Here is a 71119-nt window from a genome sequence, read left to right on the forward strand (position 1 = left end):
TCGCAGGAGGTCGTGGGTTCAATCCCAGACCCTGACGCCTGCTGTATAATTTGGAATCTGTGTCTCTCTCTCTCCCCGTGGAGATGGCATCTCCCTCGTCCCGTTCGCAGGAGGTCGTGGGTTCAATCCCAGACCCTGACGCCTGCTGTATAATTTGGAATCTGCGTCTCTCTCTCCCCGTGGAGATGGCATCTCCCTCGTCACGTTCGCAGGATGTCGTGGGTTCAATCCCGGACCCCGACGCCTGCTGTATAATTTGGAATCTGCGTCTCCCATCATCGCCCGCCTCCATATTTCAAATCGACGTCACACACTTAAAGTCGGGGGTACAGCTGGTGGTGCACCTACCAGTGGTCATCTCAGTCAGTCGAACCCATGGCACCTGCTGGTTCTGTCCCGAGACCTCCTGCACCTAGCCTGGCACAGTAGGGGGGGGGGGGGGGTGCAGCTGGTGGTGCATCTACCGGTCATCTCAGTCGAACTCATGGCACCTGCTGGGTCTGTCCCGTGACCCGCACCTAGCCTGGCACAGCAGTACAACCCGTGGCACCTGCTGGGTCTGTCCCCGTGACCCGCACCTAGCCTGGCACAGCAGTACAACCCGTGGCACCTGCTGGGTCTGTCCCGAGACTTCCATGCCAGCCAGCGAGCCTTCGACACTTGACGTGGTAGCCTCCTCAAAGTGGTGCACCTAGCCTGGCACAGGCGCAGCGGTGACGTCAACGTCACTTGGTGGCTAAGGGAGGGGTGTTGGTGGTGACGCTGGTGACAACTTTTTTGGTTCTGTGGGTGGGGGTTGGTGGGTGGGTGGGGGTGGGTGGGTGGCTCTCCTGTTGTGATGCTGTTCATTTGGGTAGGGTGGGGGGAGGTACAACTTCTGATGTTGAGTGGTGGATCAGCTGTTCCGGGAGGAGACATTTCGTGTGTGTGTATGTCAGTGTGTGTGCGCGTGTCTGTGTGGTGGTGGTGGTGGCGGCGGTGGGTAGGTGGGTGGCAGAGATGATAACTGAGAAACCCATACAACCACCATGAACAACGGGTGAGGTTTGGGTGAGTGGGTGAGCTGGGTGGGTGAGGTGAGGTGGGTGAATGGGTAGGCGGGTGGCAGAGATTATAACTGAGAACCCATACAACCACCATGAACAGCGGGTGAGGTGTGGGTGGGTGGGTGGGTGAGTGAGGTGGGTGGGTGGATGAGTGAGTGAATGGGTGGGCGGGTGGCAGAGATAACTGAGAAACCCATACAACCACCATGAACAGCGGGTGAGGTGTGGGTGGGTGGGTGAGGTGGGTGAGTGAGGTGGGTGAGGATGGGTAGGTGGATGAGTGAGTGAGGTGGGTGGGGGTGAGTGAGGTGAGTGAGTGAGGTGAGGGTGGGTGGGTGAGGTGGGCTAGTCTGTGTCTCGCTAACTCTGTGTGGAGCAATGAACGCGGTTGTATTTTGAAGTGGGGGGGGTGGTTTTGGCTGGCTGGCTGGGTGCCCGTGCTAAACGGTGATTGGCTCGGGGGGGGGGGGGGGCAGCTTGTGGGTTTGGAAAGTAAATTTTTAAGAAGGGGGGCAGGCGGGGTAGTAAGGTGGGGGGGCGAAGTGCCCCCCCCCCCACTTCCTCCCCTCCCCCCACTAACGAGAATTGTAGGGGGGGGTGGGTGTGAGGCTAACTCGCTAAGAGATTTGTTGAGATTGGTTATAGGGGGCTGTTAACCGTGGTGGTGGCTGGGTTGATGGTTAGGGGCTCTGTTTCTGTACTGATTGTGTGGGGGGGGGGGTAGGGAGGGAGGGGGGTAGGGAGGGAGTGGTGGATTAAGTGGGGGGGGGGGAGGGCAAGGAAGGGGTAGGGAGTGGTGGATTAAGTAGGGGAGGGGTGGGGCCTGTTAGTGGTGGTGGCTGGGTTGATGGTTTGGGCTCTTGTTCCTGTACTGATTGTGAGCAAAGGGGGTGGTGGAGGTGGTTGTGTTGGGAGGCTCTCAGTGATAGATTTTGTGTGTGTGGGGGGGGGAAGGGTTTGGCTGGGTGACTAGAGGGGGAGGAGGAGAGGGGGGGGTGGAAATGCTTAACCGGTAGCCATCTTTCTAAGGGGGCAAGTGTGTTCGAGGGGGGGGGGCGTGGTCCTAGCGGGTGACGTCACTTCCTGCCGACGATGTCGCCGCCCTCGGCCAATGACGTAGGCGCACCTTGCCAAGATGGTCGCTGTCTCCCCCTCTCCCCCACCCCCTTACAAAGATGGCCACCGCCTCCCACCCCTTACAAAGATGGCCGCTGCCACCCTTTGTGCTGTGTGCGGTCGTGTTAACCCCCCCCTTATGTTTAGTTGTCATTACACAAATAAATAAACTTTCTAAAAACTCCACACAGCCAGTGTCGTGGCTCGCTGAGTGAGTGTGAATGCGCGAGTGTGAATTAGTGACCGAGTGTGTGAGTTGGTGACTGTGTGTGAGTTAGTGACTGAGTGTGTGTGAGTTAGTGACTGAGTGTGTGTGAGTGTGAGTTAGTGACTGTGTGTGAGTTAGTGAGTTAGTGATTGTGTGAGTTAGTGATTGTGTGAGTTAGTGATTGTGTGAGTTAGTGATTGTGTGAGTTAGTGACTGAGTGTGTGTGGGTGTGAGTTAGTGACTGAGTGTGAGTTGGTGACTGTGTGAGTTAGTGACTGAGTGTGTGAGTTGGTGACTATGTGTGAGTGAGTGAATGTGAGTTAGTGACTGAGTGTGAGTTAGTGATTGGCACAGGTGCTGGTGAAAGTGGCCCCTCGGGACAGAGTCATCTTGTTGGGTGACTTCAATGCCCGAGTTGGTCATGATGCTGGCACCTGGTCTGGAGTGATTGGAAGGCATGGGCCAGATCAGCTCAATAACAACGGTAGGAGGCTGCTAGATTTTTGTGCAGCCCATGGACTTGTAATTACCAACACGCTCTTCCGGCATCGGCGCATCCACACAACATCATGGATGCATGCCGGGTCCAAGCAAGAACATCTGTTGGACTACATAGTGACGGACCAGCGGATGCAGGCCCATGTCCTTGACACCAGGACCTACTGTGGAGCTGATCTGCCCACCGACCATCGACTTGTCATCTGTAAGATGCGCCTGCCATTCTTCCACTCCGGTGGTGGGTGTAATCCCAGGACCCCATTCGAACTTAAGGTGGCCTGGTCTCAGCTAGCTGATGAAAGTTGCAAGTGAGAATTTCATCATCGCTTGCGGCTGGGGTTGGCATCGTCCCCCACTTCTGATGTCGAGGGTTAAATGGGCGAGGTTTAGGACTGTGACTCATGCAGCTGCAATGGCTGCTTTGGGTACGTGGTCCAGACCTCCCCAGAGACCCTGGCTGACAGAGGAAGTGTTCAGGTGAGAAAAAGCGACAGGCCCACTCTAATCGCCTACAGCATCCCACGTCAGAGAATGAGGTTTACTGCAGCCTTCGCTCGGAGGTTTGGAGAGCCGTGAGGCTCTGCAAGGATGGGTGGTGGTCGCGGGTTGCTGAGGAGATGGAGTCTGCCTCAGTGATGGTGAGCGGGCCCAGGTAAAACTACGTGGCCGGGAGTCGGAGCCATTCCCTGTACACCTTGGGGTGCGACAGGGATATCCTCTGGCTCCCACATTTAACATCTATTTCGACTTCTTGGTTCTTTCGGTAAAGTCACGTAGAATGGAATTAATAAAAATAAAACGTAATAAAATAATTCTCACGACGTTTCGGCCACAACGCAAGCAGCCGTCCTCAGGTGAAGAATTAAACACCAGCAAGCTTGGAGCGTATATGTAAGCTGGGTTGGAGGGGGCAGAATAGCGCATTGACACCTGAGGACGGCTGCTTGCGTTGTGGCTGAAACGTCGTGAGAATTATTTTATTATGTTTTATTTTTTATTATTTTACTACTTCCCTTCTACGTGACCTTACCGAAAGAACCAAGAAGATAGCAAGAGGAATTTAGCATATTTATGGGAAATGCGTAGGTGGGCGGAGGGTTTTCAAAGTCATTATGCCCGTGCATTACGCAGGATTAGCAGCATCAAAGGGAGGGGATGGGGGTAGCACTAACAAAGGAAGGAATGTTAATAGTATGTAGCTGCAGTTACTAAACAACCACGTAAAAAACTAAAGTATAAACTACATAGTATCATCAGTATACTAAATATACTCTACAATAAGCTGAGCTACTAACAGTAGGTAATACGTTACAATTCTACGTCGCAAAAAATATAATATGCTTCCAGCTTAACTTTTTTCTCTTATCTTCTTCGTTCTTTCGGTAAAGTCACGTAGAAGGGAAGTAAAATAAAATATTTTTATTATTTTATTACTTCGATTTAAAGCTTTAAAGCTTTCGTGACTGCAGGGATTCATCTTCTTGGTTAATAAAATAATAAAAATAAAATATTTTTATTATTTTATTACTTCCCTTCTACGTGACTTTACCGAAAGAACCAAGAAGATGAATCCCTGCAGTTACGAAAGCTTTAAATCGAAATTGTTTCTCTTACATCACACGGGTCTACCCCATACTATATACCAGAGGTGGGACAAAGTCATTGTTATGCAAGTCCAAGTCGAGTCGCAAGTCATCAAATTCATGACTCGAGTCTGACTCGAGTCCAAGTCACATGACTCGAGTCCACATCTCAGAGGTGGGACAAAGTCATTGTTATGCAAGTCCAAGTCGAGTCGCAAGTCATCAAATTCATGACTCGAGTCTGACTCGAGTCCAAGTCACATGACTCGAGTCCACATCTCATAGGTGGGACAAAGTCATTGTTATGCAAGTCCAAGTCGAGTCGCAAGTCATCAAATTCATGACTCGAGTCTGACTCGAGTCCAAGTCACATGACTCGAGTCCACACCTCTGCTATATACTACCATAGACAAACCCAACATTAAATTATATACTGTATTACTACACACCACTCTATATTATAATATTATAGTCGAAGGTATAGAGTGGTGTATAGTAATACAGTATATAATTTAATGTTGGGTTTGTCTATGGTAGTATATAGTATGGGGTAGACCCGTGTGATGTATATAGTAGGGTGGGTAGAATAATACTTAGGGTAATATTATAGTCGAAGGTATAGAGTGGTGTATAGTAATACAGTATATAATTTAATGTTGGGTTTGTCTATGGTAGTATATAGTATGGGGTAGACCCGTGTGATGTATACAGTAGGGTGGGTAGAATAATACTTAGGGTAATATTATAGTCGAAGGTATAGAGTGGTGTATAGCAGAGGTGTGGACTCGAGTCATGTGACTTGGACTCGAGTCAGACTCGAGTCATGAATTTGATGACTTGCGACTCGACTTGGACTTGCATAACAATGACTTTGTCCCACCTATGAGATGTGGACTCGAGTCATGTGACTTGGACTCGAGTCAGACTCGAGTCATGAATTTGATGACTTGCGACTCGACTTGGACTTGCATAACAATGACTTTGTCCCACCTCTGAGATGTGGACTCGAGTCATGTGACTTGGACTCGAGTCAGACTCGAGTCATGAATTTGATGACTTGCGACTCGACTTGGACTTGCATAACAATGACTTTGTCCCACCTCTGAGATGTGGACTCGAGTCATGTGACTTGGACTCGAGTCAGACTCGAGTCATGAATTTGATGACTTGCGACTCGACTTGGACTTGCATAACAATGACTTTGTCCCACCTATGAGATGTGGACTCGAGTCATGTGACTTGGACTCGAGTCAGACTCGAGTCATGAATTTGATGACTTGCGACTCGACTTGGACTTGCATAACAATGACTTTGTCCCACCTCTGAGATGTGGACTCGAGTCATGTGACTTGGACTCGAGTCAGACTCGAGTCATGAATTTGATGACTTGCGACTCGACTTGGACTTGCATAACAATGACTTTGTCCCACCTCTGGTGTATAGTAATACAGTATATAATTTAATGTTGGGTTTGTCTATGGCAGTATATAGTACGGGGTAGACCCGTGTGATGTAAGTGAAACAAGTTTAGCTGGAAGCATATTATATTTTTTGCGACGTAGAATTGTAATGTATTACCTACTGTTAGTAGCTCAGCTTATTGTAGAGTATATTTAGTATACTGATGATACTATGTAGTTTATACTTTAGTTTTTTACGTGGTTGTTTAGTAACTGCAGCTACATGCTATTAACATTGCTTCCCTTTGTTAATGCTACCCCCATCCCCTCCCTTTGATGCTGCTAATCCTGCAGCTGAAGCTTCGTGTGTAGTGATTGACCAGGTAGCTTCCACACAGCGTTTCGCAACCAATGAAAAGATCTTCTTGGTTCTTTCGGTAAAGTCAACACGTAGAAGGGAAATAATAAAATAATAAAAATAAAACATAATCAAATAAATTTTGATTTAAAGCTTTCGTGACTGCAGGGATTCATCTTCTTGGTTCTTTCGGTAAAGTCACGTAGAAGGGAAGTAATAAAATAATAAAAATATTTTATTTTTATTATTTTATTAACCAAGAAGATGAATCCCTGCAGTCACGAAAGCTTTAAAGCTTTAAATCGAAGTAATAAAATAATAAAAATATTTTATTTTACTTCCCTTCTACGTGACTTTACCGAAAGAACGAAGAAGATAAGAGAAAAAAGTTTAGCTGGAAGCATATTATATTTTTTGCGACATAGAATTGTAATGTATTACCTACTGTTAGTAGCTCAACTTATTGGAAAGTATATTTAGTATACTGATGATACTATGTAGTTTATACTTTAGTTTTTTACGTGGTTGTTTAGTAACTGCAGCTACATGCTATTAACACTCCTTCCCTTTGTTAATGCTACCCCCATCCCCTCCCTTTGATGCTGCTAATCCTGCAGCTGAAGCACGGGCATCATATGACTTTGAAAACCCCCCCCGCCCACCTCCTACGCATTTCCCATTAATATGCTAAATTCCTCTTGATATCTTATTGGTTCTTTCGGTAAAGTCACGTAGAAGGGAAGTAATAAAATAATAAAAATAAAACATAATAAAATAATTCTCACGACGTTTCGGCCACAACGCAAGCAGCCGTCCTCAGGTGTCAGTGCGCTCTTCTTCCCCCTCCAACCCAGATTAAATATACGCTCCAAGCTTGCTGGTGTTTCATTCTTCACCTGAGGACGGCTGCTTGCGTTGTGGCCGAAACGTCGTGAGAATTATTTTATTATGTTTCATTTTTATTATTTTATTATTTCCCTTCTACGTGTTGACTTTACCGAAAGAACCAAACTTTAAATCGAAAAATGAAAGCGTGATGACGTCATGCGCGTCACGTGCTCCCACGTTAACGGGCGCGAGGGAGGTGAGGGAGGGGGCTAGGCAGTGACGTCACCGAACGAGGGGGTGAGGGGGCGGGACATCGGCGACGACGTCACGGGTTAAGGGAGGGGGACGGGCACGGTGGTGACGTCACGGGTTGGGGGAGGGGAGGGGGACGGGCACGGTGGTGACGTCACGGGTTAAGGGAGGGGGAGGGGGACGGGCACGGCGGTGACGTCACGGGTTAAGGGAGGGGGAGGGGCGGGCACGGTGGTGACGTCACGGGTTGGGGGAGGGGAGGGGGACGGGCACGGTGGTGACGTCACGGGCCAAGGGGAGGGGGCTGGGTGGGGGTGAGTGGGTGTGGCGCGATGATGACGTCACTCATTGAGTTGGCCGGCGCACTGGGGGGGGGGGGGGTTAGCGGGGGAGGGGCTAAAGGGGGGGAGGGGGAGAGAAAGAGAGGGGAGGGGGATGAGGGGGTAGGGGGGGATGAGGGGGGGGGGTGAGGGGGGAAGGGGGATGAGGGGGGGGGGAGAAGGAGAAGGGGCGTGAGGGGGGTGAGGGGGTAGGGGGGGGATGAGGGGGGGGGGGTGAGGGGGAGAAGTGGGGGGAAGGGAAATGAGGGGGGGAGGGGGGATGAGGGGGGGAGGGGGGATGAGGCGGGGAGGGGGGATGAGGGGGGGAGAGGGGGATAGAAAGAGGGGGTGATGGGGTTGAGGGAGGGGGCTAGAAGGAGGGGGTGGGGGGAGCAGGGGGGGGAGAGAAAGAGGGGGAGGGGGCTGAGGAGGTAGGGGGGAGAGGGGGAGGGAGGGGGAAGAAGGGGGGGAAGTAATAAAGGGGGAGGAGTCAGAAGGGGGAGGAGTCAGAAGGGGGAGGAGTCAGAAGGGGGAGGAGCCAGAGGGGGAGGAGTCAGAAAGGGGAGGAGCCAGAGGGGGGAGGAGCCAGGGCCCCCCCCCCCTATAATAGCCACGTGACGTGCCCCAAGCTCCCTCACTTCGGTCCGGGTCCTCGCGCTCACTCCTCTCTTCAACATCCGCCGCGGGCCGCATCACCGCCTCGTCCACCACCACCACCAACAACAGTCGAGAGCGCGAGGGAACAAATTAATCCGCCGTCGAGAACGAGTGCCGCAGCGGAGATTACTTAAAAGGGGGGGGGTTGCGTTTAAAGAAAAAAAAAGTCTTCTTTAAATAAAGTCGTAATTAGGGATTAAGTTATTTAATTTAAAAAAAGAAATCTCCGCGTTAACTTTAAGCAAATTTTTTTTTAATCTTTAAAACAAAGCGGGCGGAACTATTTTTTTCGCTTCTGCGGCGGAGGGATCTTGCCGGCCGGCTTCTTTGCGTGTTTCGCCTTCCCGCCTTCCTTCCTCGACCTCCATCGCCGGCATCAGCAGCAGCAGCAGCAACAACCTCTTCGACCACCACCACCAAGCAACAACTACGCCATGCCTGGGTACTCGAGCGATAGAGATCGCTCGCGCGATCGCGGAGGCGGGTGAGGAAACCTCGAACCCCGCCTTTTTTGTTAATTTGTTAGAAGAAAAAAAACCCATATTTGTTGCGTTTTTTTTTTCGCTTTAAAATTCTAAACGGGTGGCATGGTCGGACGCGCCGTGCGTGGTTTTCCGTCAGAAATGTTATTCGCGGGTGACTTTGACCCCCTCGAGCGAAACCTTTTGGGGATTTCTGACCGCCGCCGGTCGATTGCCTCGCGGCCGCCGCCGCCATTGAACGAACAATGGCGCCTGGCCGCCATCTTTGTTTTTTTAATAATCGTTAAATGGCTGCCGTCACCGATTTCTGTTAAACATTTTCTTATTAAACTCTTTGGTTCTTTCGGTAAAGTCGCGTAGTTAGAACTGAAATGAGACGTAATTTATTTTGTTTGTAACCACGTGACTTTACCAAAAGAGCCACAGAGTGTGGATTTCCTGGCAGTCACGAAAGCTTCTAATGCATTTTTTTTACATTTGTAGTTTTTTTTACAAAACTCTTAATTAGTCGCGGTGTTTTGTCTTGACACCGGCGGCGGCGGCGGTGGCGGTGGGGGGTTTAAGGGGGGTGTTAAAGAGTAACGACGATTTGGAGATAATTTATTTTTATAAATTTGTGTGAGGAGTTTGTGGTGTAAAGGGGGGGGGGGGTGGATTATTGTTAACCCTGTGGCGGGGTTGTGTGTGTTTTTGTGTGTTTGTGACAATGTAATGTTTATTATAACTCATAACTTGTGTGTGATGTGATGTTAATCGTTACGTTTGTTTTAAAACCGTCGCCTGTTAACGTACAGAGAACGGTTACGTAACGCTTTAGTAATAGGTCACGGTTATATAATCATCTATCAGCGGAGAAGGGTGGTCGTGGGATCGGTAACAATTGTACAATGTAAGGTTGTGCAAATAATTGTTAATTTTGTAGAGATGTTACTAAAACTTACGACGTTTTAATCGATACGAATTGCTAACGGCCGTCAAAATTGATTTTTTTGAGGCATTCATCCAGCAGTGGATGGACAATGTCCGATCGATGATGATGTAAATCCGCTGTTGATTATAATACAAGTGGTGATGTTATTGTTTAAAGTGTCGGTACATTTGTAAGTGTTTTTGTAACAAGCCGGTAACGCGTGGGTAGGCCCACGGCCGAAACTGAAGCCTGCGGCTTTCCTATAAATAATTAATTGATGCCTATGAGCTTTCTTTTTAAAGATTTACAAATGTTATAGTTGTGGGGGAGGGGGTGTGTGTGTGTAGGGTGGAGATGTTTGTAAAAGGTTTTAAAAATGTCTTTGAAATTTTTTTAAAATGTTGATTTGGTTGAGTTGCGGCAGCGAGACACGTGGTCAAGAAGCCGGTCACACATAGCCGGCTTTCTAACCCCCCCCCCACACACACATCCCGACCTTTAAAAAAGTTGTCAGTCAACGTCGTGCTATCGCACAGATTTAATTTTTAATTAGGGGAAGTGGGGATAATGTTTAAATGTGTGGAGAAAAAAAAATGTGATTTGTATTTTTAGAGAAAAAAAATTATGTAGTGTAAATATAACATGCGGTGAGGCTAACTCCATGTTGTAATCGGTTAATTAGAAACGTTTCTGTGTGTGGGGGGAGGTTCTTTGTAAGTTTATTTAGGAATTTTGTTTGCCACGATGTTTAAGTGTTATGGAATGATCCACTGCTGGATAGAATCGGCGTAGGTTATCGATTGTGTGTGGGGGGGGGGTCCTTTGACCATGCTTCTCGCGGACCGGGCCTCCCCTAGGTCGACTGGGCCTCAAATGAGTTGCCTTGTCTTTTTGAACATACTTCACCACTTTGGTTCGTGGCATTGATGTTTACCCGCCTCGTAACACGCACGCGCGCGCGCGCAAAAATAAGGTAGATTATAATTTTTTTTTATAAATATGTATTTAACGTGTCTAAATCATTCCCCCGCCCGTTCACTCTTGAACATGATGCAATTTAAATACTTTATAGCGACAGAAAGGAAAATGTTACATAAGCTGCCGGGTTCCCTTGGCAACGCGCCACGTGACTTCCGGTGTGGGGGGCGGTGGCGGTTGGGCGGGGGGGGGTAGGAGCGGCCGGAAGGGGGCGGAGTCAATTTCCCCGACGTGACGTCAATGCCCCTCCCCCTGACGTGACGTCACGGAGTCGTGACTATATTTTAGTTTTTTTTTATGTAGTTTTTACTTTGGTTTTCTACGTGGTTGTTTGGTAAATGCAGCTACATATCACTAACATTCCTTTCCTTTATTAACGCTGTTCCTTGCGCCCCCCCGTGGTGCTGTTGATCCTGCATAATGCATGGGCATAATGGGACTTTGAAACCCCTCCGCCCACCTCCTACGCATTGTCCATTGGTATGCTAAATTCCTCTTCATATGCACATTCTTTTGTTAAGGCGCTCCTCCTCGCAACACCTATATAAGCTCCTAGCTTGATAATGTTCTCATTCTTCGCCTGAGGACGGCTGCTTGCGTTGTGGCCGAAACGTCGTGAGAATTGTTTTATTATGTTTTATTTTTATTATTTTATTACTTCCCTTCTACGTGACTTTACCGAAAGAACCAAGAAGATGGAGATGTGATTTTTTTGTTATGGTTGGGTTTTTGAAACTAACATGAATACGAAGAGCTATGAAGCTCTTTGTCTCTGTGTTTCTCACAGACGTCCAGTTTGGGGGCACGGGGCCAGACCGTCACACCCACGGCAAACGCAGTTTTGTGTGTGGACATCTGTTTTGGGGTGGGGGGGGGGTGAAAGAGCTTTGGGTCTTGTCGGATTCCTCCAGGAACAGGTCCCTGCGGGGTGGGCTGGTAGGAACGAATAACCAATGAATATAAACATAATGTATTATTACACTTGTTTAGCCAGGAAAGCCTCACTGAGTGTAAAGGTTTTTGTAGGGTCCTGCCAAGTGTTTGCAGTAGGGGGTGATGTTGCTACACCTAATCGGACATCGGACGGACGATATAATCTATTGTAGGCTGGTTCACTTCGTTCCTACCAGTAAAATACATACTCTGATTAACTCCGAGTCCCCCCCCCGCCCCAACCGGACATCTTGCGACGACGAACTTGTTTTGACAGCTCCCGCGGATTCCTCCCAGGTTTTATAACAAACCAAAAATATTCTCTCGGCCGCCACGCGCATCCCGTGCGTCTCCCCCCCCTCCCTCTCCTCCCCCTCGCAGATATGGCGGCAGCTCCAGCTCCCGGTTTGGCGGAGGAGGTGGAGGCGGCGGTGGGGGCTCGTTTGGCGGGGGCCTGCGCAAGTTTGGGCAGCCGGGCGAGCGTCTTCGCAAAGTGAAGTGGGACCTCGCCAAGCTGCCCAAGTTCGAGAAGAACTTCTACAAGGAGCACCCTGACGTGCTGCGTCGCCCATCCGTGAGCGTCGCGCCTGCAGCGTACACACACGCACACACCATATACTCACACACCACCATACACGCACGCACAAACCATATACTCACACAGCATGTACCATATACGCACACACACCATATACTCACACAGCATGTACCATATACGCACACACACCATATACTCACACAGCATGTACCATATACGCACACACACCATATACTCACACAGCATGTACCATATACGCACACACACCATATACTCACACAGCATGTACCATATACGCACACACACCATATACACACACAGCATGTACCATATACGCACACACACCATATACTCACACAGCATGTACCATATACGCACACACACCATATACTCACGCAGCATGTACCATATACGCACACACACCATATACTCACACAGCATGTACCATATACGCACACACACCATATACACACACAGCATGTACCATATACGCACACACACCATATACACACAGCATGTACCATATACGCACACACACCATATACTCACAGCATATACACACACAGCATATACGCACGCACGCACACACAGCATATACGCACACACACACACCATATACGCACACAGCATGTACACACGCACACAGCATGTACGCACGCACACAGCATATACGCACGCACACAGCATCTACGCACGCACACACACCATATACTCACACAGCATGTACGCACTCACACAGCATGTACGCACTCACACAGCATGTACGCACACACAGCATGTACGCACTCACACAGCATGTACGCACGCACACAGCATATACATACACACCACACCATACACATACACAGCACACACCATACACATACACACAGCACACTCGCACCGTTGTTAACCTTGTGTTTGTTGCCGTGTGTGCGTGTGCAGAGGGAGGTGGAGGAGTTCCGCATGCACAAGGAGATTAAGATCAAGGGGACCACCTGCCCCAAGCCGGTGTTCCACTTCCACGAGGCCGACTTCCCCTGTACGTTCCTGCCTCACCGCCCCTCGCTCACTCACCGTTCCTCTCTCACCACTCCTCACCGCTCGCTCCTCACTCACCGTTCCTCTCTCACCACTCCTCACCGCCGCTCGCTCTCCTCACCGCTCGCTCCTCACTCACCGTTCCTCTCTCACTCACCGTTCCTCTCTCACCACTCCTCACCGCCGCTCGCTCTCCTCACCGCTCGCTCCTCACTCACCGTTCCTCTCTCACTCACCGTTCCTCTCACCACTCCTCTCCGCCGCTCGCTCTCCTCACCGCTTTCTCCTCACTCACCGTTCCTCGCTCACCGCCGCTCGCTCACCTCACCGTTCCTCGCTCACCGCCGCTCGCTCACCTCACCGTTCCTCCCTCACCGCCGCTCGCTCTCCTCACTGTTCCTCGCTCACCACCGCTCGCTCCTCGCTCACAGTTCCCCTCTCACCACTCCTCACCACCGCTCGCTCCTCGCTCACCGTTCCTCTCTCACCACTCCTCACCGCCGCGCGCTCGCTCACCGTTCCTCTCTCACCACCGCTCGCTCTCCTCACCGTTCCCCTCACCACCGCTCACACTCCTCACCGTTCCTCGCTCACCACCGCTCGCTGTCCTTACCGCCCCTCGCTCGCTCACCGTTCCTCTCTCACCACTCCTCACCACCGCTCGCTCGCTCACCGTTCCTCTCTCACCACTCCTCACCACCGCTCTCTCGCTCACTGTTCCTCTCTCACCACTCCTCACCACCGCTCGCTCGCTCACCGTTCCTCTCTCACCACCGCTCGCTCCTCACTCACCGTTCCTCCCTCGCCACCCCTTGCTCGCTCACCGTTCCTCTCTCACCACTCCTCACCACCGCTCGCTCGCTCACCGTTCCTCTCTCACCACCGCTCGCTCCTCACTCACCGTTCCTCCCTCGCCACCCCTTGCTCGCTCACCGTTCCTCTCTCACCACTCCTCACCACCGCTCGCTCGCTCACCGTTCCTCTCTCACCACCGCTCGCTCCTCACTCACCGTTCCTCCCTCGCCACCCCTTGCTCGCTCACCGTTCCTCTCTCACCACTCCTCACCACCGCTCGCTCGCTCACCGTTCCTCTCTCGCCACCGCTCGCTCCTCACTCACCGTTCCTCACCACCGCTCGTTCGCCTCACCGCCACTCGCTCTCCGCTCTTAGCTACTCGCTCACCTATCCGTTCGTGTCTGTGTGTGCGTGTGTGTGCTAGCTAGCAGCACTTGCCCCAACAGTCTGTTATGGCTATGGGGGGTGTGTGTGTGTGTGTATCTTTGCGCGAGCGCGTGATTAACGCTGCGTGCGTGTGTCTGCTCGTGCGCGCGCAGCCTACGTGATGAACGTGATCGAGTCCCAGAACTTCAAGGAGCCGACTCCCATCCAGGCGCAGGGCTGGCCCCTGGCTCTGAGCGGCAGGGACATGGTCGGCATTGCCAAGACTGGGTCGGGCAAGACCCTATCGGTGAGCATCCTCGCTCGCTCGCTCCGTGTGTTGCTTGTGTGTTACAAGTGTGTCGTGCGTAACGTATGATATGCACCGGCTCGCATGCATCCGAGTTGGTGCGCGTGTGTGTGTTAACCCCGTGTGTGTTACCCTTCGAATTTAGAATCGCGCAATTAAATAATTTTGCTGCTATAAATGTCCACTGGGGGGGGGGGGGGGGGGGGGCACGCCACTTAACATTTGTGGCCACCCACCCCCCTCTGCGTGTGCCACAGTGCCGGCCTTCGTAAGTGCGACTCGCTAACAGCACTTGCCCCTACAGTTTTGTTAACGGTCTACATGTGGGGTGCGGATCTTTGTTGTGTGTGTGCGTGTGTAGTACCTGCTACCAGCGGTTGTTCACATCAACCACCAGCCCTTCCTGGAGCGTGGAGACGGCCCCATTGTGAGTCACGCACACACGCACACACGCACACACGCACGCACGCACACGCACAAACAACCACCATTCGCCACCGAGTGGTGGTGACGTCACCACGGCACTTGTGAAGTGTCGAACGCCCGTTGGCAGGCCACGGGGACACGCACACTGACTGTGTTTGGCAGTGAGACTGTCACTGACAATATACTCTTGGTTCTTTCGGTAAAGTCAACGTGTAGGTAAAAATGAAATCAAAATTAATAAAAATAAAAAACATCGCGACGTTTAGGAGGCAAAACAAGCTTCCGTCTTCAGGTGAAACTGACACAGCAAAATATCTGTATCGAGTGAAACTTCGTGATTTTATTGTTTTTAAATCCTTTATATTAAGTTCGCTTGTTTGCGCGCTTACGACCGTGCAAATCTTTCGGTCGTTTTTTAACCCAATCGAGCTGATATTTTGCACACAGACTCGTTGTGCGTGACAATTGATTTTTGTGAAAAAAAAATTCCAAAATTTTCCACTTTTTAGGAAAATAAAAATTTCATATTTAATTTAAAATACCAATGTGATAAAAATGAAACTCTTACTCAAGAAAAACAGAAATGAATAATAAAATAAAACCGATGCCACGCATATAAAGGATTTATAGTGAAAAACTTTGTTTTTACGGGTTCATTTTTAATTTTTATTAATTTTGATTTCATTTTTTTACCTACACGGTCCCTTTACCGAAAACACCTAAGAGTGTGAATCCTTGCAGTCACGAAAGCTTGAAATCTAGAATTGTCGCCGACTAGGCGTGTGTAGCTGTCGCTGTGTAGCCGTGACCCTGACTCTGACCGGCTGTGTTGTCGCAGTCACGAAAGCTTCAAATGTAGAATTGTCGCCGACCAGGCGTGTGTAGCTGTCGCTGTGTAGCCGTGACCCTGACTCTGACCGGCTGTGTTGTCGCAGTCACGAAAGCTTCAAATCTAGAATTGTCGCCGACTAGGCGTGTGTCGCTGTGTAGCCGTGACCCTGACTCTGACCGGCTGTGTTGTCGCAGTCACGAAAGCTTGAAATCTAGAATTGTCGCCGACTAGGCGTGTGTAGCGGTCTCTGTGTAGCCGTGACCCTCACTCTGACCGGCTGTGTTGTCGCAGTCACAAAAGCTTCAAATGTAGAATTGTCGCCGACTAGGCGTGTGTAGCTGTCGCTGTGTAGCCGTGACCCTGACTCTGACCGGCTGTGTTGTTGCAGTCACGAAAGCTTCAAATGTAGAATTGTCGCCGACTAGGCGTGTGTAGCTGTCGCTGTGTAGCCGTGACCCTCACTCTGACCGGCTGTGTTGTCGCAGTCACGAAAGCTTCAAATGTAGAATTGTCGCCGACTAGGCGTGTGTAGCTGTCGCTGTATAGCCGTGACCCTCACTCTGACCGGCTGTGTTGTCGCAGTCACGAAAGCTTCAAATGTAGAATTGTCGCCGACTAGGCGTGTAGCGGTCTCTGTGTAGCCGTGACCCTCACTCTGACCGGCTGTGTTGTCGCAGTCACGAAAGCTTCAAATCTAGAATTGTCGCCGACTAGGCGTGTGTAGCTGTCGCTGTGTAGCCGTGACCCTCACTCTGACCGGCTGTGTTGTCGCAGTCACGAAAGCTTCAAATGTAGAATTGTCGCCGACTAGGTGTGTGTAGCTGTCGCTGTGTAGCCGTGACCCTCACTCTGACCGGCTGTGTTGTCGCAGTCACGAAAGCTTCAAATCTAGAATTGTCGCCGACTAGGCGTGTGTCGCTGTGTAGCCGTGACCCTGACTCTGACCGGCTGTGTTGTCGCTGTGCCTCAGGTGCTGGTGCTGGCTCCCACCCGAGAGTTGGCGCAGCAGGTGCAGGCTGTCGCAGAGGAGTACGGCAAGAGCTCGCGCGTCAAGACCACGTGCGTGTACGGGGGGGCACCCAAGGGTCCCCAGCTGCGCGACTTGGAGAGAGGTGAGTGCCTCGCGTACGGAGAGTCGCAACATGCTCACACGGAGAGTCGCGGAGAGTCACAACATGCTCACACGGAGAGTCGCGGAGAGTCACAACATGCTCACACGGAGAGTCACAACATGCTCACACGGAGAGTCACAACATGCTCACACGGAGAGTCACAACATGCTCACACGGAGAGTCACAACATGCTCACACGGAGAGTCACAACATGCTCACACGGAGAGTCACAACATGCTCACACGGAGAGTCACAACATGCTCACACGGAGAGTCACAACATGCTCACACGGAGAGTCACAACATGCTCACACGGAGAGTCACAACATGCTCACACGGAGAGTCACAACATGCTCACACGGAGAGTCACAACATGCTCACACGGAGAGTCACAACATGCTCACACGGAGAGTCACAACATGCTCACACGGAGAGTCACAACATGCTCACACGGAGAGTCACAACATGCTCACACGGAGAGTCACAACATGCTCACACGGAGAGTCACAACATGCTCACACGGAGAGTCACAACATGCTCACACGGAGAGTCACAACATGCTCACACGGAGAGTCACAACATGCTCACACGGAGAGTCACAACATGCTCACACGGAGAGTCACAACATGCTCACACGGAGAGTCACAACATGCTCACACGGAGAGTCACAACATGCTCACACGGAGAGTCACAACATGCTCACACGGAGAGTCACAACATGCTCACACGGAGAGTCACAACATGCTCACACGGAGAGTCACAACATGCTCACACGGAGAGTCACAACATGCTCACACGGAGAGTCACAACATGCTCACACGGAGAGTCACAACATGCTCACACGGAGAGTCACAACATGCTCACACGGAGAGTCACAACATGCTCACACGGAGAGTCACAACATGCTCACACGGAGAGTCACAACATGCTCACACGGAGAGTCACAACATGCTCACGCGGAGAGTCACAACATGCTCACGCGGAGAGTCACAACATGCTCACGCGGAGAGTCACAACATGCTCACGCGGAGAGTCACAACATGCTCACGCGGAGAGTCACAACATGCTCACGCGGAGAGTCACAACATGCTCACGCGGAGAGTCACAACATGCTCACGCGGAGAGTCACAACATGCTCACGCGGAGAGTCACAACATGCTCACGCGGAGAGTCACAACATGCTCACGCGGAGAGTCACAACATGCTCACGCGGAGAGTCACAACATGCTCACGCGGAGAGTCACAACATGCTCACGCGGAGAGTCACAACATGCTCACGCGGAGAGTCACAACATGCTCACGCGGAGAGTCACAACATGCTCACGCGGAGAGTCGCGGAGAGTCACAACATGCTCACACGGAGAGTCACAACATGCTCACACGGAGAGTCACAACATGCTCACACGGAGAGTCACAACATGCTCACACGGAGAGTCACAACATGCTCACACGGAGAGTCGCGGAGAGTCACAACATGCTCAACATACACACGGAGAGTCACGGAGATGGACAACACACACACACGGAGATGGACAACACACACACACGGAGATGGACAACACACACACACACACGGAGATGGACAACACACACACACACACGGAGATGGACAACACACACACACGGAGATGCGCAACATACACACACGGAGATGGACAACACACACACACGGAGATGGACAACACACACACACGGAGATGGACAACACACACACACGGAGATGGACAACACACACACACGGAGATGGACAACACACACACACACACGGAGATGGACAACACACACACACGGAGATGCGCAACATACACACACGGAGATGGACAACACACACACACGGAGATGGACAACACACACACACGGAGATGGACAACACACACACACGGAGATGGACAACACACACACACGGAGATGGACAACACACACACACACGGAGATGGACAACACACACACACACGGAGATGGACAACACACACACACGGAGATGGACAACACACACACACACACGGAGATGGACAACACACACACACACACACGGAGATGGACAACACACACACACACACGGAGATGGACAACACACACACACACACGGAGATGGACAACACACACACACACACGGAGATGGACAACACACACACACACGGAGATGGACAACACACACACACACACGGAGATGGACAACACACACACACACACGGAGATGGACAACACACACACACACACACGGAGATGGACAACACACACACACACGGAGATGGACAACACACACACACGGAGATGCGCAACATACACCTCTTGCGTCAGCTGTTGACGGTTGTTGCTGCTGCTGCTGCTGTTGTCGTTAGGAGTGGAGATCTGCATCGCCACCCCGGGCCGCCTGATTGACTTCCTGGAGTCAGGCAAGACGAACCTCCGCCGCTGCACCTACCTGGTGCTCGACGAGGCGGACCGCATGTTGGACATGGGCTTCGAGCCGCAGATACGCAAGATCGTCGACCAGATCCGGGTACCTACGCGCACACACTCGTACCTGCACACACACGCGTCTACACGCGCACACACTCGTACCTGCGCACACACGCGTCTACACGCGCACACACTCGTACCTGCGCACACACACGCGTCTACACTCGTACCTACACTCGCACGCTCGTACCTACACACACACACACATACACACACACACTCGTACCTGCACACACACGCGTCTACACGCGCACACACTCGTACCTGCACACACACGCGTCTACACGCGCACACACTCGTACCTGCGCGCACACACGCGTCTACACGCGCACACACTCGTACCTGCGCACACACACGCGTCTACACTCGTACCTACACTCGCACGCTCGTACCTACACTCGCACACTCGTACCTGCACTCGCGCGCTCGTACCTGCACTCGCGCGCTCGTACCTGCACTCGCGCGCTCGTACCTGCACTCGCGCGCTCGTACCTGCACTCGCGCGCTCGTACCTGCACTCGCGCGCTCGTACCTGCACTCGCGCGCTCGTACCTGCACTCGCGCGCTCGTACCTGCACTCGCGCGCTCGTACCTGCACTCGCGCGCTCGTACCTGCACTCGCGCGCTCGTACCTGCACTCGCACACACGTGTAGCAATGCACGCATGCATACCAGTACGTACACAACCCGCGCTCGCTTGCCACAGTAGGCGCTGCTGCTGCACTTGCCATGCCGCCGGTGTGTTCAAGGCTACAATGCGGAGGGGGGTGGGGTAGGGGTGGGGGGGTCTTTGTTTCTGAACATCGCGATGAGGGGGAGAGACAAAGGCGCACCCAGCCCCCCCTCGTGTAGGCGGTGGCGGCGGCGCTGCTGCTGCTACTTTCTTTCCTCGCTTTGCGTGGCTGTGTTGTAGTGCAGCGTGGCGGTTGCGTGAGGTAGTCTACTCCAGTGCGCTGGTGAGCTCGCATGGGGTGGTCGGAGCGCTGCTGCTGCTGTAGAGTTGGGTCCCAGTGATGAGAACGTGGAATTGGGCCCCATTTTGGGGTCCCGATCACTCCGTGGGGAATCAATTCCATGCTGCCTTCCTTCTGAGGGGCCCGCTCGCTTGCTCACTCACTCACCCAGCCACTCGCTCACCCAGCCACTCGCTCGCCCAGCCACTCACTCGCCCGCCCAGCCACTCGCTCGCCCAGCCACTCACTCGCTCGCCCAGCCACTCGCTCGCTCGCCCACTCACTCGCTCGCCCAGCCACTCACTCGCTCACCCAGCCACTCACTCGCTCGCCCAGCCACTCGCTCGCTCGCCCACTCACTCGCTCGCCCAGCCACTCACTCGCTCGCCCAGCCACTCACTCGCTCGCCCAGCCACTCGCTCGCTCGCCCACTCACTCGCTCGCCCAGCCACTCACTCGCTCACCCAGCCACTCACTCGCTCGCCCAGCCACTCGCTCGCTCGCCCAGCCACTCGCTCGCTCGCCCACTCACTCGCTCGCCCAGCCACTCACTCGCTCACCCAGCCACTCACTCGCTCGCCCAGCCACTCGCTCGCTCGCCCACTCACTCGCTCGCTCGCCCACTCACTCGCTCGCCCAGCCACTCACTCGCTCGCCCAGCCACTCACTCGCTCGCCCAGCCACTCGCTCGCTCGCCCAGCCACTCACTCGCTCACCCAGCCACTCACTCGCCCGCCCAGCCACTCGCTCGCCCAGCCACTCACTCGCTCACCCAGCCACTCACTCGCTCGCCCAGCCACTCACTCGCTCGCCCAGCCACTCGCTCGCCCAGCCACTCACTCGCTCACCCAGCCACTCACTCGCTCGCCCAGCCACTCGCTCGCCCAGCCACTCACTCGCTCACCCAGCCACTCACTCGCCCGCCCAGCCACTCGCTCGCCCAGCCACTCACTCGCTCGCCCAGCCACTCACTCGCTCGCCCAGCCACTCGCTCGCTCGCCCAGCCACTCACTCGCTCACCCAGCCACTCACTCGCTCGCCCAGCCACTCGCTCGCCCAGCCACTCACTCGCTCACCCAGCCACTCACTCGCCCGCCCAGCCACTCGCTCGCCCAGCCACTCACTCGCTCGCCCAGCCACTCACTCGCTCGCCCAGCCACTCGCTCGCTCGCCCACTCACTCGCTCACCCAGCCACTCACTCGCTCACTCGCCCAGCCACTCACTCGCTCGCCCAGCCACTCACTCGCTCGGCCACTCACTCGCTCGCCCACCCACTCGCCCGCCCAGCCACTCACTCGCTCACTCGCCCAGCCACTCACTTGCTCGCCCAGCCACTCACTCGCCCGCCCACTCACTCGCTCGCTCGCCCAGCCACTCACTCGCCCGCCCAGCCACTCGCTCACCCAGCCACTCACTCGCTCACCCAGCCACTCACTCGCTCGCCCAGCCACTCGCTCGCCCAGCCACTCACTCGCCCAGCTACTCACTCGCCCAGCTACTCACTCGCTCACTCGCCCAGCCACTCACTCGCTCACTCGCCCAGCCACTCACTCGCTCACTCGCCCAGCCACTCAGCCACTCGCTCGCCCAGCCACTCACTCGCTCGCCCAGCCACTCGCTCACCATCATAGGTGCTAGCTCACGGCACTTTCCATGCCACCGGTGTGTTAATGCTACAACGGGGGGACCTTTGTATAAACATCGCCACTAGGGGGGGACAAAGACGGGCACGGCATTGGCCACACCCTCTCGTGTGTGCCAGTGCCGCCAGCCTTCATCGGCGTTGCTGCTGCTGCTGCTCTCTAGCTAGCGGCACTTGCCATGGCACCAGTGATCCCAGCGGTGTGTTAATGTGAACAACAGGGTGGTGGTGACGGTGGGTGACTGTGGGTGGCGGTGGGTGGCGGTGGGTGGCGGTGGGTGGCGGTGGGTGACTGTGGGTGGCGGTGGGTGACTGTGGGTGGCGGTGGGTGGCGGTGGGTGGCGGTGGGTGGCGGTGGGTGGCGGTGGGTGGCGGTGGGTGGCGGTGGGTGGCGGTGGGTGGCGGTGGGTGGCGGTGGGTGGCGGTGGGTGGCGGTGGGTGGCGGTGGGTGGCGGTGGGTGGCGGTGGGTGGCGGTGGGTGGCGGTGGGTGGCGGTGGGTGGCGGTGGGTGGCGGTGGGTGGCGGTGGGTGACTGTGGGTGACTGTGGGTGACTGTGGGTGACTGTGGGTGACTGTGGGTGACTGTGGGTGACTGTGGGTGGCGGTGGCTGGCGGTGGCTGGCGGTGGCTGGCGGTGGCTGGCGGTGGCTGGCGGTGGCTGGCGGTGGCTGGCGGTGGCTGACCTTTGACCTCTGTGCTTGCAGCCCGACCGTCAGACCCTCATGTGGAGTGCAACGTGGCCCAAGGAGGTGCGTCAGCTGGCCGAGGACTTCCTGCGCGAGTACATCCAGATCAACGTGGGCTCCATGGACCTGTCGGCCAATCACAACATCCTGCAGATCGTGGACGTCTGCAGCGACAACGAGAAGGACAACAAGTGAGGGGGGGGTGGGGGTGGGGGTGGTGCGACTTGGAGTCGCTCTGTCGCACGCACGTTCACTCGTTCACACACTCGCTCATTCTCACACTCGCACACTCGTACACACACTCGCACGTTCACTCGTTCACACACTCGCTCATTCGCACACTCGTACACACACTCGCACGTTCACTCGTTCACACACTCGCACACTCGTACACACACTCGCTCATTCTCACACTCGTACACACACTCGCTCATTCTCACACTCGCACACTCGTACACACACTCGCTCATTCTCACACTCGTACACACACTCGCTCATTCTCACACTCGTACACACACTCGCTCATTCTCACACTCGCACACTCGTACACACACTCGCTCATTCTCACACTCGTACACACACTCGCACGTTCACTCGTTCACACACTCGCTCATTCTCACACTCGCACACTCGTACACACACTCGCTCATTCTCACACTCGCACACTCGTACACACACTCGCTCATTCTCACACTCGTACACACACTCGCTCATTCTCACACTCGCACACTCGTACACACACTCGCTCATTCTCACACTCGTACACACACTCGCTCATTCGTACACACACTCGCTCATTCTCACACTCGCACACTCGTACACACACTCGCTCATTCTCACACTCGTACACACACTCGCTCATTCTCACACTCGTACACACACTCGCTCATTCTCACACTCGCACACTCGTACACACACTCGCTCATTCTCACACTCGCACACTCGTACACACACTCGCACGTTCACTCGTTCACACACTCGCTCATTCTCACACTCGCACACTCGTACACACACTCGCACGTTCACTCGTTCACACACTCGCTCATTCTCACACTCGCACACTCGTACACACACTCGCACGTTCACTCGTTCACACACTCGCTCATTCTCACACTCGCACACTCGTACACACACTCGCTCATTCTCACACTCGCACACTCGTACACACACTCGCTCATTCTCACACTCGTACACACACTCGCTCATTCTCACACTCGCACACTCGTACACACACTCGCTCATTCTCACACTCGCACACTCGTACACACACTCGCTCATTCTCACACTCGCACACTCGTACACACACTCGCTCATTCTCACACTCGCACACACACTCGCTCATTCTCACACTCGCACACTCGTACACACACTCGCTCATTCTCACACTCGTACACACACTCGCTCATTCTCACACTCGCACTCGTACACACACTCGCTCATTCTCACACTCGTACACACACTCGCTCATTCTCACACTCGTACACACACTCGCTCATTCTCACACTCGCACACTCGTACACACACTCGCTCATTCTCACACTCGCACACTCGTACACACACTCGCACGTTCACTCGTTCACACACTCGCTCATTCTCACACTCGCACACTCGTACACACACTCGCTCATTCTCACACTCGCACACTCGTTCACACACTCGCTCATTCGCACACTCGCACACTCGTACACACACTCGCTCATTCTCACACTCGCACACTCGTACACACACTCGCTCATTCTCACACTCTCACACTCGTTCACACACTCGCTCATTCTCACACTCGCACATTCACTTATTCTCAAACTCGCACGCCAACACACACTCGCTCATTCACTCGTTCACACACTCGCTCATTCTCACAGTCGCACACTCGTACACACACTCACTCATTCTCACTCGCACATACTCGCTCGTTCACACACACTTGCTCATACACACACTCGCTCATTCTCACACTCGCACATTCACTCGTTCACACACTCGCTCATACACACACTCGCTCATTCTCACACTCGCACGCTCACTCATACACGCACTCGCTCATTCTCACACTCGCACATTCACTTATTCACACACTCGCATACACACTTGCTCATTCACACACGCATACACACACTCGCTCATTCACACTCGCATTCACTCATTCTCACACTGGCACGCCAACACACTCGTTCTCGCACTCCCACGCCAACACACACTCGCTCATACACATACACACACTCGCTCATTCTCGCTCGCACACTCGCATTCACTCATTCTCACACTCGCACGTTCTCACGCTTACTCGCACTTTCACACGCTCACCCACGGTGCCCGCTTTGCGTGTTTCTCGCCAGGTTGATGCGCCTGATGGAGGAGATCATGGCCGAGAAGGAAAACAAGACCATCATCTTTGTGGAGACGAAGAGACGCTGCGACGAGCTCACGCGTAGGATGAGGCGCGACGGGTGAGTTGGTTAGCTCCTTGACCCCCTCCACCACAGAGGTCGCTAACGGGTTTTGATTCCTTACCCGTACCCAGCCGCACCAGGGTCGCAAACGGGTACCCGTACCCAGCCGGGTACAGGTAGCCGTATCCTACCCGTACCCTACCCGAAATGAGTGACAAACGGTGGCTCACCAGTGACTCACGGCCTACCCGTACCCGGCCGCACCAGGGTCGCAAATGGGTACCTGTACCTGGCCAGGTACAGGTAGCCGTATCCTACCCGTACCCTACCCGAAATGAGTGACAAACGGTGGCTCACCAGTGACTCACGGCCTACCCGTACCCAGCCGCACCAGGGTCGCAAACGGGTACCCGTACCTGTACCCGGCCGGGTACAGGTAGCCGTATCCTACCCGTACCCTACCCGAAATGAGTGACAAACGATGGCTCACCAGTGACTCACGGCCTACCCGTACCTGGCCGCACCAGGTTCGCAAATGGGTACCTGTACCTGGCCGGGTACAGGTAGCCGTATCCTACCCGTACCCTACCCGAAATGAGTGACAAACGATGGCTCACCAGTGACTCACGGCCTACCCGTACCCGGCCGCACCAGGGTCGCAAACGGCTACCCGTACCCGGTGGGGTACGGGTAGCCGGGTATCGGGTAGGGTACGGGTATCGGGTACCCGGTTGCGACCTCTGCTCCACCATCATCACCAACGCCGCTCACCCCTCTGACGGTCAGAATAGCAGAGACTCGCTGAAATAAACCCAGCGGCAGCCTGGTAATCGCCATAGTCGCACATTCCACCGTCACGCATTCCTCTCGCTCTGGTGATCGGTGTGTGTGTGTGTGCAAAGGCCCTTAAAAATCTGTTGAGGCTATATGGGGGTATTAATTCTAGATTTGAAGCTTTTCGTGACTGCAAGGATTCATACTCGTAGTTCTTTCGGTAAAGTCACCACATAGGTAAAAAAATGAACAAAAAATTAATAAAAAATAAAACGCTAAAAATCACGACGACGTTTCGGGAGGCAACACAAGTCTCCGTCATCAGGTGGGACCGTCACAGCCACATTTGCTGTTTGTTTACCTACGTGACTTTACCGAAAGAACTGAGTATGCTATATGGGGGACCTGTGTGTGTGTGTGTCTTGGTAGTCTGCTAGAGCGTAGTCTGTCAGTCGTGGTGATTTGTACCCGACCTGGGCGCCCTCTCCCAGGTCTACTCGGCCCTAAATGAGGAGCTGGGTGCTGTGGTGCGTGGTAGTTGAAACATCGGGGGATACAAAGCTTTGCGTGGCTGTGTTTGTAGTTCAGCGTGCGGTTGCGTGAGGTAGTCTACTCCAGTGCGGCGGTGAGCTCGCATGGGGTGGGCGGAGCGTTGCTGCTGCTGCTGCAGAGTTGGGTCCCAGTGATGAGAACGTGGAATTTGGCCCCATTTTGGGGTCCCGATCACTCCGTGGGGAATCCGTTCCATGCTGCCTTCCTTCTGAGGGGCCCGCTCGCTCGCTCACTCACCCAGCCGCTCGCTCACCCAGCCGCTCGCTCACCCAGCCGCTCGCCCAGCCAGCCGCTCGCTCACCCAGCCATTCGCTGAGCCAGCCACTCGCTCGCCCGCCCAGCCACTCGCTCAGCCAGCCGCTCGCTCAGCCAGCCGCTCGCTCAGCCAGCCGCTCGCTCACCCAGCCACTCGCCCAGCCGCTCACTCGCCCAAAAGCTCACCCACCCAAAAGCTCACCCAGCCACTCCCCCCCCCCCCCCCAGCCACTGAAATCTCCCTGCTTGAGACGGGCGGGGGGGGAAGTTGCCACCCAATCCACCCACCCATCTCGCTGTACCGATTGTGCGAATGCGGTGTAAGTGTGTCTCTGTCTCTGTGTACTAACCTAACGTGTTTCTTGTGTTTTGCTGCAGCTGGCCCGCCATGTGTATCCATGGAGACAAGAGCCAACCGGAGCGGGATTGGGTACTCACAGGTGAGGGAGCTCGCGCCCCCCTCGCCCCCCCCCTCGGTGTAGTCTAGCGTAGTACGAGTCCAGTCGACTCCACTGTAGTTCAGTGCAGAGTGGGGTGAGCCACACAAGGAGCGTGCTGCTGCTGAGTTGGGTCCCGGTGATGAGAACGTGGAATTTGGCTCCATTTTGGGGTCCCGACAACTCTTGTGGGGAATCCGTTCCATGCTGCCTTCCTTCTGAGGGGCCCAGCCAGCCGCTCGCTCGCTCGCCCAGCCACTCGCTCGCCCAGCCACTCGCTCACTTCGCTCACTCGCTCACCCAGCCGCTCGCTCGCTCACCTAGCCACTCGCTCACCTAGCCACTCGCTCACCCAGCCACTCGCTCACCCAGTCGCTCGCCCAGCCGCTCACTCGCTCGCCCAGCCACTCGCTCGCCCAGCCACTCGCTCGCCCAGCCACTCGCTCGCCCAGCCGCTCGCTCGCCCAGCCGCTCGCTCGCCCAGCCGCTCGCTCGCCCAGCCGCTCGCTCGCCCAGCCGCTCGCTCGCCCAGCCGCTCGCTCGCCCAGCCGCTCGCTCGCTCACCTAGCCACTCGCTCACCTAGCCACTCGCTCACCCAGCCACTCGCTCACCCAGTCGCTCGCCCAGCCGCTCACTCGCTCGCCCAGCCACTCGCTCGCCCAGCCACTCGCTCGCCCAGCCGCTCGCTCGCCCAGCCGCTCGCTCGCCCAGCCGCTCGCTCGCCCAGCCGCTCGCTCGCCCAGCCGCTCGCTCGCCCAGCCGCTCGCTCGCCCAGCCGCTCGCTCGCCCAGCCGCTCGCTCGCCCAGCCGCTCGCTCGCCCAGCCGCTCGCTCGCCCAGCCGCTCGCTCGCCCAGCCGCTCGCTCGCCCAGCCGCTCGCTCGCCCAGCCGCTCGCTCGCCCAGCCGCTCGCTCGCCCAGCCGCTCGCTCGCCCAGCCGCTCGCTCGCCCAGCCGCTCGCTCGCTCGCCCAGCCGCTCGCTCGCTCGCCCAGCCGCTCGCTCGCTCGCCCAGCCGCTCGCTCGCCCAGCCGCTCGCTCGCCCAGCCGCTCGCTCGCCCAGCCGCTCGCTCGCCCAGCCGCTCGCTCGCCCAGCCGCTCGCTCGCCCAGCCGCTCGCTCGCCCAGCCGCTCGCTCGCCCAGCCGCTCGCTCGCCCAGCCGCTCACTCGCTCGCCCAGCCGCTCGCTCGCCCAGCCGCTCGCTCGCCCAGCCGCTCGCTCGCCCAGCCGCTCGCTCGCCCAGCCGCTCGCTCGCCCAGCCGCTCGCTCGCCCAGCCGCTCGCTCGCCCAGCCGCTCGCTCGCCCAGCCGCTCGCTCGCCCAGCCGCTCGCTCGCCCAGCCGCTCGCTCGCCCAGCCGCTCGCTCGCCCAGCCGCTCGCTCGCCTAGCAACTCGCTCACCCAGGCACTCGCTCACCCAGCAACCTGCTCACCCAGCCACTCGCTCACCCAGCCACTCGCTCGCTCACTCACCCAGCCGCTCGCTCGATCCTCCCTCATCTCCGAGGGACTTGGTCGGTCGGAATCCTCTACCCCCCCCCCCCTCTCTCCATCCTCGTGTTGTGACTGATACCCAACGAAGCTCTCTTCTCCCCCCCCCACCGCTCCCCGTGCAGAGTTCCGATCAGGGAAGTCTCCAATCCTCATCGCCACGGACGTTGCCTCCCGCGGCCTTGGTACGTTGTGTGTGCGTGCGTGCGTGTGTTGCCCGTGCGTGTTGCCCGTGCGTGTTGCCCGTGCGTCGGTGCTGGGGGGTTCGGGTTGTGGGTAACGGTTAAGGTGGCGAGTTTGTGGGTTTGGGTGGGTGTGTCGTAGCAGATTGCGTGTGGTAGGCATAGGTGGGGGTTTATGAGGGGGGTAAAGTAAAGATGCATTATTATGAGTTGGCGTGTGGGTGGTGGGTGAGTTGGCGTGTGAGTCGGGGGATGAATGACCGTGGAGTGGTGAGGAGGGGTGAGGGTAGGTGAGGTGTCGTGGTTCTGTCTGGGTGAGCGACTTGGCGTGGTGAGCGAGTGCTCTTTGAGGGTGAGTGGGTGAGACGCCATCTCCTCTCCCCCCGTCTTGATCTCGTCGTCATCGCGAGGTAGAGACACCAACGACTTTGACGCTCACCAATTGTGAACACTCTGACGATGACGCTCACCAACTACACACACCAACGACCTTGACACTCACCAACTACACACATCAACGACCTTGACACTCACCAATTGTGAACACTCTGACTTTGACGCTCACCAACTACACACATCAACGACCTTGACACTCACCAACTACACACATCAACGACCTTGACACTCACCAATTGTGAACACTCTGACTTTGACGCTCACCAACTACACGCATCAACGACCTTGACGCTCACCAACTACACGCATCAACGACTTTGACGCTCACCAATTGTGAACACTCTGACTTTGACGCTCACCAACTACACACATCAACGACCTTGACGCTCACCAACTACACGCATCAACGACTTTGACGCTCACCAATTGTGAACACTCTGACGATGACGCTCACCAACTACACACATCAACGACCTTGACGCTCACCAACTACACACACCAACGACTTCGACGCTCACCAATTGTGAGCACTCTGACGACAACAACGCTCACCCAACCGCCTTGGTTTGGCTGTGTGGAACGTTGACCTCTGCTGCTAAACGTCGTCATTTGCCGCGCGCGTTCAGTTAACGGTGGCTCTCCGCGTGTCTGCGCGCGTGTGCGTGTGTGTGTGTGTGCGCGCGCCTGTGTGTGTGGTACGAACACGCACACACACGCCTCACACTCTCTCTCCCCCCCCCACCCAGAAGCCCCTCGTTTTGCGAGGGAGCCGCGGGGGCGTCGCCCAAATAATATTTTTGACGGGAGACGGGGAGTGTGTGTGTGCGCGTGCGTCCGTGCGTGTGCGTGCGAGTGAGTGAGCGAGCGAGTTTGAGCGCTAAATTTCTTGAAAAACGACCTGTCGAAACGAGGCCTTGTCCGTCACCGAGGCCTAAAAAAACAAAATGGCCGTGCGGAGGAGCGGCCATCTTGGATTGCTGCCCAGACGGGCGGCCATCTTGGATTTGCGCTGTCAGGAGGAGAGGAGGGAGTTGTGGGAAGGGATGGGGGGGGGGGGCAATTTTGGGGAGGGGGGTGGTGGTGGTGGTGGCGGCGGCCATCTTGGAGCATCGCTCCCCACCCTGCCGAGGGAGGGCGGCCATTTTGGAATCGCTGGCTGCCGGCGGCCATCTTGGATCCACCGCCCTTTCCCCTCCTCGCCCCTCCCCCCCGCCCGCGGAGAGGGAGGGCGGCCGGGCGGCCATCTTGGATCGCCGTTGTCACGGCAACGGGAGAGCGCGGAAGTTGGTGGGGGGGGGGGGGCTCCCCCTCCTCCTCCTCCTCCTCCTGCCTGGTTGGCTGGCTGGCTGGCCCCGCCGGTCTTAGGGTAGCGAGGTAGCAGAGATGGGCCTGTGGGGTGGGACTCGGGTTTGTTGACAAGCGGGGGGTGGTGGGGGTGGGGGTGGTGAGCGTTTAAATAAACCTGAGGCAGGAGGGAGGGAAGAGTAGGCAGAAGCGGGGGGGGGGGGGGGGGAGGTGCGGAGTGGAGTTTGCTGTACGTGTAGCGTGCGTGGGTGGGGTGGGTGCTCGGTTAGGGGGTCAAGATCTTGTTGTGGGTGGTGGTGGGGGGGCGGGGCGATGGTTGCTATACACCACCTCAAGCCAAGCTAGTAGTGGGGGGCTGCTTTAAACCTCGAGTTGCTCTAGTGGGGGGGTGCTGCTACAATGCCGCCTCAAGCTAAGGGCCGGGCAGCAGCAGCAGGAGGAGGAGGAGGTGGTGGTGGTGGTGCTAGCGGGGCCAGAGCACTGCAGTGCCCGCCCCGCCCCCCCTCTTCGCCTGCCATGGGGCCGCCCTCCCTCCCTCCCCGCCCCCCCCCCAACTGCGGGGGTCTACGGGGGAGGAGGAGGAGGAGGTGGTGAGGGAGGAGGAGGAGGAGGGGCCCCCCTCTCCCGCCTGTCCCTCTCGGGGCCTCTCTCTCGTCCCTTCCGTGACGGCAGCAGCCCCGTAAGTAACAAAATCAAAACGGCCTTGTTGGGTGGTGGTGATGGGGTGTAACTGGGGTTTGGGTGGTGGTTGATGGTGGGGGGGGGGATGGTGGTTATGAAGAGGGCAAAAGTCATGTGTAGTAGGGGTGGTGGGTGGGTGGGTGGGGTTTGGTTTGGGCTTTAAGAGGGGGGTGGGAGTTTTGGCGGCGGTGGTGGTGATGGTCTTGGTGGGTTTCCTCACGCGTCTTGCCGTAGATCAACAGAGAGACCAAGAGATCCTCTGCCCCGTTATAGCCTCGACAGACTTAAACCTTTTACACCATTGGAACCTCATTTTCCAGTAAAAAAAAATATGATAATAGTGTTTTAGTTTTTTACCCTTCTATCTGGCAACAAAACTGACACCTTTTTTTGTTGCCAGATAGAAGGGTAAAAAAAAAAGCAATAATCAGACTTAAACCTGCTGTGGGAAACATAAGCGATCGGTCTTGACCTTTCTGGCAATACAAACGGTCGTGTTAATAAGGTGTTGGTGTTTGGAACGTGCTTGTTATTGCCAGGTAAAGGTAAAAAAAAAAGAACTCTTATTCTTCATAACTTTTTTTGTGACACAGACAAAAAAAATGACCCTGCGGTGAAACTGCCACTACCGCCGCCGCCGCCATAAACCCCCCCACCCACCTCACCCGCAATCCGCCCCCTGGACCCAGTAGATTTCGATGCAGAGGAAATGATTTGTGGGGAAATGCGCAGCGGCGGTGACAGCATGAGCAGTAGCATTGAGCTCTGGGCAGCTGCAGTAGTAATGCATCGGGGGGTTGGGGGGGGAGACAGCTGGTGTAGTTACGATTGGCTTGTGGTGAGTGTTAGGGCTAGATTTCTAAATGTGTCGTAACCCTCCACCACCCGACACGGCCAATCGGTAAAAAAGTGTCACTGCTTTAGCCCACCGGTGTGTTGAAGCGTGAAACCACAACATTTACAACAAAAATGTTGTTAAAATGTTGTGGTTTCACGCCTCAACACACCGGTGGGCTTAAAGCAGTGAACTATTTGTCTTTTGTCAATGTGACACCCTTTCAACTGGTACAAAAACTGACGGCTTTATACAAGGCATCATGTTTGCAATAACCACAACACAAGCAGTCAAAATGCAAACAAACAGAAACAACTCTGATGATAATGATATGCACTGTCCTTGAAGTTGATTGGTCCACACCCAAGACAGCTTCTCTTAGAGCCTAGTCTAAGCCGTGTCGGGTGGTGGAGGGTTACGACACATTTCTAAATAACGCCATCTCAACCCAATAACGTTGCTTATGAATAATATTGTTTGCGAAAGCCTGCTATGTGTTAAACTGTTAGGGCTACTGTCTGCGGCCACTTCTCATTGGCTAGTGGGGGGGGGGGTGCGGGGATGGGGGGCGGGGGGGGGGCAAAGGCTGCATGGTCACGTGTGTGTTGTGAAGGGGAAATTTGGGGGGGTGGGGCCAGGTCTCTGTGTGGACTGATGAGATGGGGGGATGAGATGGGGGGGGGGGGCGGGGGTAGAGGTGGTTGTGGGTTGGTTGAGTGTGAGGGATATTCAGATTTTGGGTGGTGGGGGGGAAGGTTGAGATTGGTGGGGGGGTGTGGGGTGAGGTGTTGGGGGGGGGGGGGGGTCCTGTGGGGTGAGTGTGGGCGAGTCTGTGAGTGTGAGGATGATTTTTGGTGGTGGTTGGAGGAGGAGGAAAACCATCCTCCATTGCGTTCTTCCTAATCTTGTTTTTTTTTTCCCTATCACCCTCCACCCTCCCCGGCTGCTGAATTTCTTCAATCGCTCATCCCTCCATTCGCCCGCTCGCCCTCCCACCAACCAATCCCTCGTTCACTTGTCCACCCTCTTACCTCCAACGCTCGCTCGCCCTCGCACCACCCAATCCCTCGTTCACTTGTCCACCCTCTCACCTCCAACGCTCGCTCGCCCTCCCACCACCCAATCCCTCGTTCACTTATCCACCCTCTCACCTCCAACGCTCGCTCGCCCTCCCACCACCCAATCCCTCGTTCACTTGTCCACCCTCTCACCTCCAACGCTCGCCCGCCCTCCCACCACCCCAATCCCTCGTTCACTTCTCCACCCTCTCGCCTCCAACGCTCGCTCGCCCTCCCACCACCCCAATCCCTCGTTCACTTATCCACCCTCTCGCCTCCAACGCTCGCCCGCCCTCCCACCAACCCAATCCCTCGTTCACTTCTCCACCCTCTCGCCTCCAACGCTCGCCCGCCCGCCGCCTCTCCCGCGACTCCTCCTCCGCTCGCCTCGCCCCGGCGCAGACGTGGAGGACATCAAGTTCGTGATCAACTACGACTACCCCAACAGCTCCGAGGACTACGTGCACCGCATCGGGAGGACGGGGCGCAGCACTCGCAGCGGCACCGCATACACCTTCTTCACACCGGGCAACGGGCGGCAGGCCAACGACCTCGTGAGCGTCCTCCGTGAGGCGAACCAGGCCATCAACCCCAAGCTGCTGCAGCTCGCCGAGGGCGGACGCGGAGGAGGAGGCGGCATGGGAGGGCGAGGTGAGCGTGGTGGTGGTGGTGGTGGTGGTGGTGTTGTTGTGTGTGTGTGTACGTGAGTGGGTGGTGGTGGTGGTGGTGTTGTTGTGTGTGTGTGTACGTGAGTGGGTGGTGGTGTGTGTGTGTGTACGTGAGTGGGTGGTGGTGGTGTGTGTGTGTGTGTTGTGTGTGTACGTGAGTGGGTGGTGTGTGTGTGTGTACGTGAGTGGGTGGTGTGTGTGTGTGTACGTGAGTGGGTGGTGGTGTGGGTGGTGGTGTGTGTGGTGTGTACGTGAGTGGGTGGTGTTGTTGTGTGTGTGTGTTGTGTGTGTACGTGAGTGGGTGGTGTGTGTGTGTGTACGTGAGTGGGTGGTGGTGATGGTGTGTGTGTGTACGTGAGTGGGTGGTGGTGGTGTGTGTGTGTGTACGTGAGTGGGTGGTGGTGGTGTGTGTGTGTGTGTACGTGAGTGGTGGTGGTGGTGTGTGTGTGTGTGTGTACGTGAGTGGTGGTGGTGGTGTGTGTGTGTGTGTGTACGTGAGTGGGTGGTGGTGGTGTGTGTGTGTGTGTGTACGTGAGTGGGTGGTGGTGGTGTGTGTGTGTGCGTGTGTACGTGAGTGGGTGGTGGTGTGTGTGTGTACGTGGGTGGGTGGTGGTGGTGTGTGTGTGTTGTGTGTGTACGTGAGTGGGTGGTGGTGTTGTGTGTGTGTGTGTACGTGAGTGGGTGGTGTTGTTGTGTTGTGTGTGTGTACGTGAGTGGGTGGTGTTGTTGTGTTGTGTGTGTGTACGTGAGTGGGTGGTGTTGTTGTGTTGTGTGTGTGTACGTGAGTGGGTGGTGGTGTTGTTGTGTTGTGTGTGTGTACGTGAGTGGGTGGTGGTGTTGTTGTGTTGTGTGTGTGTACGTGAGTGGGTGGTGGTGTTGTTGTGTTGTGTGTGTGTACGTGAGTGGGTGGTGGTGTTGTTGTGTTGTGTGTGTGTACGTGAGTGGGTGGTGTTGTTGTGTGTGTTGTGTGTGTGTACGTGAGTGGGTGGTGTTGTTGTGTGTGTTGTGTGTGTGTACGTGAGTGGGTGGTGTTGTTGTGTGTGTTGTGTGTGTGTACGTGAGTGGGTGGTGTTGTTGTGTGTGTTGTGTGTGTGTACGTGAGTGGGTGGTGTTGTTGTGTGTGTTGTGTGTGTGTACGTGAGTGGGTGGTGTTGTTGTGTGTGTTGTGTGTGTGTACGTGAGTGGGTGGTGTTGTTGTGTGTGTTGTGTGTGTGTGTACGTGAGTGGGTGGTGTTGTTGTGTGTGTTGTGTGTGTGTGTACGTGAGTGGGTGGTGTTGTTGTGTGTGTGTGTGTGTACGTGAGTGGGTGGTGGTGTTGTGTGTGTTGTGTGTGTGTACGTGAGTGGGTGGTGGTGTTGTGTGTGTGTGTGTGTGTACGTGAGTGGGTGGTGGTGTTGTGTGTGTGTACGTGAGTGGGTGGTGGTGTTGTGTGTGTGTGTGTACGTGAGTGGGTGGTGGTGTTGTGTGTGTGTACGTGAGTGGGTGGTGGTGGTGGTGGTGTTGTTGTGTGTGTGTGTGTGTACGTGAGTGGGTGGTGGTGTGTGTGTGTGTACGTGAGTGGGTGGTGGTGGTGTGTGTGTGTGTACGTGAGTGGGTGGTGGTGGTGTGTGTGTGTGTACGTGAGTGGGTGGTGGTGTGTGTGTGTGTGTGTACGTGAGTGGTGGTGGTGGTGTGTGTGTGTGTGTACGTGAGTGGTGGTGGTGGTGTGTGTGTACGTGAGTGGGTGGTGGTGGTGTGTGTGTGTGTACGTGAGTGGGTGGTGGTGGGTGTGTGTGTGTACGTGAGTGGGTGGTGGTGTGTGTGTGTGTGTACGTGAGTGGTGGTGGTGGTGTGTGTGTACGTGGGTGGTGGTGGTGTGTGTACGTGAGTGGGTGGTGGTGGTGTGTGTGTGTGTACGTGAGTGGGTGGTGGTGGTGTGTGTGTGTGTACGTGAGTGGGTGGTGGTGGTGTGTGTGTGTTGTGTGTGTACGTGAGTGGGTGGTGGTGGTGTGTGTGTGTTGTGTGTGTACGTGAGTGGGTGGTGGTGGTGTGTGTGTGTACGTGAGTGGGTGGTGGTGTGTGTGTGTACGTGAGTGGGTGGTGGTGGTGTGTGTGTGTACGTGAGTGGGTGGTGGTGGTATGTGTGTGTACGTGAGTGGGTGGTGGTAACATCGGCAAGGTAAGGTAATTGTACCCTTTTTACCGGGGGGTAAAAAGGTAAAGGTGTCGACATGCCAAGGGGTAAGGGTAAAGGGTAGGGTAAAAGGTAGGCTCGTTGTTTTTACACTTTTACCTTGCCTGCTAAAGGGTGAAAGGTGGGGTAGAGTGATTGTATTGTGGTAAGGTAAAGGTAGGCTCGTTGCTTTTTACACTTTTACCTTGCCGAGGCCTAGGTGGTGGTGAGTGGTCCAGTGTTGCTGTGGTATTTTTACAATGTGGTACATCGGTGTTGCTATGTGGTCTATCGGTGTTGCTATGTGATACAATGTTACAATGTACAGACACCACACGCACACACCACACCACACACCACACCACAAACACCTTGCACACACACACACACACCCCCCAACCTACTTCTCTCTACCCGTGCCGGGCTTGACGTTCTGCACGGTGAGGTGGGGGGGGGGCAGGTCTGGGCGCCCATTTGTCCCGCGTCTCTCTCTCTCTCTCCGTCTCTCATCTCAACTCATCCCATGTCCCTCCCGCTCTCGTTCAGCTTATGGGACTCGCCGCTGGTAGGCGCGCACACCCCCCCCCCCACTACGCAGACAGCACAAGGTGAACCTCGGCACGCTCGCTCGCTCACACCACGGCCCGATGCACACGCCACCAGCCAGTTTGTTGTTTTGCCAGTTTTAGTTTTTGCGTGCTTTCTTTTTTCACACTTTTGTTACGTAGGCTAAGGTGTTAGTTACAAACCGCACCTCTCTCCATAACAAAGGCTCAGTGCTTTGTTATGCAGTCTACTCTTGGTCTTAAGCCTCACCTTGCCATATTAATAAAAAAGTGTGCCGTTCCTGGCCCTTCCCCCCCCCCCCCTCTCCAACCAGTATATATACGGAGTGGTAGCTCTTGTAATCTCTCATTTACTTGATACAGCTGTCGTGGCTGTGACGGTTCCACCTGAAGACGGAAGCTTGTGTTGCCTCCGAAACGTCGTGATTTTTTATTTAGTTTTATTTAACTTTTATTAATTACATTTTTTTTACCTACATGGTGACTTTACCGAAAAAACCTAAGCGTATGAATCCTTGCAGTCACGAAAGCTTCACATCTAGAACTATTTGTATCGAGGTCGTCTCTGCCCGTGGTGGTTACTGCGTGGATTTTGTCTCGATCCCCCTCCGATATATAAATGTCCACGTGATGGTGATGATGATGATGATGATTATATCGGCCACTTGTTTGAGCTCCCGTCATTTGTGATAGCCAGCGGTAACGTTCGACCACGGCTCTGGTTAAAATAAAAACTATTTTAGCGTTTCTAAATGTCACGTGCGCACGGACAACTTATTTCATCGCGTAACAATGTCTCTTGGTGCGTCTCTACCGCATCCACCTGTTTGTGTTTGGCTGTGCCCGGCGCGAACGGAGGCTATTGCTTCGACGTGCGCTATACCCCCGCCGCCGCCACCCGCTAACGCGGGCTGTTACTTGGTCACGTTGCGCATCATCGGTGCCAAAATATGAGAATAGTTTTTTCCCCTTTTTTTCTGGCGACAAAACAGTTGTGTTTCGATTCGAAGCTGTTCGTGACTGCAGGGATTCGTCTTCTTGGTTCTTTCGGTAAAGTCGTCACGTAGAAGGGAAATCATAAAATAATAAAATAAAACATAAAATTTCGATGTCAAGCTTTCGTGACTGCAGGGATTCATCTTGGTTCTTTCGGTAAAGTCGTCACGTAGAAGGGAAATAATACAAATAAAACATAGTAAAATATAATTTTCACGACGTTTCGGCCTCAACGCAAGCAGCCGTCCTCAGGCGATTAATGAATTTCATTCTTCACCTGAGGACGGCTGCTTGCGTTGTGGCCGAAACGTCGTGAGAATTTAATTTTATTATGTTTTATTATTTTATAATTTCCCTTTTATGTGACTTTACCGAAAGAACCAAGCCGAGGTACGACATCACGGGGCGGGGGACCGCCTTTGCCAGTGCCAGAATATGAGAATAGGTTTTCCCCCCCCCCCTTTTTTCTGGCGACCAAAACCGTCGCGTTAAGACGTTAAAACGGCAAATTTAAACTTTTTTTTTTACGCGGAATCGTGTCTGCGTTGACCACAATGCTTGTGCTCAGACTGCAAAAAAAAAACACTCCGATAATATGATGCAGTGGCTTTGAAACTGATTTGTTCACACTAGACTACTTTCTTTTGAGCCTAGTTTCAAACGCTGTTGGACCATGAAGCTGCCACTCTCCCTTCCGATTTTCACCGGACAATTGCTCTCATTTTCGATTGTGCGCACAGTAGCAACGTCAACCATCGCACCCCCCCCAACTCGTGTGTGGTCCAAATTGGGCCCCCTTCTCACCCTGCCACCACCCCTCCTCATTCTCTCGCCCAGTCGCACAAACTACTTGGAAGTTGTCCGCCCACCCCAATAGTTTTGACTCGCACGCCCGCCCAATCCTCTGGTGCATTCATTCACTCACCCACTCACCCGCTTGTCCACCACCACACTCTCGTCCACACGCTCGTCCGCCCACCCACCCACCACACTCGTTTCCACCAACCCACTCCACTCATTTGTCCACACTCTCGCCCACTCACCCACTCGTCCACTCACCCACTCACCACATTCTTGTCCACTCGCCCACTCGCCCACTCACCCACTCACCACATTCTTGTCCACTCACCCACTCATCCACTCACACGCTCTCGTCCTCGTCCACTCACCCACTCGCCCACCCACCACACTTGCCCACTTATCCTGGTCCGTGGTTTCAAACTGTTTTCCACGCTCAACCTAAACCCTCCCTTCCCGCCTGTTCTCTCTCTCCCTCCCCCCCCCCCCCCCAAGGTTCCCGCTACGGCCGCAGCCGCTTTGACGATCGCCGTGGCGACCGCGGGGACCGGGCGGTGGGCGCGACGATCACCACCGCGGCGGAGGCGGAGACCATCGCAACGGGGGCGGGAGCCTCTCTCTGTCGGGAGCCAACGCCACCATGCCGGGCGGCGGTACCACGGCGCTCCTGGGCGCCTACGGAGCCGGCGGTGGTGGCGGTGCAGCAGCCAGCCTCCTGTCCCAACACCAGCAGCAGCAGCAGCAGTTCCTGGCGCTGCAGGGCATGATGGGTAACGCCCAGTTCCCCCCGGGGTTCCCTGCGCACGCCCTGCAAAGCATGATGGGAATTATGGGCGGCGGGGGGGCGGGAGGCAACGTTGGCGGGGGGGGCTCCGCTGGTGGTGTTGGGGGGGGGGCGGGCACGGGGTTTGCACCGATGCCCCCCAAATAGGGGGCGGAGGGGCGGGGGATGAACGCGAACACTGATTGGGTTGGGGGGGCAGGAGGGCGGGGTGGGGGGTTAGGGAATGGGGGGGGTGCAACTGGTTCTCTTGAAGGTGGACTGTGGGGGGGGATCAGGATGGGGGGGGGGGGCAGCATCTCTCCTTGAGATTGGGGGGGGGAAGAAATCTCCCCGATCGGGGGGCGGGGGGGTGTGTCACTCGCTTGGGGGCGGAGCCGAGCTTGAGGGCGGAGCCTCTCGCTTGGGGGCGGAGCCTCTTGCTTGGGGGCGGAGCCGAGCTTGAGGGCGGAGCACTCGCTTGGGGGCGGAGCCAAGCTTGAGGGCGGAGCCTGTGGGATGGAGGGGGGGGCTCTCTCAGCCCCCCCCCCCCTCAGCCCCCAGCCCCCCCCACCCTGCCTACACCGAAGGAACTTTCCAGTGAAGCTGTTGGGGGGCTGTCAGTACCTCCACCACCACCACCATGCCCGTGGTGGTGGTGGTTGTTAGAATGGCGGCGGCGGCGGCGTTGTTGTTGTTTTGTACTGTGGGGGGGATTTACGCTCTTGGGGGGTTAGCTGGGGGGGGGGGGGGGTTAGCTGGGGGGGGGGGGGGGGGTTAGCTGGGGTGGGGGGGGGTTAGCTGGGGTGGGGGGGGTTAGCTGGGGGGCTGGTGGGTTGATTTTAGCAGTAAACAAATGAACTTGATGAGTGGGGTGTGCGGTGCTTGAAGGGGGTTCGCACCGACACCACCACCACCACACTCACACACCGACTCTGTAGGGGGAGGCTTGTTGACCACACAGACTGGGGAGGGTTGACCACACTGACTCTGTAGGGTGGAGGGTTGACCACACTGACTCTAGGGGGGAGGGTTGACCACACTGACTCTGTAGGGTGGAGGGTTGACCACACTGACTCTGTAGGGTGGAGGGTTGACCACACAGACTGGGGAGGGTTGACCACACTGACTCTAGGGGGGAGGGTTGACCACACAGACTGGGGAGGGTTGACCACACTGACTCTAGGGTGGAGGGTTGACCACACAGACTGGGGAGGGTTGACCACACTGACTCTAGGGGGGAGGGTTGACCACACAGACTGGGGAGGGTTGACCACACTGACTCTAGGGTGGAGGGTTGACCACACAGACTGGGAGGGTTGACCACACTGACTCTAGGGGGGAGGGTTGACCACACAGACTGGGGAGGGTTGACCACACTGACTCTAGGGTGGAGGGTTGACCACACAGACTGGGGAGGGTTGACCACACTGACTCTAGGGGGGAGGGTTGACCACACAGACTGGGGAGGGTTGACCACACTGACTCTAGGGGGGAGGGTTGACCACACTGACTCTAGGGGGGAGGGTTGACCACACTGACTCTGTAGGGGGGGGAGGGGTGTTGACCACACCGGGAGTGCTGATGTGGCCGTCTCTCCGCTGCCGGGAGTTTGTTAGTTTTGTTATTTCATTTTATCAGGGAGGGAGGGAAGAGGCGAGTTGATAGTTACTCTCCCCTCACTCTCCCCTCACTCTCCCCACCACCAGCACCAGCACCACGTGTCCCACTCGCCACTGTCTCAAGGCACCGTTTCTCTCCTCTCTCTCTCTCATTCCACGCTCTCTCCCCTCGCTCTCCCCACCAGCACCAGCACCACCACGTGTCCCACTCGCCACTGTCTCAAGGCACCGTTTCTCTCCTCTCTCTCTCTCATTCCACGCTCTCTCCCCTCACTCTCCCCACCACCACCAGCACCACCACGTGTCCCACTCGCCACTGTCTCAAGGCACCGTTTCTCTCCTCTCTCTCTCATTCCACGTGTCCCTCTCGCCACTGTCTCAAGGCACCGTTTCTCTCCTCTCTCTCTCATTCCACGCTCTCTCCCCTCACTCTCACCACCACCACCAGCACCACCACGTGTCCCACTCGCCACTGTCTCAAGGCACCGTTTCTCTCCTCTCTCTCTCATTCCACGCTCTCTCCCCTCACTCTCCCCACCACCACCAGCACCACCACGTGTCCCACTCGCCACTGTCTCAAGGCACCGTTTCTCTCCTCTCTCTCTCATTCCACGTGTCCCTCTCGTCACTGTCTCAAGGCACCGTTTCTCTCCTCTCATTCCACTCTCCACGCTCTCCCCCCACGCTCTCCACACTCTCCACGCTCTCTCCACGCTCTCCCCTCTCGTTCCACTCTCCCCCACACTCTCCCCCACTCTCCCCCCACTCTCTCCCTTGTGCCGCTCTCTCTCCCCACGCTCTCCATGAGGCTGTGTGGGTGGGGGGCTGTCTCGCCTACACGGTGTGTGTGTGGGGGGTGGTGGTGGTGGTCGTGGTGGCTGTGGTGAAAACATTCCGCAGTTGTATTTCGATATTGGGGGGGGGGGGGGGGTTGGCAAGGCAGCTGCCCCCCCCACCCCCTTTCTCCCACCGCGTCAAATGTTAAGTTTCCCCCCCCCTCTCCTGCTGGCATAGTTGTTGTTGTTATTATTATTGATATTCTCGTTTTGGTTAACGGAGCTCGTTAGACAATAAACAGAGCTGAGCAGACGCGAACTCTCTCCTCCCCGCGTGCCGATTATTTTGTTCAAAGCTGTGCCCCCCCCACCACCACCCCCCGGAGGTGATTTCTGTGCGCAGTGAATGTGTGGAGTTGTTTGAGGTGTTTGGTTTGAGTTTGAGTGGCCGAGTGGTTGAGTTGAGGTTGAGTGTCTGAGTTGTTGAGTGGCTGAGTTGTTTATGAGGGGCTGAGTTAAGGTTGAGTGGCTGAGTTGTTGAGTGGCTGAGTTTAGTTGTTTGAGTCGCTGAGTTGAGGTTGAGTGGCTGAGTTGTTGAGTGGCTGAGTTGTTTATGAGGGGCTGAGTTAAGGTTGAGTGGCTGAGTTGTTGAGTGGCTGAGTTTAGTTGTTTGAGTCGCTGAGTTGAGGTTGAGTGTCTGGGTTGAGTAGTATGAGTGGCTGAATTGTTTGAGTGGCTGAGTTGAGGTGTAGTTGAGTTTGAGTTATTGATTGAGTGGCTGAGTTGAGTGGCTGAGTCGAGTCGTGAGTGTGGAACTTACCGTACGTAGCCCCACCGCAGCATCGAGCGGAGCTTGCAGAAGCGCTGCGGCCGTCTGGAACGCTCTTGCGGAACGAGGAAGACCCTGGGAAGGTCCACGTCACTTTCACAGCGTCGTCGTCAAAAACTCGATCGGCAAACTCGCTCCCTTGAACTGCTGCTGCTTCTGTTGCGTTTCGTTTTGTCGCACACCGATTTTTTTTTTAGTACGGTCGGCTACGTGTGGTGTTAAAGAAGTTCAACAAACCACACTAAAATACACCACTCCTATACACTTACAACACGAGAACTATTATCTTGGTTCTTTCGGTAAAGTCACGTAGAAGGGAAATAATAAAATAATAATACAAACATAATAAAATAATTAAAATAAAACAATAAAATTTCGATTTAAAGCTTTCGTGACTGCAGGGATTCATCTTCTTGGTTCTTTTAGCAAAGTCACGTAGAAGGGAAATAATAAAATAATAAAAATAAACCAATAAATTAATTCTCACGACGTTTCGGCCATAACGCAAGCAGCCGTCGTCAGGTGAAGAATGAAACACCAGCAAGCTTGGAGCGTCTATTTAAGCTGGGTTGGAGGTGGAAGAAGAGCGCCTTGACAAGAATTTGCACACACATTTATACACAAAATCTACGTAAAAAAAGTAACAATCTTCTTGGTTCTTTCGGTAAAGTCACGTAGAAGGGAAATAATAAAATAATAAAAATATAACAATTATTATGCTTTATTTTCCCTTCTACGTGATGACTTTACCGAAAGAACCAAGAAGATGAATCCCTGCTGCAGTCACGAAAGAAGCTTTACATCGAAATAGAACTATTTTACTGCTAGGAACCTCCTGGTTACACCAGCCCACGGGATTATTGTGTCCGTCGTGCAGGGAGGGGCTGGGTGGGGAGGGAGGGTGGGGCTGGGTGGGACGGGTGTGGCTGGGCTGGGTGGGAGGGGTGGGGCTGGGTGGGACGGGTGGGGCTGGGTGGGACGGCTGGGAGGGGCTGGGTTGGGCTGGGAGGGGCTGGGTTGGGCTGGGAGGGGCTGGGTTGGGCTGGGAAGGGCTGGGTTGGGCTGGGAGGGGAGTGAGTGTGGAGTGGGGCTGGGTGGGGAGGGGCTGCTCACCCTGTGGTGTCCTTATAAAACTCAACGTTCAACCTACTCACGCTGGCTTGTGCCCGCCCTCACAGTCGGCCATACAGTATTTGCGGAATACACCACGCCGCCCTGGCCGTTGTTGACCCTGGTGGCCATCGACCGAGCAACCCAACGTCACTACCAGCTCCCTCCAGAGCAGGATAATGTGTTAGACAACGCGACTGTGCACTCCTACTATACGCTACACAACTGTATGCTGCACTATACACGACATCACTATACACTACTACACTATACACTACTACACTATACACTACTACACTATACACTACTACACTATACACTACACTACTCGTGGTTAGTGCGCTAACCACTGCACCACCGCTCCCCACACACAGTGCGCTCACCACTGCACCACCACTCCCCCCCCCCCCCACACACAGTGCGCTAACCACTGCACCACCACTCCCCCCACACACAGTGCGCTAAGCACTGCACCACCGCTCCCCACTCACAAACAGTGCGCTAACCACTGCACCACCACTCCCCCCCTCCCACACACAGTGCGCTAAGCATTGCACCACCGCTCCCCACTCACAGTGCGCTAACCACTGCACCACCGCTCCCCACACACAGTGCGCTCACCACTGCACCACCACTCCCCCCACACACAGAGTGCGCTAACCACTGCACCACCGCTCCCCACTCACACAAACAGTGCGCTAACCACTGCACCACCGCTCCCCACACACAGTGCGCTCACCACTGCACCACCACTCCCCCCCCCCCCCACACACAGTGCGCTAACCACTGCACCACCACTCCCCCCACACACTGCGCTAAGCACTGCACCACCGCTCCCCACTCACAAACAGTGCGCTAACCACTGCACCACCACTCCCCCCCCCCCCACACACAGTGCGCTAAGCATTGCACCACCGCTCCCCACTCACACACACAGTGCGCTAACCACTGCACCACCACTCCCCACACACACTGCGCTAACCACTGCACCACCGCTCTCCACACCCCCACACACAGTGCGCTAACCACTGCACCCCCCCCCTCCACCGGAAGTCTCCACCCGGAAGTCACGTGCTCCCCCCTACCCCCAGGTAAGATGGCGGCCCCCACGCCTTGCGATGTTTCTCGAGGTTCCATGCGGCTGAGCGCAGTTTCATTTTTGTATTTTTTTTGTTTATTTTTAATTTTCTATTCGTTCGTTTTTTTAATTTCTCTCTCGCGCGCCCGTCGCGGAGTTTCGTTGTCGTGTAGCAGCTGCCGCTGGGGTTTTTTTGGGGGGGACTTTCAAATTTAGATTGAGGGTGGAAAGTTATTTGACGGGAGTGGAAACCGGGCGGACTTAATTTTTAATTATTTTTTTGAGTTTAATGTTCTTTACTTTGTTTTTTTATTAAAATCTCTCGCGCCCGTGGCAGAAGTTTTGTCTCCTTGTAGCAGCTGCTGGGTTTTTTTTTGCCTTTCTGTGGAGTGAGGGTGGAAAGTTCTCTGACGGGAGTGGAACCGGGCGGACTATTTTATTAAAATTTTTGTAAAATATTTTTTTTTATCTGTCGCGCGCGTGGCGTAGTTTCGTTCCCGTGTAGTAGTAGCAGCAGCAGCAGTAGCAGCAGCTGCTGGTTTTTTTTTGTCTTTCTGTGGCGTGAGGGAGAAAGATCTTTGACGAGCGGGGAACCGGGCGGACTATTTTAATTTTCGGTGCGGCGGAGGGAGATGAGCGGAGCCGTGGGGGCGGCGGCGGCGGCGGGAGGAGGCGGTGCGTGGGCCCGGGCGCGCGCGCGGATTGGACGCTTCCCCGGTCACGTGGCGGCGTGCGCTGAGGAGGCACGTGACTCCCACACATCACTCATTTGCATAAAATTTGCATAACGGCAACCTCATTAGCATACACAGCGTGGTTGTGGTTGCGGTTGTAGTAATGGTGGAGGTTGTGGTGGTGGTGGTAGTGGTGGCCGTGGTTGTGGTGGTGGTTGTGGTGGTGGTTGTGGTGGTAGTGGTGGCCGTGGTTGTAGTGGTGGTGGTGGTTGCGGTGGTAGTTATGGTGGTGGTAGTTGTGGTGGTGGTGGTTGTGGTAGTAGCTGTGGTGGTGGTGGTAGTTGTGGTGGTTGTGGTGGTGGTAATTGTGGTGGTAGTTTTGGTGGTGGTTGTGGTGGTAGTTGTGGTAGTAGTTGTGGTGGTAGTAGTTGTGGTGGTAGTTGTGGTGGTTGTGGTGGTAGTTGTGGTAGTTGTTGTGGTAGTTGTGGTGGTAGTTGTGGTTGTGGTAGTAGTTGTGGTGGTGGTTGTGGTGGTAGTGGTGGCAGTTGTGGTGGTAGTAGTTGTGGTGGTTGTGGTAGTAGTTGTGGTGGTGGTGGTGGTTGTGGTGGTAGCTGTGGTGGCAGTTGTGGTGGTTATGGTAGTAGTTGTGGTGGTTGTGGTGGTGGTAGTTGTGGTGGTTGTGGTGGTGGTAGTTGTGGTGGTTGTAGTGGTAGTAGTTGTAGTAGTTGTGGTAGTTGTGGTGGTAGTAGTTGTGGTAGTTGTGGTGGTAGTGGTAGTAGTAGCTGTGGTTGTGGTAGTAGTTGTAGTAGTTGTGGTAGTAGTTGTAGTAGTTGTGGTAGTTGTGGTGGTAGTGGTAGTAGTAGCTGTGGTTGTGGTGGTAGTAGTTGTTGTTGTGTTGCAGGCGGCGCTCTACGGACGCTGTGTGCGTCTGACCCTCAACTCGTCCGCCCGCAGTGACGTCACGCGGGCCGCCTGCCACAGAGAGTTCCAGCAGCTGAGTCGCTGTGTCAGCGCTGCGGTGAGGAGCTCGCCAACAACGCTCACCCAGCCACTCACTCACTCGCCCACCCACCCACCCACTCACCCACTCACTCACTCGCCCACCCACCCACACACTCATCCACTCACCCACCCACACACTCATCCACTCACCCACCCACACACTCATCCACTCACCCACTAACTCACCCACCCACCCACTCACTCACTCACTCACCCACCCACCCACTCACTCACCCACCCACTCACCCAGCCACCCACCCACCCACTCACCCACCCACCCACCCACCCACTCACTCACCCACCCAGCCACCCACCCACTCACCCAGCCACTCACCCACCCACCCACTCACCCAGCCACTCACCCACTCACTCACAAACCCAGCCACCCAGCCACCTACCCACTCACCCAGCCACTCACCCACTCACTCACCCACCCACTCACCCACTCACTCACCCACCCACTCACTCACCCACCCACTCACCCACTCACTCACCCACTCACTCACCCACTCACTCACTCACCCACTCACTCACCCACTCACCCACCCACTCACTCACCCACTCGCCCACTCACCCACCCACTCACCCACCCACCCACTCACCTAGCCACCCACTCACTCACCCACCCAGCCACCCAGCCACCTACCCACTCACCCAGCCACTCACCCACTCACTCACCCACCCACTCACCCACTCACTCACTCAACCCAGCCACCCAGCCACCTACCCACTCACCCAGCCACTCACCCACTCACTCACCCACCCACTCACCCACTCACTCACTCACTCACCCACCCACTCACTCACCCACCCAGCCACTTGCTCACCCACCCACCCACTTGCTCACCCACCCACTCACCCACACACTCATCCACTCACCCACACACTCATCCACTCACCCACACACTCATCCACTCACCCACACACTCACCCACCCACCCACTCACCCCACTCACACAGTCATGTGATGTCTTCCCAACAGGCCATGGCGTCTCAACGATGACAGAGGAACAGATGGAGTGAGACACGGGGAGAGAGACACGGGGGGAGAGACACGGGGAGAGAGACACGGGGAGAGAGACACGGGGAGAGAGACACGGGGGGAGAGACACGGGGAGAGAGACACGGGGAGAGAGACACACGGGGAGAGAGACACACGGGGAGAGAGACACGGGGAGAGAGACACGGGGAGAGACACGGGGAGAGAGACACGGGGGGAGAGACACGGGGAGAAAGACACTGGGAGAGAGACACGGGGAGAGAGACACGGGGAGAGAGACGCGGGGAGAGAGACACGGGGAGAGAGACACGGGGAGAGAGACACGGGGAGAGAGACACGGGGAGAGAGACACGGGGAGAGAGACACGGGGAGAGAGACACGGGGAGAGAGACACAGGGAGAGAGACACGGGGAGATAGACACGGGGAGAGAGAGAGAGACACGGGGAGAGAGACACGGGTAGAGAGACACAGGGAGAGAGACGGGGAGAGACACGGGGAGAGAGACACGTCTCTCTGTGTCTCGCTGCGTCTCTCTGTGTGTCTCCCCGTGTGTCTCCCCGTGTGTCTCTCTGTGTCTCCCTGCATCTCTCTGTGTGTCTCCCTGTGTGTCTCCCCGTGTGTCTCCCCGTGTGTCTCCCTGCATCTCTCTGTGTGTCTCCCTGTGTGTCTCCCCGTGTGTCTTCCCGTGTGTCTCCCTGTGTGTCTCTCTGTGTCTCCCTGCATCTCTCTGTGTGTCTCCCTGTGTGTCTCCCCGTGTGTCTCCCCGTGTGTCTCCCCGTGTGTCTCCCCGTGTGTCTCCCCGTGTGTCTCCCCGTGTGTCTTCCCGTGTGTCTCCCCGTGTGTCTCCCCGTGTGTCTCCCCGTGTGTCTCCCCGTGTGTCTCCCCGTGTGTCTTCCCGTGTGTCTTCCCGTGTGTCTTCCCGTGTGTCTCCCCGTGTGTCTCCCCGTGTGTCTCCCCGTGTGTCTCCCCGTGTGTCTCCCCGTGTGTCTCCCCGTGTGTCTCCCCGTGTGTCTCCCCGTGTGTCTCCCCGTGTGTCTCCCCGTGTGTCTCCCCGTGTGTCTTCCCGTGTGTCTTCCCGTGTGTCTCCCCGTGTGTCTCCCCGTGTGTCTTCCCGTGTGTCTCCCCGTGTGTCTCCCCGTGTGTCTCCCCGTGTGTCTCCCCGTGTGTCTTCCCGTGTGTCTCCCCGTGTGTCTCCCCGTGTGTCTCCCCGTGTGTCTCCCCGTGTGTCTCCCCGTGTGTCTCCCCGTGTGTCTCCCCGTGTGTCTCCCCGTGTGTCTCCCCGTGTGTCTTCCCGTGTGTCTCCCCGTGTGTCTCCCCGTGTGTCTCCCCGTGTGTCTCCCCGTGTGTCTTCCCGTGTGTCTTCCCGTGTGTCTTCCCGTGTGTCTCCCCGTGTGTCTCCCCGTGTGTCTCCCCGTGTGTCTCCCCGTGTGTCTCCCCGTGTGTCTCCCCGTGTGTCTTCCCGTGTGTCTTCCCGTGTGTCTTCCCGTGTGTCTTCCCGTGTGTCTCCCCGTGTGTCTCCCTGTGTGCATCGAAACCACCCCGCGCTTTGGAAAAGAGAATTAAAGTCTACGAAAGTTTCTCCGTTCAGAAGTCTGTGCGTCCGTTGCCGCCATCTTACTTGGGGGGGGGGGGGGGACTTGCCAACTTTTGTGGACACACCCTCCCTATCCAACATGGCGCCCACCCCTCAAGTGTACAACCCCCATAGGGATCAATGCATTCCCTCCCTACCCAACATGGCGCCCACCCCTCAAGTGTACAACCCCCATAGGGGTCAATGCATTCCCTCCCTACCCAACATGGCGCCTACCCCTCAAGTGTACAACCCCCTTAGGGATAAATGCATTCCCTCCCTACCCAACATGGCGCCCACCCCTCAAGTGTACAACCGCCATGTAGATCAATGCATTCCTCCCTACCCAACATGGCGCCCACCCTCAAGTGTACAACCCTCAGGGGTCAATGCATTCTTCCCTACCCAACATGGCGCCCACCCTCAAGTGTACAACCCCCTTAGGGATAAATGCATTCCCTCCCTACCCAACATGGCGCCCACCCCTCAAGTGTACAACCCCCATAGGGATCAATGCATTCCCTCCCTACCCAACATGGCGCCCACCCCTCAAGTGTACAACCCCCATAGGGGTCAATGCATTCCTCCCTACCCAACATGGCGCCCACCCTCAAGTGTACAACCCCCTTAGGGATAAATGCATTCCCTCCCTACCCAACATGGCGCCCACCCCTCAAGTGTACAACCCCCATAGGGATCAATGCATTCCCTCCCTACCCAACATGGCGCCCACCCCTCAAGTGTACAACCCCCATAGGGATCAATGCATTCCCTCCCTACCCAACATGGCGCCCACCCCTCAAGTGTACAACCCCCTTAGGGATAAATGCATTCCCTCCCTACCCAACATGGCGCCTACCCCTCAAGTGTACAACCCCCTTAGGGATAAATGCATTCCCTCCCTACCCAACATGGCGCCCACCCCTCAAGTGTACAACCGCCATGTAGATCAATGCATTCCTCCCTACCCAACATGGCGCCCACCCTCAAGTGTACAACCCTCATAGGGATCAATGCATTCCTCCCTACCCAACATGGCGCCTACCCTCAAGTGTACAACCCCCATAGGGATCAATGCATTCCCTCCCTACCCAACATGGCGCCCACCCCTCAAGTGTACAACCCCCATAGGGGTCAATGCATTCCCTCCCTACCCAACATGGCGCCCACCCCTCAAGTGTACAACCCCCTTAGGGGTCAATGCATTCCCTCCCTACCCAACATGGCGCCTACCCCTCAAGTGTACAACCCCCTTAGGGATAAATGCATTCCCTCCCTACCCAACATGGCGCCCACCCCTCAAGTGTACAACCGCCATGTAGATCAATGCATTCCTCCCTACCCAACATGGCGCCCACCCTCAAGTGTACAACCCTCATAGGGATCAATGCATTCCTCCCTACCCAACATGGCGCCTACCCTCAAGTGTACAACCCCCATAGGGATCAATGCATTCCCTCCCTACCCAACATGGCGCCCACCCCTCAAGTGTACAACCCCCATAGGGGTCAATGCATTCCCTCCCTACCCAACATGGCGCCCACCCCTCAAGTGTACAACCCCCATAGGGATAAATGCATTCCCTCCCTACCCAACATGGCACCCACCCTCAAGTGTACAGCCTCCATAGGGATCAATGCATTTCCTCCCTACCCAACATGGCGCCCACCCCCTCAAGTGTACAACCCCCATAGGGATCAATGCATTCCCTCCCTACCCAACATGGCGCCCACCCCTCAAGTGTACAACCCCCATAGGGGTCAATGCATTCCCTCCCTACCCAACATGGCGCCTACCCCTCAAGTGTACAACCCCCTTAGGGATAAATGCATTCCCTCCCTACCCAACATGGCGCCCACCCCTCAAGTGTACAACCGCCATGTAGATCAATGCATTCCTCCCTACCCAACATGGCGCCCACCCTCAAGTGTACAACCCCCATAGGGATCAATGCATTCCTCCCTACCCAACATGGCGCCCACCCTCAAGTGTACAACCCCCTTAGGGATCAATGCATTCCCTCCCTACCCAACATGGCGCCCACCCCTCAAGTGTACAACCCCCATAGGGGTCAATGCATTCCCTCCCTACCCAACATGGCGCCTACCCCTCAAGTGTACAACCCCCTTAGGGATAAATGCATTCCCTCCCTACCCAACATGGCGCCCACCCCTCAAGTGTACAACCGCCATGTAGATCAATGCATTCTTCCCTACCCAACATGGCGCCCACCCTCAAGTGTACAACCCCCATAGGGATCAATGCATTCCTCCCTACCCAACATGGCGCCCACCCTCAAGTGTACAACCCCCATAGGGATCAATGCATTCCTCCCTACCCAACATGGCGCCCACCCTCAAGTGTTCAACCCCCTTAGGGATCAATGCATTCCTCCCTACCCAACATGGCGCCCACCCTCAAGCGTACAACCCCCATAGGGATAAATGCATTCCTTCCCTACCCAACATGGCGGCGCGCCATCGTCATCACGATAATTTGCATATCGTCTTCCCATTGGACGGGGGCTTGTTCATGCATAAATTATCTCAACGCTCCGCAATCATTGGATCACGTGGTCTGAGCTCCGCATCCTATTGGCGGATTGTGTCGGCGCCGTAGCTCCGCCCACTCAAATAAATCTCAGCGACGGCACCGCGATTGGTCGAGCGGTCGCGCACCCCCCCCCCACGTGCGTGACGGCCAATCAGGGAACGAGAAGGTGGGAGGGGGGCGTGTTCTACCAAGTGGGGCGAGCTTCGTCCAATGAGATTTGTGGAAAATTGTGGGGGTGGGGGGGGGTGGTAGCCCGTTGTGGGGGGGGGGCATGGGATTGGTTTGTGGGCGTGGCTTTATCGGTGGGGCGTGGCCTCGAAATGGGGAGGCGTGGCCTATATTTTCGTCGGCCTTTTTCGCGCGTGAGTCTAAACCAATGGGGATCGTCGCACGATCTGAAGCGGGGGAGGGCACTTCGTGGTTATGCTAATGAGTGGGCGTGGTTATGTAAATTTTATGCTAATGAGCACGTTCAAATCTGGGAGCTCCCTTTGTTCGTCGTGTTGGGCGCGGCTCATTAGTATGCAAATTTTATGGAGCGCGGGATTCCATGCTATGGGTGGGCGTGGTTATGTTAATGAGCGGGTGCTCGGCTCCTTGTCTCTGATTGGGCGAGCGGTTATGTTAATTTTAATGAACGCCTAGGGAAGGGGGGGGGGGCGGTGGGCGGTGCTAATTTCCACGGTTGGGGGGCGTGTCTATGTTAATTCCGTGTGGGCGTGGTTATGTTAATTATGGCGTGGTGGGGGTGGGTGGGGGCTGTTATGTTAATATCATTGAGGGGCGCCGGGGGGTGGGCGTGGTTATGTTAATTATGACGTGGTGGGCGTGGTTATGTTAATATCATTGAGGCGGGGGTGGGCGTGGTTATGTTAATTATGGCGTGGTGGGAGAGGGGCTGTTATGTTAATGTGATTGAGGGGGCGCCGGGGTGGGGGCGTGGTTATGCTAATTATGGCGGGGGGTGGGGCGTGGTTATGCTAATGAGCTGGGTGGGGGCGTGGTTATGCTAATGAGCGGGGGGTAAAAAAGGCGGGAATCGCGAGCGAGTCTGCACCGTTAGCCCAGTGGGTGCCTCCCTCGCCGCCTCAGAATCGCGCAGCCCTCAGCAGCTACCAGCTTCAGCAGCAGCAACAGCTACCACAGCTACCACAGCTACCACAGCTACCACAGCTACCACAGCTCCTACAGCAGCAGCAGCTACTACAGCAGCAGCAGCAGCTACCACAGCTACCACAGCTACTACAGCTACAGCAGCAGCTACTACAGCAGCAGCTAAAGCTACCACAGCTACCACAGCTACAGCAGCAGCTACTACAGCAGCAGCTAAAGCTACCACAGCTACCACAGCTACAGCAGCAGCTACTACAGCAGCAGCTAAAGCTACCACAGCTACTACAGCAGCAGCGACTACAGCAGCTACTACCGCAGCTACTACCGCAGCTACTACCACAGCTACTACAGCTACAGCAGCTACTACCACAGCTACTACAGCTACAGCAGCTACTACCACAGCTACTACAGCTACAGCAGCTACTACCACAGCTACTACAGCTACAGCAGCAGCAGCAGCTACTACAGCAGCAGCAGCAGCTACCACAGCTACTACAGCAGCAGCAGCAGCTACCACAGCTACCACAGCTACAGCAGCTACTACCACAGCTACTACAGCTACAGCAGCTACTACCACAGCTACTACAGCTACAGCAGCTACTACCACAGCTACTACAGCTACAGCAGCTACTACCACAGCTACTACAGCTACAGCAGCTACTACCACAGCTACTACAGCAGCTACCACAGGTACCACTGCAGCTACAGCAGCTACAGCCATCACCACCACAGCCACAACCACCACCACAACCATCACCGCCACAGCCACCATCACCACAACCATCACAGCCACCATCACCATCATCACCACAATCACCATCACCACCACAGCCACAACCACAGCCACCACCATCATCACCATCATCACCACAATCACCATCATCACCATCACCACCACCTTCATCACCGCCACCACCACCATCACCGCCACCACCATCATCACCACAACCATCATCACCATCACCACCACCTTCATCACCGCCACCATCATCACCGCCACCACCACCACCATCACCGCCACCATCACCATCACCACCACCATCACAGCCACCACCACCATCACCGCCACCACCACCATCACCACAATCACCATCATCACCACAACCATCATCACCATCACCACCACCTTCATCACCACCACCTTCATCACCGCCACCATCATCACCGCCACCACCACCATCACCACAATCACCATCATCACCACAACCATCATCACCATCACCACCACCTTCATCACCGCCACCATCATCACCGCCACCACCACCATCACCACAATCACCATCATCACCACAACCATCATCACCATCACCACCACCTTCATCACCGCCACCATCATCACCGCCACCACCACCATCACCACAATCACCATCATCACCACAACCATCATCACCATCACCACCACCTTCATCACCACCACCTTCATCACCGCCACCATCATCACCGCCACCACCACCATCACCACAATCACCATCATCACCACAACCATCATCACCATCACCACCACCTTCATCACCGCCACCATCATCACCGCCACCACCATCATCACCGCCACCACCACCATCACCGCCACCATCACCACCACCATCACAGCCACCACCATCACAGCCACCACCATCACCGCCACAACCATCACCACCACCTTCATCACCGCCACCATCATCACCGCCACCATCACAGCCACCACCATCATCACCACAACCATCACCACCACAGTCACCACCACCACCGCAATCACCACCCACCCCTAGCTTTGTCTGTGTGTGGAACAGCACTTGCCCCTACAGCCTGCTAGAGGCTACCTGGGGGAGCTTTGTCTTTAGTGTAGCATCACCTCGCCCGGCCGCCTTTGTCTTTCCCCAGTGCTCCTATAACAAAGACAAAGGTCCCCCCCCCCTAGGTAGCCTCTAGCAGGCTGCAGGGGCAAGTGCTGTTCCACACAAAGACAAAGGTCCCCCCCTTAGGTAGCCTCTAGCAGGCTGTAGGGGCAAGTGCTGTTACACACAAAGACAAAGGTCCCCCCCTAGGTAGCCTCTAGCAGGCTGTAGGGGCAAGTGCTGTTACACACAAAGACAAAGGTCCCCCCCCCCCCTAGGTAGCCTCTAGCAGGCTGTAGGTGCAAGTGCTGTTACACACCCACACAGAGACAAAGCTACCCCATGTAGCCTCAAGCAGGCTGTAGGGGCAAGTGCTGTTCCACACCCACACACAGACAAAGCTACCCCATGTAGCCTCTAGCAGGCTGTAGGGGCAAGTGCTGTTACACACCCACACACAGACAAAGCTACCCCATGTAGCCTCAAGCAGGCTGTAGGGGCAAGTGCTGTTACACACCCACACACAGACAAAGCTACCCCATGTAGCCTCAAGCAGGCTGTAGGGGCAAGTGCTGTTACACACCCACACACAGACAAAGATCCCCAAGGTAGCCTCTAGCAGGCTGTAGGGGCAAGTGCTGTTACACACCCACACACAGACAAAGCTACCCCATGTAGCCTCAAGCAGGCTGTAGGGGCAAGTGCTGCAGACAAAGACCCCCAAGGTAGCCTCTAGCAGCGTGTAGGGGCAAGTGCTGTTACACACCCACACACAGACAAAGATCCCCCAGGTAGTCTCTAGCTGGGTCTGACAAAGCGCTTTTTGAGCTCTTGATTTCCTCCCAGAAATCAAATCGAACGATGGGTCACATAGAGGCAGCGATGCGGTACAGTACAACATCTAGGGCAATGCATCTGGAATAAATGTTTTAATATCGAAAATATAAGCGGGGTGATGTTTTAGAACGTGGTGTGGTTTTTATTTAGTTAGTTAGTGAATGTAAAATGTGTTTTAAGTTAATGATAAAATGATGTTGATGATGTGTGTGTGTTAATGTTATCCATGTGTAGTTTTGTATATAATGTAATTAGTTAACATAACGTCTTAATAATATAATGTGTATTTGTTTAGTATGTTAGTATAATGTTTATTAGTAGTGGTATAATGTTTATGTTTCTAACACAGCCTAATAGATAATAGAGTGTATTGTACCTATAACTAATGATGTATAATGTAATTAGCTGTTAACATAAACTTATTAGTCGTACTATAATGTGTAATTCCATTGTAAGTCTTAATGATTAACATAACATATTAATCTTAACAATAATATAATGTAGTTATTACAATAGACCTATTTAAAACATTAATGCTATAGTATGATGATACTACACTAGTGTTTATATTCCATTGGTACCTCATTTGCCAGTAAAAATATGATAATTGTTTTTTTTACCCTTCTATCTGGCAACAAACCTGACACCTTTTTTACAAGGAGTCATGTTTGCATTGACCGCAATACCTGCAGTCATAATGCAAACAAAAAACACAACTCTGATAATGTATGTGCACTGTCCTTGAAGTTGATTGGTCCACACCCGAGACAGCTTTCCTTAGAGCCTAGTCTCACATGGTCCTTGAAGTTGATTGGTCCACACCCGAGACAGCTTTCCTTAGAGCCTAGTCTCACATGGTCCTTGAAGTTGATTGGTCCACACCCGAGACGGCTTTCCTTAGAGCCTAGTCTCACATGGTCCTTGAAGTTGATTGGTCCACACCCGAGACAGCTTTCCTTAGAGCCTAGTCTCACATGGTCCTTGAAGTTGATTGGTCCACACCCGAGACAGCTTTCCTTAGAGCCTAGTCTCACATGGTCCTTGAAGTTGATTGGTCCACACCCGAGACAGCTTTCCTTAGAGCCTAGTCTCACATGGTCCTTGAAGTTTATTGGTCCACACCCGAGACAACTTTCCTTAGAGCCTAGTCTCACATGGTCCTTGAAGTTGATTGGTCCACACCCGAGACAGCTTTCCTTAGAGCCTAGTCTCACATGGTCCTTGAAGTTGATTGGTCCACACCCGAGACAGCTTTCCTTAGAGCCTAGTCTCACATGGTCCTTGAAGTTGATTGGTCCACACCCGAGACAGCTTTCCTTAGAGCCTAGTCTCACATGGTCCTTGAAGTTTATTGGTCCACACCCGAGACAGCTTTCCTTAGAGCCTAGTCTCACATGGTCCTTGAAGTTGATTGGTCCACACCCGAGACAGCTTTCCTTAGAGCCTAGTCTCACATGGTCCTTGAAGTTGATTGGTCCACACCCGAGACAGCTTTCCTTAGAGCCTAGTCTCACATGGTCCTTGAAGTTGATTGGTCCACACCCGAGACAGCTTTCCTTAGAGCCTAGTCTCACCCTGGTGTTGGACCAGATGACGCCAAAAGGCGCACAACTCAAAGACAATGCACCATCAGAGTATGAGAGCTCGGGTTGAAGCATTTACACCATTGGAACCTCATTTGCCAGTAGCAAAATATGATAATTGGTACCCTTCTATCTGGTGCATTATCTTTGAGTTGTACGCCTTTTGGCGTCATCTGGTCCAACACCAATGGAGACTAGGCTCTAAGGAAAGCTGTCTCGGGTGTGGACCAATCAACTTCAAGGACAGTGCACATACATTATCAGATTTGTGTTTTTTGTTTGCATTATGACTGCAGGTATTGTGGTCTATGCAAACATGACTCCTTGTAAAAAAGGTGTCAGTTTTGTTGCCAGATAGAAGGGCAAAAAAAACAATTATCAGCGTTTATATTGTAGACATCTTAACAATAATATAATTTAGTTATTAAAATAGAACCTATTTAAAACGATAAAACTATAGAATGATGATACTACACTAGTGTTTATATTGTAGACATCTTAACAATATAATTTAATTATTACAAAATATCTATTTAAAACATTAATACCATCATACTACAATAGCGTTTATAATTTATTCAACTTAACAATAATAGAATGTAGTTCTTACAATAGACCTATTTAAAACACTTAAACTACAATTCCACAATAATGTTTTATCATTTATAATTTAGCCCCTAACTGGCCCAGCTGCCCAATGTAACAGCTGCAGCAGCTGTGCAAAGCCAAAGATGCCCTAGGTAGCCTCCAGCAGGGCTCTAGGGGCAAGTGCTGTTACACACACAGACAAAGATGCCCCAATTAGCCTCTAGCAGGGCTCTAGGGGCAAGTGCTGTTACACACAGACAAAGATGCCCTAGGTAGCCTCCAGCAGGGCTGTAGGGGCAAGTGCTGTTAGAAGCGAGTAGCTCACGAGCACACAAAGGCAATCTTTGTGTGTCAGTTGCACAAGAGGTTTTAAATAAATGTATGAACATTACCATTATTTTATTCAATACCCAATAACTCTCCCTCTTAACACACTCAAACTGTTCGTATTGTCTCTCTCTCTTGTTTGTCCATCATAGTTGATGATGACCATGGCACGTTTGTCCATTTTGTTGGGTTTCGATGAGTGCGCAGCAGTGTTCGCAAACGGGTTTTGATTCCGTAACCGTACCCGGCCGTACCAGGGTCGCAAACGGGTACCCGTACCCTACCCGATACCCGGCTACTCGTACCCGGCCGGGTATCGGGTAGGGTACAGTTACGGGTACCCGATTGCGACCTCCTGGGATGAAGCCATGTTGCAGGCGCGGGTGCGTTGATTCTAGGAACTTGAATTGTGAGAAGAGACAAGAGGTTGGGAAATGAGTGACACACGGTGACTCACCAGTGACTCACGGCCTACCCGTACCCGTACCCGGCCGCACCAGGGTCGCAAACGGGTACCCGTACCCTACCCGATACCCGGCCGGGTACGGTTAGCCGGGTATCGGGTACCCGGTTGCGACATCTGGTGCGCAGATGGCTGAAACAGGACGATACGAGCCCGGAATTCTCTGTGACACACTGGACAGGTCAGGGAGGATGTAGAGCTCTGAGGTTCGGCCACAAGTCTTGTTTGGTAGATTTGCGCTGCTGCCTCCTTCAAGATAGCGTAGGAGCTTCTCCTGCGCAGTCCTCACTGAGGACTGCACCGTCCAGGACTTTTCTTCTCCAGGCAGGTCGGTCCTGTGCTAGGGGGTTCCCAGCTTTTAAGGTCGAATCCAAAGCTCTTCAAGGAAGCTTTGGGGGGTGTCCTTTGTAGTGGTTTTTGGGGCCACGTTGCGCTCGCTTTGCCATTCTTTAGCTCGCCAAAGAAGATGTGTGGACCAATCAACTTCAAGGACGGTGCATGTCATTACCATTTTTGATTTGAATTTAGACTGCTTGTGTTGCGGTTATAGCAAACATGATGCCTTGTATAAAGGTGTCAGTTTTTGTACCAGTTGAAAGGGTAAAAACCTATTACTATATTTTGCATTTTGACTGCTTGTGTTGTGGTTATTGCAAATGTGATGCCTTGTATAAAGGTGTCAGTTTTTGTACCAGTTGAAAGGGTAAAAACCTATTACTATATTTTGCATTTTGACTGCTTGTGTTGTGATTATTGCAAATGTGATGCAAATGTGATGCCTTGTATAAAGGTGTCAGTTTTTGTACCAGTTGAAAGGGTAAAAACCTATCACTATATTTTGCCACTGCTAAAGGAGATGTCTCATAGTGTAAATGCTTCACCCGAGCTCTCATACTCTGACAGTGCGCTGTCTTTGAGTTGTGCGCCTTTTGGCGTCATCTGGTCCAACACCAATGGAGACTAGGCTCTAAGAAAAGCTGTCTCGGGTGCGGACCAATCAATTTCAAGGACAGTGCATATCATCATCAGAGTTATGTGTTTTGTTTGCATTATGACTGCAGGTATTGTGGTCTATGCAAACATGACTCCTTGTAAAAAAGGTGCCAGTTTTGTTGCCAGATAGAAGGGTAAAAAAACAATTATCATATTTTTACTGGCAAATGAGGTTCCCATAGTGTAGATGCTTGCCCCGAGCTCTCAATACTCTGATGGTGCATTGTCTTTGAGTTGTACGCCTTTTGGCGTCATCTGGTCCAACACCAATGGAGACTAGGCTCTAAGAAAAGCTGTCTCGGGTGTGGACCAATCAACTTCAAGGACAGTGCATATCATTATCATCATCATCATCAGAGTTGTTTCTTTTTGTTTGCATTTTGACTGCTTGTGTTGCGGTTATTGCAAACATGATGCCTTGTATAAAGGTGTCAGTTTTGTACCAGTTTAAAGGGTAAACACCTACTACTACAAAGAAACTTGTTTTGGCAGTCTCGTGCAGGCCATTCTGGCCACGTGGCCAGTCCATCTCTCAGCTGTTCCTTCGCAAGCAAGGTGTGGATGCTGGGGACATTGGCCTTGCCCCGAGGACTTCCGTTTCGATGTAAAGCTTTCGTGACTGCAGGGATTCATCTTCTTGGTTCTTTCGGCAAAGTCGCGTAGAAGGGAAGTAATAAAATAATTAAAATAAAGCATTATACATAATTCTCACTATATATAAAACATGATACAATTTTATTTTATTATGTTTTATTTTTATTATTTTATTACTTCACTTCTACGTGACTTTACCGAAAGAACCAAGAAGGTTATTTAAACGGTCGTTTTATACCCTTGGGTTGGTTGACCAGGTTTTTATTTTTTTTAAATCCTTTATATTAAGTTCACTTGCTTGCTTAGGACCGTGCAAATCTTTCGGTCGTTTTTTAACCCACTTCCCGTGATCCAATCGAGCTGACATTTTCCACACAGACTCGTTGTGCGTGACGATTGATGTTCGTGAAAAATTTTCCAAAATTTTCCACTTTTTAGGACAAAAATATTATATTTAATGACCAATTGCTTAATGGTGGCAGGCAATCATCTGACCCATAGGTGGCAGCCATCTCAAGCCAGAGGACGAGAGGACTCTAGCCGCCCGTTTCAAAGACCAATGTCCTTGTATACGACTTTCCTTATTTAATTTAAAATACCAATGTGATAAAAATGAAACTCTTACTCAAGAAAAACAGAAATGAATAATAAAATAAAACCGATGCCACGCATATAAAAGATTTATAGTGAAAAACTTAGTTTTTACGGGTTAATTTTTTTACCCAATATGTGGAGCTTTAAGGTAATTTAAACGGTCGTTTTATACCCTTGGGTTGGTTGACCAGGTGGTGTTTCTTTTTTGCTGCAAAACCAACACCGGCATCGCGTCTCTCCTCCTGGCCTCGTCCGTTCCAGAAGAATGTGTCACCTGCACCCACTGTCCAGTCTTGGCCAGTCGGGGTCTCGCTCAGGGCAGCAACAACCACGTTGTGTCCGGCGCGTTCTCTGCCCACGAGGGCGGTGCGTCTCTCGGCTCTTGTTGATCCGGACGCATCCATCCAAAGTTGCGCACATTCCAGGCGCCAACAGCGAGTGGTGGTTGTGTCTCTTTGGTACTTTTTTTCACTTCGTTTGTTTTTCTTTTTCGACCGCAAGTGTGGGATCCCGTCAGCTGCGGGTAGGCTGTCCCCAGGATTCATCTTCTTGGTTCTTTCGGTAAAGTCGTCACGTAGAAGGGAAGTAATAGAATAATAAAAATAAAACATAATAAAATAATTCTCACGACGTTTCGGCCACAACGCAAGCAGCTGTCTTTTGGTGAAGAACAGGTCTGTCGGAAAGACAGCGTCTGAATGAGACGCTGTCTTTCCGACAGACCTGTTCAGACCTGTTCTTCACCTGAGGACGGCTGCTTGCGTTGTGGCCGAAACGTCGTGAGAATAATTTTATTATGTTTTATTTTTATTATTTGATTACTTCCCTTCTACGTGACGACTTTACCGAAAGAACCAAGAAGATGAATCCCTGCAGTCACGAAAGCTTTAAATCGAAATTTTTTATTTTATTATGTTTTATTTTTATTATAAAAGAATAATTTTATTATGTTTAAATTTTATTATTTTATTATTTCCCTTCTACGTGACGACTTTACCGAAAGAACCAAGAAGATGAATCCCTGCAGTCACGAAAGCTTTAAATCGAAATGTCCCCAGGATGTTTTTAAGCGGGCAATGTTTCGGGCACCTTTTCTCTAACCCTTTCCTCACTACGGAGGTGAGCGCTGTGATACTGAATAAGGCTGCTCATCTTATTGGTTCTTTCGGTAAAGTCATCACGTAGAAGGGAAGTAATAGAATAATAAAAATAAAACATAATAAAATAATTCTCACGACGTTTCGGCCACAACGCAAGTAGCCGTCCTCAGGTGAAAACCAGGTCTGTCCAGGCGACAGCGTCTGAATGAAACAGCACACGTGCTTGGAGCTTGTATATAAGCCGAGTTGGAAGGGGGGAAGAAAGGGGGAGCCTTGAAAAAAGAATTTGCATATCACGAGGAATTTAGCATATTTATGGGAAATGCAGGTGTGTGAATAGTACTACTCATGCCCGTGCATTATGCAGGATTAGCAGCATCAAAGGGAGGGGATATGGGAAATGCAGGTATGGGATTAGTGCTACTGATGCCCGTGCATTATGCAGGATTAGCGGCATCACAGGGAGGGGATATGGGAAATGCAGGTATGGGATTAGTACTACTGATGTCCGTGCATTATGCAGGATTAGCAACATCCAAGGGAGGGGATATGGGAAATACAGGTATGGGATTAGTGCTACTTATGCCCGTGCATTATGCAGGATTAGCAGCATCAAAGGGAGGGGATATGGGGAATGCAGGTATGGGATTAGTACTACTGATGCCCGTGCATTATGCAGGATTAGCAGCATCAAAGGGAGGGGATATGGGAAATGCAGGTGTGTGATTAGTACTACTGATGCCCGTGCATTATGCAGGATTAGCGGCATCACAGGGAGGGGATATGGGAAATGCAGGTATGGGATTAGTACTACTGATGTCCGTGCATTATGCAGGATTAGCAACATCCAAGGGAGGGGATATGGGAAATACAGGTATGGGATTAGTGCTACTTATGCCCGTGCATTATGCAGGATTAGCAGCATCAAAGGGAGGGGATATGGGGAATGCAGGTATGGGATTAGTACTACTGATGCCCGTGCATTATGCAGGATTAGCAGCATCAAAGGGAGGGGATATGGGAAATGCAGGTGTGTGATTAGTACTACTGATGCCCGTGCATTATGCAGGATTAGCGGCATCACAGGGAGGGGATATGGGAAATGCAGGTATGGGATTAGTACTACTGATGCCCGTGCATTATGCAGGATTAGCAGCATCAAAGGGAGGGGATATGGGTAGCATTAATGAAGGGAAGGAGTGTTAGGAGGCTGCTCAGTCACTCGGGGTAGGAACCTCCTGGTTACACCAGCCCACATGGGATTATTGTGTCCATCCGTCGTGCATCAAAACATGGGAGGGGAGGGTGGGGAGGGGCTGGTCGCCCCGTGGTGCCCTTGTAAAACTCAACATTTAACCTACTCACTACGAGACATCTCCTTTATCAGTGGCAAAATATAGCGATAGGTTTTTACCCTTTCAATTGGTGCAAAAAACTGACACCTTTTATACAAGGCATCATGTTTGCAATAACCACAACACAAGCGGTCAAAATGCAAACAAAAAGAAACAACTCTGATGATGATAATGGTATGCACTGTCCTTGAAGTTGATTGGTCCACACCCGAGACAGCTTTTCTTATAGCCTAGTCTCACATGGTCCTTGAAGTTGATTGGTCCACACCCGAGACAGCTTTCCTTAGAGCCTAGTCTCACATGGTCCTTGAAGTTGATTGGTCCACACCCGAGACAGCTTTCCTTAGAGCCTAGTCTCACATGGTCCTTGAAGTTGATTGGTCCACACCCGAGACAGCTTTCCTTAGAGCCTAGTCTCACATGGTCCTTGAAGTTGATTGGTCCACACCCGAGACAGCTTTCCTTAGAGCCTAGTCTCACATGGTCCTTGAAGTTGATTGGTCCACACCAGAGACAGCTTTCCTTAGAGCCTAGTCTCCATTGGTGTTGGACTTACCCCGAGCTCTCAATACTCTGATAGTGCGCCGTCTTTGAGTTGTGCGCCTTCTGGCGTCATCTGGTCCAACACCAATGGAGACTAGGCTCTAAAGAAAGCTGTCTCGGGTGTTGAGGCTGGTGTGCGCCTACGGTAGCAGCTAGGAAGCCTGCCCAGATGGAACAGGCTTGAGGCACAACCAGCTAGTTCGTATTGTAGCGTCTCTGTGGGTCTCTGTGGGTCTCTGTGGGTCTCTGTCTCTGTGGGTCTGTGGGTCTATGTGTCTGTGGGTCTGTGGGTCTATGTGTCTCTTTGGGTCAATGGGTCTCTGTGTCTCTGTGGATCTATGTCCATGTATCTATGAGTCTGTTTATGTGTCTCTGTATCTCTATGAGTCTATGTCTGTGTGGGTCTATGGGTCTATGTGTCTCTGTGGGTCAATGGGTCTCTGTGTCTCTATGGGTCTATGTCCATGTATCTATGTATCTCTATGAGTCTGTCTATGTATCTCTGGGTCTATGGGTCTATGTAGCTCTATGGGTCTATGTATCTCTGTGGGTCTCTATGAGTCTGTCTATGTATCTCTGTGGGTCTATGAGTCTGTGTCTCTGTGTATCTGAGTCGTCTATGTATCTATATGGGTCTATGTCTATCTGGCTCTGTGGGTCTCTATGAGTCTATGTATCTCTGAGTGTCTATCTCCTAATGACCAAACTATCATTATGTGAGGTTGATGATGAAATCATTTAACATCCGTACATTTTTAAGTTTCGATTTAAAGCAGGTGGTAGATCTATCGATAAATACATTAATTTAAATCGACACATTACGGAAATAACCGAGGGAAACCACACGGCAATGAGGAGGTTGGTGATAAGAATTCTTTAAAATTTAGCAGGTGAGCGTTTAAGTGGCGTAAATGTCAAGATTTTAGGGGCGTTATTTTTGGTAAAAAAATGACGAAACTGACATCGTTTATGAGGGAATCCTCACACCAACGAATACTTTGGTGATAAATAATTCAAACATTCGTGATATTTTAAGGTAAATCTACGATTCCGTAGAACGTTAAGCTGATAAATAATTGAAAAATTACGAAACTAACATCATTTCTGAGGGAAACCACACTGCAATGAACACTTTGGTTATAACGTGTTAACATTTGTGCGATTTTTTTTTTATGTAAGGCTACGATTCTGCGGTTACATGTAAACATTAATATGTTAAATTGAAATATTACGAAACTAACATCATTTCTGAGGGAAACCACACTGCAATGAACACTTTGGCTATAAAATAATGTTAACATTTGTGCGATTTTAATGTAAGGCTACGATTCCGTAGTTGCATGTAATTGTATAGTTACGTTAAGTAAACGTTAATCTGTTACATTGAAATATTACGAAACTAACATCATTTCTGAGGGAAACCACACCCGCAATGAAAGCGTTGGTTGTTATTAAATAATTTAAGATTTGTGAGTTTTTTTAATATTTAAGATTCAGACGATACGTTAACTAAAATTTAAGCTATTAAATAATTACGTTCACGAAACTAACATCATTTCTGAGGGAAACCACACCGCAATGAACGTGTTGGTTTTAAAATAAAGCAAAATTTGTGCGATTTTAATGTAAAGTTACAATTCTGCAGGCCCGTTCAAGTTAATGTTAAGCCGTTTTAATATTTGTGAGCCTTAAAAGCAGTGAAAAAAATTGAGAACTTACGAAACTAACATCATTTCTGAGGGAAACCACACCGTAATGAACGCGTTGGGTTATGAAATAATAAAATATTCGAAATTTTTTTTAGAAATTTTTCCCTTTGCACCCTTCATAGAAATTCACAGTGCAGCTTTGTTGTTGTACCCAGGGCGCTTGAGCGGTGTTCTATGGCGATACCTTGGTCACACCGTGGTGTAGTGTAGTGTGTAGTGTAATGTATAGTATAATATATATACAATACTATACACCACGATACATTATACACCACTACTATTAATGTAGTGTTTCGTAGTGTATAGTCTAATATATTAGTGCATAGTGCAATATATACACTACTATATATTACACTATACACTACACTAATATACACTGCTATTAGTGTAGTGTATAGTAGTGTAGTGTATAGTGTAGTGTAATATATAGTAGTGTGTAGTGTATATTGGTGTAGTATATAGTGGTGTAGCTTAGTGTTGTAGTGTGTAAGTGTAATGTATGTAGTGTGGTTGTAGTAGTATTATCACACCTTTCACCCCCTTATCGGTGCCCTACAGACCAATTCGGACCGCGTTGTTCGCCCCGTGACCCGTACCAATGTCAACGCTCGCCCTACGACGTCGTGTGGACCCGATAACCCAACTTCCCCGTGCAAGAATTCGGCTTAAACCGAGTGGGTTTTGACGGCTGTGGCCGCCTATGAACTAAACTATTTTCAATTCCTCAGCTGTGTAAGGCCCCCCCCCCCCCGTTGATCTTTATCGGAGCGGTACAAGCTGGACATCGCAACGACAACACGGTGGCTAAGGCCACGTGGGATATCATCATCATCATCATCACCACGTGGACATTCGTAGCAACGTCCACATTCTCGAGACACGCACACAGAGAGAGAGACACGCACACAGAGAGAGAGACACGCACAGAGAGAGAGACACGCACAGAGAGAGAGACACGCACAGAGAGAGAGACACGCACAGAGAGAGAGAGACACGCACAGAGAGAGAGAGACACGCACAGAGAGAGAGACACGCACAGAGAGAGAGACACGCACAGAGAGAGAGACACGCACAGAGAGAGAGACACGCACAGAGAGAGAGACACGCACAGAGAGAGAGACACGCACAGAGAGAGAGACACGCACAGAGAGAGAGACACGCACAGAGAGAGAGACACGCACAGAGAGAGAGACACGCACAGAGAGAGAGACACGCACAGAGAGAGAGACACGCACAGAGAGAGAGACACGCACAGAGAGAGAGACACGCACAGAGAGAGAGACACGCACAGAGAGAGAGACACGCACAGAGAGAGAGACACGCACAGAGAGAGAGACACGCACAGAGAGAGAGACACGCACAGAGAGAGAGACACGCACAGAGAGAGAGACACGCACAGAGAGAGAGACACGCACAGAGAGAGAGACACGCACAGAGAGAGAGACACGCACAGAGAGAGAGACACGCACAGAGAGAGAGACACGCACAGAGAGAGAGACACACACAGAGAGAGAGACACACACAGAGAGAGACACACACACAGAGAGAGACACACGACCTCCTGCAGACCAGGCGAGGTAGTCAACATCTCACAGGGTCTGGGATCGAACCCACGACCTCCTGTACACCATGCGAGGTAGTCAACATCTCCCAGGGTCTGGGATCGAACCCACGACCTCCTGCAGACCAGGCGAGGTAGTCAACATCTCACAGGGTCTGGGATCGAACCCACGACCTCCTGTACACCATGCGAGGTAGTCAACATCTCACAGGGTCTGGGATCGAACCCACGACCTCCTGCAGACCAGGCGAGGTAGTCAACATCTCACAGGGTCTGGGATCGAACCCACGACCTCCTGCAGACCAGGCGAGGTAGTCAACATCTCACAGGGTCTGGGATCGAACCCACGACCTCCTGCAGACCAGGCGAGGTCGTCAACATCTCACAGGGTCTGGGATCGAACCCACGACCTCCTGTACACCAGGCGAGGTAGTCAACATCTCACCATTTTTAAATAACCCATTGCATCTGCTCTGCTGCTTATTGATGGCCTCGACCAGTTTAATTCCATCTCCCGGAGTGGCAATTTCCTTCCCCATTTTTAGAACCTCCTTCCTGTGAGCCCACACAAAGACAAAGATCCCCCGTGTAGCCTCTGACGGGATGTTGGGGCAAGGGCTGTTAGTAGCAAGCAGCAGCATCGCTCATTCACTCATTCACTCACTCACTCATCCACCCACTCGCTCATTCACCCACCCACTCGCCCACCCACTCGCCCACCCACTCGCTCACCCACTCGCCCACCCACTCGCCCACCCACTCGCCCACCCACTCGCTCACCCACTCGCCCACCCACTCGCCCACCCACTCGCTCACTCACCCACTCACTCACCCACCCACCCACTCGCTCACCCACTCGCTCACCCACTCGCCCACTCGCTCACCCACTCGCTCACCCACTCGCTCACTCACCCACCCACTCACCCACCCCCTCACTCATTGACCCCCCCCCCCCCCCCCGTAGCCTCCCCTGTTGCGCTGTCGGGGCTCCGTGTTGTGCGTAGCGAGCGGCACACCCAGCAGGCCGGCGTCGTGACGCACACGATTGGGGCGCGTGACCACCACCACCATCACCACCATCAACACCACCACCATCAACATCACCACCATCATCACCACCAACATCAACATCACCACCACCACCACCACCACCATCAACATCACCACCACCACCATCACCACCAACATCACCACCATCAACATCATCACCACCATCAACATCACCACCATCACCACCATCATCATCATCACCATCATCACCATCATCACCACCACCACCACCATCACATCTCCACCACCCTCACCCCCACCACACCACCATCACCACCCCCTTCATCACCACCATCACATCTCCACCACCCTCACCCCCACCACACCACCATCACCACCCCCTTCACCACCACCATCACCACCATCACCACCCCACCACCACCACCACCACCACCACCTCCACCACCCTCACCCCCACCACACCACCACTACCACCACCACCACCCCACCCCACGCCCGGCCGCCTTTGTCTCTCTCCCCCCCTCCCATGTTTACACTGCACCGCCGCTACACCAGGCACACATTTGAGGCCGAGTCTACCTAGGGGAGGGACCAGTGGACTTAAGAGTTGGCGGTCGGGGTGGTGTGGGATTGGGGCGCGGAAATCCGCGAAACTTCCACACAGAGCCAACGGTTTCCGGACGTTGACTCAACGTTGTCTTTCGAACGTCCGGTTCATTAACACTCAATCAGTCAGTCACTCACTCAGCCACTCACTCACTCAGCCACTCACTCACTCAGCCACTCGCTCAGCCACTCACTCGCTCAGCCACTCAGCCACTCAGCCACTCACTCGCTCACTCAGCCACTCACTCGCTCACTCAGCCACTCACTCGCTCACTCAGCCACCCACTCGCTCACTCAGCCACCCACTCACTCACTCAGCCACTCACTCACTCAGCCACTCAGCTACTCACTCAGTGACTCACTCAGCCACTCACTCACTCACTCGGCCACTCACTCACTCGGCCACTCACTCAGCTACTCAGCCACTCGCTCACTCACTCAGCCACTCACTCACTCACTCAGCCACTCACTCACTCAGTCACTCACTTACTCAGCCACTCGCTCACTCACTCACTCAGCCACTCGCTCACTCAGCCACTCACTCAGCCACTCACTCACTCACTCAGCCACTCACTCAGCCACTCACTCACTCACTCAGCCACTCACTCAGCCACTCACTCAGCCACTCACTCACTCAGCCACCCACTTGCTCACTCAGCCACTTACTCACTCAGCCACTCACTCAGCTACTTACTCAGCGACTCAGCCACTCACTCAGCCACTCACTCACTCACTCAGCCACTCGCTCACTCAGCCGCTCACTCAGCCGCTCACTCGGCCGCTCACTCGGCCACTCACTCACTCACTCAGCGACTCACTCAGCCACTCAATCACTCACTCAGCCACTCACTCAGCCACTCACTCACTCGGCGAATCACTCAGCCACTCACTCACTCACTCGGCCACTCACTCACTCAGCCACTCGCTCACTCACTCAGCCACTCAGCCACTCACTCAGCCACTCAGCCACTCGCTCACTCACTCAGCCACTCAGCCACTCGCTCACTCACTCAGCCACTCACTCACTCAGCCACTCACTCACTCAGCCACTCACTCACTCAGCCACTCACTCACTCAGCCACTCACTCAGCCACTCACCCCCCCCCCTCTCCCTCCCTCCTCGTCCGTCCGTGGTGGTGCAGGCAGCTGATTCCGTGTCTCTTTTCCATCAGCCACCACTCCACCACCACCACCACCACCATCCCTACCACCACCGCCACCACCACCACCATCACCACCACCTCTACCGTCACCACCACCACCTCTACTGTTACCGTCACCACCATCTCTACTACCACCGCCATCATCCCTATTACCACCGCCGCCACCACCGCCGCCGCCATGTCCGACGGTCCGCCCCGCAGCCTGCAGCTGGGCCTGGTGAGCGGTGCGGGCGGCTACCTGACGGCCGAGACGTTCGGCTTCAAGGTCACCGCCTCGGGCTCGTCGCTCAAGAAGAAGCAGACGTGGACGCTGGAGACGCTCACCGGCACCGGCACCGGCACCGGTGATGCGCCGGACTGCGGCACCGTGAGCTTGCGCTCCCACCTGGGGCGGCTGCTCGGGGCGGATCGCGACGGTGCCGTCAGCTGCGACGCGGAGACCCCCGGGGCGGCCACGGCCTGGGGCCTGCAGGCCAGGCCTGATGGGCGCTGGGCCCTGCGGCACGTGGAGCACGGCCGCTACCTGGGGGGGTCGGCTGATCGTGTGAGGTGGGTGGTGGTGGTGGTGGGGGGGTGGTGAGTGGGGGGGGTGGGTGGGGTGGTGAGTGAGTGAGTGGGTGGTGAGTGAGTGAGTGAGTGGGGTGGTGAGTGGGTGAGTGGGGTGGTGGGTGAGTGAGTGAGTGGGGTGGTGAGTGGGTGAGTGGGGTGGTGGGTGAGTGAGTGAGTGGGGTGGTGAGTGGGTGAGTGAGTGGGGTGGTGAGTGAGTGAGTGAGTGGGGTGGTGAGTGAGTGGGTGGGTGTGGTGGGGTGGGGTGGGTGTGGTGGGGTGTGAGTGGTGAGTGAGTGGGTGGTGAGGGGGGTGGTGAGTGAGTGAGTGGGGTGGTGAGTGAGTGAGTGGGGTGTTGAGTGAGTGAGTGGGGTGGTGAGTGAGTGAGTGAGTGGGGTGGTGAGTGAGTGAGTGAGTGGGTGGGTGTGGTGGGGTGGGGTGGGTGTGGTGGGGTGTGAGTGGTGAGTGAGTGAGTGGTGAGTGGGTGGTGAGGGGGGTGGTGAGTGGGTGGTGAGGGGGGTGGTGAGTGAGTGGGTGAGTGGGGTGTTGAGTAAGTGAGTGAGTGAGTGGGGTGGCGAGTGAGTGAGTGAGTGGGGTGGGTGTGGTGGGGTGGGTGTGGTGGGGTGTGAGTGGGTGGTGAGTGAGTGAGTGAGTGGGGTGGTGAGTGGGGTGGTGAGTGAGTGAGTGGGGTGGTGAGTGGGGTGGTGAGTGAGTGAGTGGGGTGGTGAGTGAGTGAGTGGGGTGGTGAGTGGGGCCTGCAGGCCTGATGGGCGCTGGGCCCTGCGGCACGTGGAGCACGGCCGCTACCTGGGGGGGTCGGCTGATCGTGTGAGGTGGGTGGTGGTGGTGGTGGGGGGGTGGTGAGTAAGTGGGGTGGTGGGTGGGTGGGGTGGTGAGTGGGTGGGGTGGAGTGAGTGAGTGAGTGGGGTGGTGAGTGAGTGAGTGGGGTGGTGAGTGAGTGGGGTGGGTGTGGTGGGGTGGGTGTGGTGGGGTGGGTGTGGTGGGGTGGGTGTGGTGGGGTGTGAGTGGGGTGGGTGTGGTGGGGTGGGTGTGGTGGGGTGTGAGTGGTGAGTGAGTGGGGTGGTGAGTGAGTGAGTGGGGTGGTGAGTGAGTGAGTGGGGTGGTGAGTGGGGCCTGCAGGCCAGGCCTGATGGGCGCTGGGCCCTGCGGCACGTGGAGCGCGGACGCTACCTGGGGGGGTCGGCTGATCGTGTGATGTGGGTGGTGGTGGTGGTGGGGGGGGGGGGTGGTGGTGAGTGGGTGGGGTGGTGAGTGGGTGGGGTGGTGAGTGGGTGGGGTGGTGAGTGGGGGGGGTGGTGGGTGGGTGGGGTGGTGGGTGAGTGAGTGGGGTGGTGAGTGAGTGGGGTGGTGGGTGAGTGAGTGGGGTGGTGAGTGGGGGG

The 71119-nt window shown here is 54.0% G+C and overlaps 3 protein-coding genes and 3 non-coding genes across 8 annotated transcripts in view; all 6 read left to right on the forward strand.

Moving 5' to 3' along the window:
• The first annotated feature begins 8228 nt into the window (after positions 1–8228).
• On the forward strand, positions 8229–39098 carry LOC144952658 (putative ATP-dependent RNA helicase DDX17). 3 transcript variants are annotated; one of them, XM_078883135.1, is made up of 14 exons: positions 8229–8750; positions 11951–12143; positions 13032–13128; positions 14463–14596; positions 14958–15023; positions 16825–16966; positions 19308–19468; positions 22729–22901; positions 25047–25157; positions 27060–27121; positions 28730–28789; positions 33464–33712; positions 36428–36489; positions 38737–38872. In XM_078883135.1, exons 1-13 carry the CDS (start codon positions 8701–8703, stop codon positions 36448–36450), a joined length of 1521 nt encoding a protein of 506 aa, XP_078739261.1. In that variant the 5' UTR covers positions 8229–8700; the 3' UTR covers positions 36451–36489; positions 38737–38872. The 3 variants fall into 3 exon arrangements, with proteins under 3 accessions (XP_078739261.1, XP_078739258.1, XP_078739259.1); XM_078883132.1 differs by lacking the exon at positions 36428–36489 and having other exon boundaries at positions 38737–39098; XM_078883133.1 differs by lacking the exon at positions 36428–36489 and having other exon boundaries at positions 8229–8708; positions 38737–39097.
• LOC144952765 (small nucleolar RNA U83B) lies at positions 20431–20527 on the forward strand. The gene has a single exon (XR_013640686.1). It is a non-coding gene; the product is annotated as a small nucleolar RNA U83B (small nucleolar RNA).
• Positions 26549–26645, forward strand: LOC144952766 (small nucleolar RNA U83B). Its single transcript, XR_013640687.1, has one exon. It is a non-coding gene; the product is annotated as a small nucleolar RNA U83B (small nucleolar RNA).
• On the forward strand, positions 27250–27347 carry LOC144952767 (small nucleolar RNA U83B). The gene has a single exon (XR_013640688.1). It is a non-coding gene; the product is annotated as a small nucleolar RNA U83B (small nucleolar RNA).
• Positions 39008–41723, forward strand: LOC144952696 (uncharacterized). Its single transcript, XM_078883175.1, has 3 exons — positions 39008–39085; positions 40621–41295; positions 41378–41723. The coding sequence occupies exons 1-3, from the start codon at positions 39008–39010 to the stop codon at positions 41606–41608; spliced, it is 984 nt and encodes a 327-aa protein (XP_078739301.1). The 3' UTR covers positions 41609–41723.
• A 27456-nt stretch (positions 41724–69179) lies between these two features.
• The window catches only part of LOC144952641 (fascin-like), a 49941-nt gene continuing 48001 nt past the window's right edge, over positions 69180–71119 (forward strand). The window contains exon 1 of the mRNA XM_078883118.1: positions 69180–69722. Coding sequence (XP_078739244.1) covers positions 69352–69722 — 371 coding nt within the window. The 5' untranslated portion in view covers positions 69180–69351. The remainder of the gene's footprint in view (positions 69723–71119) is intronic.

This window comes from Lampetra fluviatilis, chromosome 69 (genome assembly GCF_964198595.1).
Source record: "Lampetra fluviatilis chromosome 69, kcLamFluv1.1, whole genome shotgun sequence".
Lineage (NCBI taxonomy): Eukaryota > Metazoa > Chordata > Hyperoartia > Petromyzontiformes > Petromyzontidae > Lampetra > Lampetra fluviatilis.

Bases quoted from the DNA above. Each gene is read 5' to 3' on its own strand.
- LOC144952696 (XM_078883175.1), top strand. From the start codon at position 39,008: ATGGGTAACGCCCAGTTCCCCCCGGGGTTCCCTGCGCACGCCCTGCAA. The intron at 39,086-40,620 runs GCGGGAGGCAAC...GGAGTTTGTTAG, and splicing joins GAATTATGGGCGGCGGGGGG to TTTTGTTATTTCATTTTATC. The intron at 41,296-41,377 runs CTCTCCCCCCAC...CACTCTCCCCCA, and splicing joins CTCTCATTCCACTCTCCACG to CTCTCCCCCCACTCTCTCCC.
- LOC144952658 (XM_078883132.1), top strand. From the start codon at position 8,701: ATGCCTGGGTACTCGAGCGATAGAGATCGCTCGCGCGATCGCGGAGGC. The intron at 16,967-19,307 runs GTGAGTGCCTCG...TGTTGTCGTTAG, and splicing joins GCTGCGCGACTTGGAGAGAG to GAGTGGAGATCTGCATCGCC. The intron at 25,158-27,059 runs GTGAGTTGGTTA...GTTTTGCTGCAG, and splicing joins CGTAGGATGAGGCGCGACGG to CTGGCCCGCCATGTGTATCC.